The following is a 72089-nucleotide window of genomic DNA, read 5'->3' on the forward strand; positions in this document are numbered from 1 at the left end:
TCGATGCATCACCTCTCTCCACCCAAAGAGCCTGCTCCATAGACGCATCCAAGGTCCTCAACCTCTGCGCCTGAACCAACCTGAAAATCTCTGACCTCAATCCTCGCTCGAAAAGGTTTACTCTGTGCGCCTCATCTCTGGTCACAAATGGGACATAGTTCAGGAGTCGAGAAACCTCACGGATATACTCCTGAATTGGTCGCTCTCCCTGCTGAAGCCTTTTCAAATCCTCATCGAGCTTCTGCTTTACACTGTTGGGAAAATACATCCCATATAGCATGCCGCAGAACTCATCCCACCTTATCTGCACCGCCATCAACCTGTAGTCTCGTATCACCCTCCTCCACCATGCAAGTGCATCTCCAGTCAAGCAGTGAACTCCCAGGTGTACCTGCTCCCGCTCAGGAATGAACAGATCCTCAAATAGTTTCTCCATCGCACTGACCTAGTCCTCGACAACCCAGGCCTCTGAACATCTGCCATCAAAGGTCGGTGGATCGAAATGATGAAAGCGGGCAAGTCTCTCAGCCATCCGCTCCTGCTCAGCCTCAGTTATCTGTGAAGCCTCACCAGAAGATGCAACCGGCACTCGGGGAACTGCCGCTGGTGGAGGTACTGCTGCGGCTGGTGCGGCTACTGGAGTAGTCGGGGGTGGAACTGGCTGCTCTGGTACGGTACTCTGCGGCGGAGCTATCCTCTCACACAACTTCTGCAACAACCCCCCCTGCTGCCTCATCACCTCAGTCAAGGCAGCCAACTGCTCCCTCAGATCAAGGGGTGCGCTCGCCTCTGGTCGTACACTCGGCTCTGCCTGCTCAAGCATCTCAGGAGGTGCGGCACGATTCCGCAACGACGGTCGACCACGACGTCGATACATACCTGTAAAGAAAAAAAAATAAAGGTCAGAAACAAACACAGACACTCTCGACCCAATCAAACGAAAGTTTGGAAGGCGGCCCCTGTTTCTCCTCAAAATTATGTCGTCTGCAGCCAATATAATTTTTCTGGACCGAAACAGGCACTCCTTCAATCACTCACTCCACTCTAGGAGGAGTTAAAACTATTCAATCTTTGACTTTCGCAATAAATCACTCCTCTCGCTTCTTTCCCTCCTAAGGTTCACCAAACTTAGGTTTTTTAGGTCCCAACGACCTAATACTAAGCTCTGATACCAACTTAATCTGTCACGTCCCGGATTACTCTTTTTTCGGGCACGCCAACAAATCCGCCGTATACAAAGAAATTTTTCATGTATACGAAGCGATAGTTGTACTTGTAATCATACAATACTACAACCAGTAGTATATAGCTGCTAGAAGAAATGAAGAATATAAAAACAGAAGTTCACTATACATATATCAAATCCAGGTGTACAATATACTCGCCCAGCGAGATAAAACAAAAGTATGTATATGACCTCAAAAACTACAACTACCTGTAGCTGGCACTCCTCTAGCTCTGTAATTCGTCAGAAAGGGTTCTAACTCGTAACACCCTTTCCACGATCAGACTCAGCAGCAGCAGCAGCCGAAAATGAAGGCTCTGTAAAAAATTCCAACAACTGGGTGTGAGGACTACTGCAAAAAGAAATAGTCCTCAGTGGGTATCGCTACCGACCTCAACGGCTCACCGACTAAGTCTACAGATGTAAACAAGGATAGAAAGAAAGCTGGAATACATCCACAGCTACATGCACCTATACTATTTCGGTCTAACACCAACAATCTGTAGAACACTGGAAATCCTAACCCAATCTCACTAGGGATTGTAAATATACCCATCCCAGGGACTGTGAACATACCCATCCCAGGGACTGTGAACACACCCGTCCTGCCTGTCGAAGCTATACCGCTACCTGCACATTAGACAGTCCTTGGAGAGCAAATCCAATCAGGACTAAACGACACCAACGTAAAAGTATAAAGCCCGACTTCGGAGTGGCACTCGTGGGCGCTACCCAACCGAGTATGCAAGCGTGTCTCTGTCGAGCTCAAGCAGACTCTCGTAGGCTATAGTCAAGTAAACAGGATCTAACTAGTCTAACAACCAAAATGCACGTGCCATCGGCACAATCTGATGCAAAAACAGTAATCTGGGTCCACCGTCAATCCCAACGGCACCCGACAATTTGGAAAAGTCTGAACAATACTGTAAAAATAAGCTCGACATCCCAGTAAGAGCTTAAAATTATTCTACACTATTCTGGGTATCCACCGCCCACAAACTGCGGTGATACAACCAAACTACGGCTCCTAAAGTTAAATCTGGTAGTTTGTTCAAATGGTGGTGTAGAAACGTCAGTTTTCTCCTAAGTCAAATCCAAGCCCAACATGCATGATTTAGCTAATTTTTCTAAGCTCCAATTCCAATTCATAAGCATGAAATTCCAAAAATTGAGCTAAACAAAGTACTAAATGAAGCTACAAATAGATGTAGTTGACATATATAACATTAGGAGGAAACCCGTAGAATTCGGTAAGCATCACTTTAACCCATCTCGAAAACGCGTCCAACAAAGGCGAAAAGTCGAGAGAAGTGGAACCACACGCTCGAACAGCCTCCAATCAGCGCAACTACAACGAACGCACGCTCGAACGGCACCGCGGTGCGACGTCGGCGACGATCCAACTCCACCCGAGCTCCTCCCTCCACGCACGGCTCAAGAGCAAGAGAGAGAGAAAATTAGAAAGTGCAATACCTCTCTAATTAAGTTACTACGTGCACTTAAATATGGATTGGATAAGTATGGGTAGGTGGAATCCATACCCACCTCAATAATTACAAGAATAACCCTCACCAAATCAAAGCCAAGGGTACTACATGGCCCGTTTAAGTAAACTGTCCAAACAGGACTGTTGCGACATCAACGCAAGTAAAGCCTCACTCCGGAGCGGCACTCGTGGGCGCGAGCCAACCGAGTATACAAGCGTGTCTCTATCGAGTCAATAAGGCTCACACAGGCTATAGTTAATGCAAATGGGGCAAACTGGTCTAACAAAAAAAACTCACGTGCCCTCGACACAATCTGAAACAAGATGTAAACATCTGGGTCCACCGTTGTCACGCCTCGAGACCGCTACCAATTTGGTCCTGTTCGGGCGCGTCGAACAGACACCGGACGAACAGCACCTCCCCTGTCCGCCAAGGCTAAGCATCAAGATTGTATACAACAAGTGCCCAGGAAAAACAACTTGAAATACATACACAATCAACGACAACAGCGAGAGCACAACCAGTGCAAAACAAGTAAGAGTAAGCATCACAAGCATACACAAGTGAACAAAAGAGAGATACTCTATCTATTACATCACAACCGTCAACCACGAAGGCACCCGACAGTACAGAACAGTCCAAACACTACTGTAAAACGAGCTCGGCTCCTAAGTACGAGCGTAATGTCAACCGACACTAATTTAAGTATCCACTATGCACTAACAACGGTGATACAGCAGAACAACAACTCCTGAAGCTAATTCGGTTAACTTTTCGGAAGATGGCAGTGTAGGTTTAACAAGTTTTCTCCTAGGTCAAATCCCAGTTCAACAAATAATAATCATCATAAAATAACTAAACATGCTCCAACACTTAGATTTCATAAGTAATATGCAAATCTATAAGTTGAGCTACTAACAGGATGATCATATACACATGCTGGGTTAGGAGATATTTTGAATGCTTTGGACAACATTAACCTACCTCGAACGCTCGTCCGACGTCAGCTAGAAGTCGATAGGAGAAACCTCGCGCTAGCTCAACCTCCAACGGCCTCAACCAGACTCAGCCACGGCGCGTGCGCAATCCTCCGAAGACAAGCAAACGAAAACTAAGATCAACTCTCCAAAATCGCAAAGAAAACGAGGAGAGAAGCTACAGATAGGAAAAGGGAAGCCAACCTGTGTTCTCCAACCTGAGGCACAAAAAGAGAAGGCTGGAGTTGGTTGGTGGTACTTATCGACAATCAAAAGGCCAAACTACCCCTTACCAACCCAATTTGCCTTTTGGGGTACCGGTACTCGGCCCTCTTTCCGCAAACTCGCGTGCTGGGTACCGATACTGTCACACCCTGGGACCCAGCAGAAGCCCGTCCGGTGCGTGTCCAGATCCGCCATATGTCTACAACATATAAGGCGTCTAGAACAAACCGATAAATAAAGCAAAGGTAAACAAGCATCTAGTGATATCAGAGCAAGAATACAACTAAATTCTAATGACGAGTAAAAATATAAAAGAACTAAATAACTAACATAATCCAAAAAGTAGATACATCACAAGATCCCAAATACAAGATAATAGATATACAAAAATGGTCGTCTCTACAATAGGGTACAAAAACTCTCTTTCTCCAACTAAAACAAAAGGAGAGATAGACCACCTAAAAGTAAAGCTTCTCGCTATCTAGCTAGAGGGACACCCTTATCGCGGTCCCTAGCCTCTCCCGGAGTGGAAGGCGCTGTAAACGAAAATAATAAAACAAAGGGCGTGAGAACTATTAATAAATAGTTCCCAGTAGGTAAGCCGCCGACATCAGCGAAATACACTAGATTGTGGAGGCATAAGTAGTATGATCTAACATTTAAATGAAATAAGCAACAAGTATATTAAGCATGAAATAAAACTTACTAAACTACTATGCCTCTACTTAGCATGAATTTTCACAAGTATAAGTGCTATTCTAATATGAATGAGCATATACATTTAAATAGCATGATGTCCACAAGTACAACTAGTAGGATGTCTACATTTAGAATTAGTATAATGTCTACATTGCATTTTAGTTCAACATTGTTCCGATCAAATAGGACCTACACAAGTGTAGTACGACTTGCGCCGTGCCTAATGGTCCCGTGGTAGTCAACATTCCCACTCTATGAATGAGCCTCCCCCACGGCATCCCATTTCGGCGCCCAATCCCGCACGTGCAAGCTTATATCGCGTTGGCTATCTCCGGAGTGCCGACTTGTGGGGGGCGACCCTCATAAGCATGTGCGAATGAGCACAATGATAAGCAAGCGTAATCATCCGTCTTAAGTCCAATGTTATCATGTCTAAAATATGGTATAAAGGCTCATAACCCAATCGCCTATCACTATGTCATCAAGTAAGAGTTTAACCATTTACTAAGTTATATGCCACTTTATGACATTAATGTTCACTATGTCAAGCATGAGTTTCAAGCCATATAAAGAATGCTACTCACTAGCATGATTGCTATATACTTATCTCTCTACTACGTAGAGGTACTTATAAAAACACCACTAAAAAGCATCAAAATACACCGCGAAAATTTCAGTCCTCACAAATATAAATTTCAATACAAATTAAAAAAATATATAATACATGAAAAATAATTATATATATATCATGCCCCGTGACTGCCAATTTGGTCGGTCCGGACACACACACGACGCCAAAACGGACAAAACCTCCTCTGTCCGCCCAAGACTCAACCACAACAACAGTAGCATATATCAAGAAATACCCAGAAAAATTTCGATATACACGGCTTACACGATGGCAAGCAACAGGAACAAGTGAAAGTAAACTAGCTATTACATCCATACATTGTATCTTAATTACATTAAGCCAAATACAATTCATAATCCGTTACATCCATTCCATTTCATACATTCATTTCCAAATTCGTAACTTGTCTCTCAATACAACTATTGCATGTTCATTTCATCAACTACAAAAGATAAAATACAAAAAGGGTACAACTATACTCGAGGAAGTCCACTACCTAGGACACGATGCCCTTGCCGCGATCCTCGACCACCCCACTCGCGCTAAAATCTGCAAGGTTAGTGGGGTGAGAACTACTAAAAGTTTTCAGTGGGTTCGGTCGCCGACTCCGCCGACTTACCCATTAGGTCTAATCAGGCATATGTAGGAAAAAGAAATTGATAGCAAACCACACTAATGCAACTACAATGCATGTATAATAGCTGAAGCAATAAGTAAGATGCTCATGATGCATGTATTTCTATTTACCTTTACTGTCACGCCCCGGGACCCAGCGGAATCCTGCCCGGTGTGTGTCCAGACCCGTCATATGTCTGCACATATAAGGCGTCTACAACAATACGATAATTAAAGCAAGAAAAGAAAGCATCTAGTAGGTTATCAGAGCATAATAACAACTACATTCTAATAGCAAGTAGAAGAAAATGAAATTGAACAACTATCATAATCCAAAAGATGGGTACATCAAGAGATTCACAAGATACAACTAAATACAAAATGGTGGTCTCTATACATCGGGTACAAAAATCTCTCTCTCTCTCTCTCTCCATAATACAAAACGGAGAGATAGCCACCTAGTAGCAAAGATCCTCACTACCTAGCTAACGCGACCCCTTTGCCGCGATCCCTAACCTCTCCCGATGAGGATGACTCTGAAATAAAACAACAACACAGACGGTGTGACAATTATTGAACAATAGTTTCCAGTGGGTAACCCGCGACATCAGCGAAATACACCACTAGGCTATAGAGGCAAAAGTAGTAAAAGAAGCTGAATTATGGAACAAATAAAATTTAACAAGTAAAATGTTTTACACAGCTACTATGCCTCGATTTAGCATGATGTCTATCGAGTGATACTACTATTCTATCATGAATGAGTACATCTAATGAGTATACTAATATACTCTAAAATATGTCCAACAAGTATACTACTATGCACTAAGCAAGTCTATCAAGTATACTAATATGTCCAAGCATGTCTATTAAGTATACTACTATGCACTAAGCATGTCACCGAATGTCCAATAATATGCACAAAACATGTCCAAGGAATCCACTATTATATACTATCTAGTAGTGATTGTCATACTAATGGTTTAAATGTCATTATTCAATCTCAAATCGGGACCTACACAAGTGTAGTCCGGCTTGTGCCGCCTAATTACCCGTGGTAGTCCAACATTCCCACTCTAAGAATGAGCCTATCCCACGCCGGCCGAGTAGGCTACCCAATCCCGCACGAGCCAGCATATGTCGCGAAGGCCAACTCTGGAGTACCAGCTTGTGGGGAGCGACCCTCACAAGCATGTGCGAATGAGCACAAATGGTAAGTAAGTATGATCATCCTCTCAAGTATACGGTCATCATGTCCCACACATGGTATAAGCACTAGCAACCGAAAGGTCTAGTTCTATGTCACAACGTAAATGTTTAACCGTTTACTAAGTCTAATGCCATTTTATGACATTATGATTTGCTATGTCAATTATGAGTTCTAAGTCCAAGAGCATGTTATAGTTATCATTTTTACTAAATGAAACATGATTTCAAGCCATATGAAAAAATGCCCCTCACTTGCATGATTATTATGTACATATCTCTCTACTACATAGAGGTAAAATTTCATGATACATAATGTATGCACTTTAAGCATTCTAAAATCTACATATGCTATATCTAGCATGAATATGCATGATTTTTTATTTTACAATAAAAAATATAACATAGGGGGAGTTCACCCATTTCGGTGAGGTCAAACCCACCAAGAACTCCTTGGATCCCCTTCGCTTGCGCGAACGAAGATGTCCACTAGTCTCCTAGCTTCTTAAAGAAAATTCTAAGAGGGTTAGGGGTAATGAACAAACACCCCAAGAGTTAAACTTTAACCAACTCAACAATAAGTCAAAACTCACATTGTATGGTAAAAAACCCTCCCAATCTCCAAGTAGAAGCTAGAGTATTTCTAATCCTACCTAGAAGAAGGTTCTACACCTATCAATTTACCCAAAAGCTACAAGTTAAAAACTCCCAAATAAAATCCTAGATTCTACATTTCTAGGTTTCCAACACAAAAACCCACCAAATCATGATCTAAAGAGAAGATCAAACTACTAACCTCTCTTGAAGCCCCAAACCAAGCTAGGAGTGAGCTAGGGTTAGAAATCTTTCCTCAAACAAACTCCAATCCTTGCTCCAAAGCTTCCCCAAGGTGGAAGAACCATCAAAATGCAAAAAAGAGCAAAAGGGAGAGATCGATTACATGAAATCTCACAAAAAAAGAGAGGAAATCTAGAGAGAGATAGAGGAAAATACCCACCTTCTTCCTCATCTGGTTGCAGCACAAAAGCCCCAGCCCAAGGTGTATGGGGTATATAGTGTGTTGCAACAATTACAAAAAGAACACTAAAAAATCTGCAGTCTGCGGACTGCATTGCGTACCAGTACGTGGGCTGGAGTACCGGTACCCCGCAGCCGAGCTCGCAAAACCCGAGCCTCGGTCAAGCGAGAAAACACACTGCGTACCGGTACCCTCGCAATGCAGTACCGGTATCAGGTCCAGTACCGATACCCGGGCGATGCAGTACCGGTACCCTGCCTCGCAGAGCTCAAACCCGAGAGCACTCTTCTCGGGTGCGCGACACAGTTCCAGTACCTCATCCCTGGTACCGGTACCTTGCATCCCAAAACCTGCAGTTTTAAAGTTTTGGTGCTAAGTACTTATTCCCGCTCCTCGGAACGCGAGTCATAGGTCGGAACACAGTTAACGACCCTCCAGAATACTTGAAAAAACTGAGAACACTAATTAAACACTCGAACCTTGCAGTTTGCTAAAGTTTAGTGTGTTACATTTACCTTTATCCAATCCTTTTGGTTAAACCGAACTCACCAAATCAAATCCTTTTTTGTTGGGAAGAATTTCGCTACAACCCAACGGGACCGTCTGTTGGGGAGAATTCCGCTACCGCCCAGTGGATGACAACTCCGGAGCTCACCGCTTGAGGTAGAGCGACCACCCTCACGCATATCAGACTACTCGTGAGTACGATCCAATCCTCAACTTTGAGGATACCATGTCACTATTGCCACAATATTCATAAAGTTTTCTTTGTCTAGCCATCCATATTTCTAGGTGCTAATTCATCTAGTCACAATGTCATCTTGTTTACTACATTATCATTGTCCACCACTTGGTTCATACATTCATAAGGTTTCTATGTTCAAGGTTCATTACCATTTCACATGTATCTTTACATTGAGAGCATACAAGAAATCCCACATCTTAGCCACACATTAATATTAACCCTACAATGCATGAATACAATACTACACATATACATATATGCTCAAAAAGGTGACATAGACATAATAAGAAATTTGATGATTTCGAATAGCACCATTCACCTCGTAGGAATGCTGAGAGGGGAGAATCCAAGTCCCGCGATTTTTAGACACCTCAATCCCTCGACCCACGGCTAACGAAAGCAAAATGAGGTTTTTCCTAAATATAATGCTGTAGACTCGCCGGAACTTCGATCTGAGTCTCCAAACGCGTCGAATTAACTTCTATTAGGAATACAAGAGGTCAATTTCATAATAGACCTAAATTCCTACAAGATCCTATTTCCAACCCTAGAGTTTACACATACTACCCATACTCTAAATTCTTAGGATTCATGGAGTAATCCAAGCTCTTGAAATCCAAGAATCACAAATCCATGCAAATTAGGGTAATTAAACTAAACTATAACATACAAATGCAAAGAAACCTACCTTGGCTCCTTTGCTCCTCAAGTTCCTCCTTGCCTTGAGCTTCTTCACCACCAAGACCACCAATTCCACCTTCAATTCTCCTCCCAAGCCTCTTTTATGGAGAGATTCTAGAGAGAGAAGGAGAGGGGGATGAGAAGAAGAAGGAGAAAATGTATTCTCTTGCATGAGAATACCAGGTGTAGGGTTGGGGTTATTTATAGACCCCAATAATTGCAACTAAACCCCCCACAAATGCTCACTTACAACCATTACAATTTAGTCCTTCGCAGGGCTGAGTATTGGTACGCGGGCTCCCAGTACCGGTACCCAGCTACGTGGTACCGGTACACGCCAAAATAACCTCTCAAACCCGAGAGCTAGATTTTCGGGTTTTATACGAGGTACCGGTACGCAGCACCTAGTACCGGTACCCAACATGTCCAGTACCGGTACCGGTTACGCAATACCGGTACACAACTCGGCAGCAACCAAACCCGAGAGCTCACCTTTCGGGCAATTGACTGAATACCGGTACTCAGCCTCCGGTATCGGTGCGCAGCTTGCCAAAGTCCCGAATCTGAGAGCTAATCAATTTGCACTTCTATTGGGTATCGGTACTGCATTGCCTGGTACTGGTACTCAACATCAATTCTGCAGTCCCAGCAGCCGCAATATTTCGGAGTTCTTTTTCGCGCTCGGTTTGTGCCGAAAACACCAAAACACTCCCGAAACACCTTCAAAACAACTCAGGGACTTTACTTATCACCCTTATACTTCACTTTAATCAATTTAATCAAAATTAGCATTGCAATTCGGAGATTCGGTATATTACAATATATATAATATTTAATATAAAATAAAATAATTAAATATTAATATATGTAAATGATAAAACTGAATAAAATAAATAATATATCAAATTTAATTAATTTATATTATATAATAAAATTTAAGTATAAATATATTATCATAAAATAATATTTATATTACGGATAATTGCTTGCCTATATACCTCTCATACGTTTGAAAATATCCGATTTACCCCTATATTTTTTTTCTTTCTAAAATACCCCTCATATATTCCACCGTTATTGCAAAATACCTCTGCAATTATCTCCTGTTAAGTTAATTTGAGTTAAACGTGAGTTAAAAATGTACCACAGTTAAAAAAAATTAAAATACCAATTTTGCCCTTAACTTAAGGGCAAATAAGAAATGTTAGTGACGGTAGAGAAGTGTATTGGAAAAGATCAAAAGTCAAAATAGTTTTTGCGCCCCTTACTTTAAGGGCAAATAAGAAAGTCAGTGATAGTGGAAAGGTATATTTGAAAGGGCAAAATAGTAATTTTACAGAGATAATAGAGTTCATTAATAGATTTTAACTTCCTGAGTATATACCCCTGAAAAGTTCCCAACTTTTCGATTTACCCCTCTTGGAAGGCTAATATATATTAATATATTTATTTATATATTTATTTATCTAATAAAATAAAGAGAATAACAAAGTTGTTCTCGGTTTCTTTGAGAATAATTTTTAACGGTTTGTTCCAGAACAATTCAGAACAGTCCATTTTAATCGAAACAATTCGTTCTCTCCTATTCTTCTACCGCTTGGTTATAAATTTATTTAGAAATATTCCGTGTTGTTCCGGAATATTCCCGATATTAAACCCAGCCTAGTTTCAGTGTACATGATGATTGCAAAGGTCGGGACCAGTAGTGTAATTAACTGTTGCAAAGACTTTCCTGTACGACCTGGCCCATGGGTCATATTACATGTAGCCCATCATATTCAGGTTGTTGGGCCAAAAAGGAGGTTGAGCCTGAGGTGATTTTTATTTTTTTGAGAGCTTGAGGTGAGGGTTGTTGATTTGGCAGTCGTGTGGGCCTGCGCAAATGAGCGTTGTCGGGCTCTTCGTGACCTTGAAAATTGAAATCCCCCGGCGTTAGTTCGTCTGTCCCGGGCTCAGACGCCCGATGGCGGGAAGCGGCAGCGGCGATTCGGACAAGATGGCGGCGCTCGATGGCGCCGACGGGTTTCAGTGGGACGAGGAATCAAAGCTCTACCTCCACGCCAGGTAACATTTATGCTTGTTGCGAATCAACTCCTCAATGTCTAGGGCATCTATTTTTTATTTTTATTATCTTATTTTTTAATTTTTTCTCTTTTCTTTAGCGTTTCTTCATATCTTTATGCGTTTGTATGATTGTGTTGTTATTTCGGTTTCAATCTCTCTTTAATTGCTCTAAGACTCTGATGCAGGACGGCTTAGGGAGTTTAGGGTTTTCAAGAATTACTTAATATATACCACTTGAGCGATTCTTAGAAATCAAACTAAAAGAAATAAATGACAAATTCGGAATTCGGAAACTTAAATAAGAGATCGGTTAGGAAAGATTACACTTTGGAGTTTTTTGGAGTTTTTGTAGGATATGCGGACGTGTCAGTTTAATATCTCTTGATTGTAGGATCATAGCAGCTTCGCTAAAATTTCTAGAATAGTAGAAGGAAATTAGGTTTAGGGTTTAGAAAATGATAGGATGATGATAATAGAAAATTAGGGTTTAGAAATAGCCGCACAAAAAAAGAGAAATCAAAGGATTCAGCGATGGCTTGCTTCCACGGATCCTAATGTGGCGACGGCGGATTGTCGGAGAGATCTCTCGTAGGGCTTCTCTGTATGGACGGCTTGTGGAGAGATCCCGCAGGTGGGTCCCCCGCGAGTAAGTCGATCTCTACGGCTCTCTTTAGTAGTAACAGAGTCAACGGCTAAAATAAAATAGAGGAAAGAGAAGGGAAAGAAGATAAAAAAAAATAATTCATGGGACTCGCTCCTGAGCCGAACACTCTCTGGCCGACGCTTTCGCAAAGGCAAGAAAAATGCACGAGGAATTCAAATAACTCAATTTTCATTTATTGAAAGCATGCTTTACAATAAAGATTTGACCCTTATTTATAGAGAGTGTAGGTGAAAACGACTAGGAATACGACTAGAAGTCCTAAAAGAAAATTAAATAAATTCTCATAGCAGAATTGAAAATAGAGTTTTAGTCTAAAACTTTCAAATAAACTAAAAAATCCTAATCTAATTAAACTTTCAAGATTAACCCACTAAATCTTAATAAGACTCAGATTCAATTCAGAATTTGAATCAGACTCATATTCAAGTTAGGCTTCTAGTACTTGTCCATTATCCAACCAAATATTCTGAATATGATTCCAACAATGAGTATAAGTTCGAAAGGGACCTGGTTCTCCATCAGACTCTCTCTCTCTCTCCTCTCTATGTGTTGCACTTATACCTCTGAATATTAAAAAAAAAAATTCGCACATAATCCTCTTGAAAACTTGCATCATTAGCACCTACCCCCTTTCGTCAGCTTGTCATTCCAATTCCGTCATAAATTGATTTTTAATACCATAATTGCTGTTTTTCTTCCACAATTATACCAAAATTGTTATTCTTTCCCAGTTTCTCTCTCGTTTTCTTCTTCTTTTCTCGTATAATTTTCATTTAAAATTTACACCATTAATGAGAAAAGATGAAGAAAATGGAAATAGAATAGTTCAGAGTAGTTATATATACATATATATATGAGGAGGAGAATAATGGGATAGGGAGAAGATTGAGGTGAGGACGAGGAGATAAGGACGGGGTAGAGGAGGAGGGGTAGTTATATATACATATATATATGAGGAGGAGAATAATGGGATGGGGAGAAGATTGAGGTGAGGACGAGGAGATAAGGACGGGGTAGAGGAGGAGGGTAAATAAGGTAAACAATGAAGGCGCTGCGGCGGCAGTCATGGCAGCAACCATGACGGAGGCGGAGGTGGTCAATGAGTTCCCATGGAGGAGGAAGAGAAAAAGAATAAAATAAAGCAGTATTTTGGTCATTTGCTCTTTTTATTTTAAAAATGTAACTTGATGAAATATTTCTGATCTATTGAGTGGGTTTAAGTGTTTTTTCTTTTTTAATCTAGGGGAGCAAAGTGCAGCATGTGATATATTCAGGAGCATTATATGCATTTTAGCCTTTTTCTCAATTATTACTATAATTTCGTCTTTGTGAGTATACTTTGATATCATATCAAAATGGTATTCTTGAGTTATTAAGATATCTACAATTCTATTCTTACAAAACTTTGTGAAATATTAACACTTAGACTCTTTTTAAAGGCATTAGAGACATTAAAACTCTCTAATAAACTATTTTTTCGTAAAAAACTGATTAAAATAAAGAAATTTGTGTAAGCATGTCAGTTGCGTGCCATTGACATAGAGGGCAGTGCCAACATTGGCATGGGGCTTTCCGCTGTGCCCCCTGTCACTGACATGGCAAATTGTTGCTCTTAGGAATATGCTTTCTTGACAAAATTTCTGTGGGTGACTTATGTAAATATTAAACTACTAAACATTAGTAAAAATTTGCCCTTTTGTAAGTGGAAAATAAAAAATATAAACTATTTCCCTTACTGTATGTTATTGATTGGCTTTACAACATTTCACTAATAGAATTCTCTTCAACCAGTGCGGTAAATTGCAGTTTATTCACCTACTATTCGGTCATTGCGAGTTCCTCCTTTAAGAAAATTACAGAATTTCACATAGGGTTCTGATTAAATATAAATTGAAATTCAATAAATTAATAGCAACAAATTGAAGTTTGCTGATATTAGTGTAATTTTGCAATATGATTAGAGGTTCATGATATAATTTACCAATTATTTGTATATGGAACCCTTGGATGGAGGTGGCAAATAACTGTCTTAGAGGGTGTGTAACATGGCATTCTTACATAATTTTGTAGGCAAGTGTTGTAGAACTTTACTATTCTAATAAATCCTTTGTATTTGAAACTATGTAGTATCTTATTGTTAGTTATAATTGTATCTCATACCATTAGCTCATCTCTCACCAAGTTAGTCAATGCTACTTTAAATATTTGATGAACTCCTCCATGTCTTGTTTAATCCTTTGTGCTTTATGTTGTCTCATCTTATATACCCTAATGTCTTTGTGCTGCCTAGGCATTATATCTTCATTTGCTAAAAATGAACCAGCAAGGGTTCTGCATCTGAAGTTTTTTTCTTGGGTTAGTCTTTAATCATTAATGATTTATTCTATGACATAATTAAATATTAATTCCTTATAGGACCTTCGTATAAAGTTCTAATAATCTAACCTAGCTCTTGTTATTACTTGTCTTTCAATATGCCTGCTACTACCACTTTTATAAATTTAAATTTCCTAAAATAATTTTTCAGTTCCCTGAATATTTCTCAATTTTCTTTATTTAATGTTTGTCAGTACTGGGTTTTATTATGATCCCAATGCTGGATGGTACTACAGCAGTAGAGATGGTCTCTACTATGCATTTAAGGATGGAAATTATGTGCCATTGAGTAAGGTAGATTGAGCCTCATGATGGTCTGTAAATTGTCGTTGTCAAAGTTATGACCGTATGGATGCTTTTTTTCTCAATGCTCAATCTTTTTTCCATATTCGAACAGGATGAGGAACTTGAAGCTTATCCACATGCAAGATCCGAATGCAATGAACTTGTTCAAAAAAACTCATGTATGCGCTATATAAAAGCAATATTCTGTTTGCCTACTATGTCAGCACACTTTCTTCTTTGTTTCTGTTTAAGTATTTATAATGCTGAATTGTTGATGCAATTTTCGATTATCTTGTGTCTTCAAAATTTTGCATCAGGTGTATATTAGTGTCTTAGTCTTTTTCATATTTTTGATTGAAACCATGAGTTTGAGGAGAGGCTCATTATAAAACCTGTAACTAATACCCTTCTTTTCTTTGTCCAGGTTGTATGTTCAAACTAGTTACCCAATCATCTGCGGTGCATTTGATGATAGACGATAATGCCTTCTTTTCTTGTTTTGTTGCCTAATAGGTCTAAGAGAAAATTCTAGTAGTGATGGAAATGATCCACAGTGCATGCCATCTGAATGGTATGGTAGTAAATGCCTCATAATATTGCCAATACTACTAATCAGGTTATTTTTTTCTAGCTGATTTTAAGAACTTTGGTGTCTACAGGTTAGAAGACACTTTGATCAATATGTACTTATCAGGTTATTCCAACTTAGAGTTCAACTCCGATGACCCATCCAGAGATTTACAAACAAACAGTGAGTCTAGCTTTAGTTGATCAAAATCTTTCTGTAATTATCGTCCTTTTAAGAAGATTCTGATGGTTTAACCAATTTAATGAAGTCTTTAATCAGGAGAAGAGAAAAGCGAGTCCATTTCCAAGTGGTCGGTTGATAAGATAGAAGGTGAAAGTATTCCTGAAAATGTCCAAGATGCATTCTCTGGTGAAGGTGGTTAGAATCTACTTATTCTATTAATCTTTTCTGCTGCCTATAAATTTTTCTTTTTTCTTTTTTTTTTTTTTTTTTTCAGGAAATGCTACTCCAGAGGAAGAGATGTGGCTAGCACAGTATGGTCAAGTTGTGAGAACAAACGATGAAGATCTACCATCTTTCCCTATAGTTGATCTATGGGATTGGGAAATGGTTAGGGAACCTGTGAGTAAAAGGCATGAAGTGGCTAGGCTAGTGGGAAGGTTGGTGAGGCGTTCTTCTAAGCTGCACCCTTCATTGCCTGCTGGTGGTGGACTGTTAAGAACTAATCCCATTCGTGAAGTTCATCTTGATCTTGTGCGTGTTGCATCAGGTAATAATTTTTACAAGTGAGGTAAAACCTCACAAATGAAAATGAAATGGGTTTGGGATCTTTTCGCTCTTTTGGGACTTTTCAGTCTCTGACCCACTGCAACTGATCAGTTTGTTTGGATATTTCTTTCCTCACTGATGCTATTAGTGTGGGAAATGACTATGTTCCATGTATCCTTTAATAGCTCAGAAATATCTTCATTATGCTAACATTAATACGTCAAAATTTTGTAGAAAATCAATTGGTCCACTATCCTTCCTTTTTAGCCACCCCTATTGGCAGTCAAAAGTAAAATATTGTCCATGTTGTCAGTCCATCTACCTAATATTTTTTGTTCCTTTATGTTGTTTTTGAACTTGAATTCTTGCATTTGATTGCAAACTATGATGAAGAGAGAGGATCTATTTGTCATGATTAGGCAACCCCTTTCTAGGAATTATCTTCTTGGCCTCTTACTATTTGTGAAGGCTTAGAGTTTTTGAGGACTGCTAACATTGTTTCTCACAGCACAATTTTGACGTGATTGCCACTACTATATGTAGTTATATTTTTTTCTTTAGCATCGATATTAGTGTTATTGTTGTTCCGGTGCTACATTCTAATATTGAGAAGGGTACTTTGCACTGATTTATTCTTAGCATGCGTTTGGGTGAGGGGGTGGGGGAGAGGGTGGGGGCTGGATAAGGGGTTATCCCCCCGTTTATCCCCAAACACAATTTTGGGGGTGGAGATTGTTAAACCCACCTCTAACGGGTTATCAATCCCACTCCTCCCTCCCTGGAATTGGGGTGGGATTAGCTATTCCCACCCTAGCTAATCCCACCCCTATGTAATTTTTAAATTTAAATTTAAATTTTAAAAATTTATAATTTGTAATCTTAAAATTAATATTTATAATTTTAAATTTTAAATTTTAAANTAGATTTGATCTTAAATTTAAAATTTAAATTTAAAATTTAGAACGTTAAATTTTTAAATTTGAGATTTAAAAATTTAAATTTTAATTTCGAAATTTTCAATTTTAAAAGTTATATATTTAAATTTAAAATTTTAAATATAAAAATTAAAAATTTAAATTCAAATATAATATAAGGGGCAATATCATTATTTTCTCTTTATAACTATCTATTTATAACTATCCATTATTCTTCTTATTCCATCTTATCTATCCAAATGCTATTTTTCTTATTTCCGAGAATAAAATTTTCATCCAATCGCAAAATTGGTCTATTCCAGGCTTATACATGAACTTATATCTATCTCTGGAATAGGCAGTTCTTGCTTATACCCGAACCAAACGAAGTCTTACAGTATCTTTCGTGGTTATCAATAGGAAAGAGATGCTGTAATTGCATAAGATCTGACCGCTTCATTTCTAATATTTCTACATCTGTATTAATATTGTTGTTTTCTTGCTATAATGTGATGCAAATATTTTGGACACTTGATCCTGATAAATTCATACTTTTTCCAATTTTAGGGAAAGTATATAGGTTGAAAAACCCTAGCAGAAAATACTTGGCTTCTTTATCAGTATATGACTCTTCCAACCCTACGAAAGATTGGGGCTTTCCTGATATATATGCCAACCAGCAAAGTACTGTGCTGCATACCTTAAATCCAGAGTGTGGATCTGACTTCTCTAATGCAATTTCTGAGGATAACATATCTTCTGTCATTAATGATATTCCCTTGGAAGGCATGAAGGTGACTGTAGTTCTTCTTGAACCCGCTCACTCAATCTTCCTTCTATTAAGCTGCTGCTTTACGAAATTCCGGCAAATGCCATCTCTATTATAATGTAAAAGGGATTTTTCATGCAGTAAAATAAGCAAAGTTTCATAAAGACTCCTGCAAAATTGGTATTTATGCGTGTGTGCCAATAAAAACTATATTAATTTGCATCCATGCCCTTTCCAGTAGATATACCCATATATGTTCATAAATACAACAGTAAGTGCGTTTGTCTGTGTATGCAAATAAGGTTTTTGGGGTTAGATACCAATTTTGTAATCTATTTGTGCAATTTTACATATTTGATGCCACAATTTTGCCAAATCCAATGTAAATATATATATATATATATATTTTGGTATTCATGCCCCCGAAAACCTTGTTTATTTGCATCTATGCCCCTGCCAGTAGGTACACCAGTATATGCATGGATACATCAGTAATGGCCGGCAGCCATGCGTGCAAATAAGCTTTTGGGGTTACGCATGTAAATACCAACTACAATGTAAATACCAACTTTGTAGCATACTTGTGCAATTTATCATATGTGATGGCATATTGTGCAAAAATGCAGTGTAAACTTTTTGGCTTATGGTTTTTGCACTGTCCTGGATACTTGCAGCATCAGAAATTTGCTTACAGAGATAGAGCAGCCGAGAGGAGATGTTTACATGGTGGTATTGGAATAGGTCCGGGACACAAGGATGTTATGAACAATGATGATTCTTCTGAGGATGCAAAAGAAGCTGCAGCAGAAGCCATGGAGTTATCTTTCGGCTCTGGGAGTTACGGCAGAAGAGTCCTGGAAAGCATGGGTTGGAAAGAAGTATGTTCTTTTATGGTCTTACAGCCATCTTTTTTTAGCTTATGCAAACACATTTTCAAACTTGAATTTAGAAGAATATATCTCAGAGCAATGAGATATTGGAAAAACAAAGGTTTATAAGTTAATTGCCAACTTTAGTCCCTGAAGAAATTTCAATTTCATCTTTATAGTTTCAAGTTTAACAATTTATTCCTAAGTTTGACTTGATTTCAATTTAGTCTTCAAACTTACATTTCAACAATACGGTCCCTGCATCTTGACCCTGATTTCAATTTCATTCCTGGAGTTTCAAATGAAAAAATCAATGCACATCAATGGTGCTGATTTGGCAACCCTTTTCTAGATGATAGATTAATAGGACTTGTTATAAAAAATAAACATCAGGTAACCAAATTTTTACAAATAAAACTAAGAGGATGAAATTTAAATGAATACTGAATTTTACGGACCATTTGTAATTAGTCCATATTTTATCTGAATTCTGTAGATAACTATTATTTTTTGCCTGCGACCATGTATGTTTTGTTCTATTGAAATCCCAACCAGAAGTAAATAAGTTAAAGAAGATGATAGTGTTCTGATACAAACTGCTTGAACTTGCTTGTCCAACTTGAGAATCGAGTGAGACAAACAAATCACTTTGATGGTTTAATGGCTGAGATCCTCGTAATTTATCTAGTATTATACATCTTGGTTAATTTTTCTAATATACATGGTATATATGTAACACTTCATTTTTCTGCTGTATGTTCTACAGATCTACATCTTGGTCAAACTCGGGTAGTTTTAAGTTAAATGCCCCGTCACTAATATTTTGTGGATTCACCTGCTAGTATGTGGGTCACCAACGTGGATGGCATATCTTCTGCGTGTTAATTAGCACTAACAATATAATAGGTTTATGTACAGTATAAGAACATAAATGTCACATTGTTGGATTTTAGTAGGTGTTGCATGAATTGACTGATGTTGCTGATGCAGTCAGAAGATTCCAAAACCTTGTGATGGTTATATAGTTTGCCTAATCTCTGTTATATTGGTTTAATTGAATTACAGTTAGAAATTTCTGGATCACATGTGCGTCTCTTATTTCTCCTGCTAATTTCTCCTATTCCTTTTTCTTCTCTCAGTATATCATTTATTTTCCTTGATTGTTGCAAGTGAAACAATTTGAGAATCAAGTATTGCTCCTTTTGAGACTATCATGCCCTTTATTTAATTAGCTATGTAGTCCATATGGTAGATTGGTGCTCAACTTGATAATATGGACCACACCAAGTACATAAATATTATGAAATTGTATTTACATATGAATTTATAAATTATGCTTATACGCAAAGTTCTTCCCTGCTGTATTGGACTTGCTTTCTTGCTATAACATGTAGATAGTTCTATAAAACAGAATAACTTGGTCAGAGGAACAGAGTCTAGATTATTCATGTTCAAAATATCACCTTTTAATGCTTGCCTAGAAGTCTTATTACCTTATTTTGCATGACCTTCCATTTTAGTTCATTGCAGGCATCTATGTTTTCTTTTCTTTTTTCATCTGATCTCAACTTTATACTGTGCACTAGCTAGTTAACCCATTCCGTTGAAATGGCTCTAAAGATGATCTTGGATTCTTGATGAGATATTGTTCTTTGTGAACAGAAAATATGCTGTAGTAAGCTTTATTTATTAGATTCTCTCATATAGGGAGAGGCTCTCGGAGGAAGCACCAAGGGTATTCTAGAACCATTGCAAGCTGTTGGTAATAAAGGCTACGCTGGTTTAGGATGGAGTCATACCCGTGGGAAATCTTGAGACATCACCACTACTTTATGAAGAAGATCGAGATGACAAGTAAGATGATATTCTGAATCTTATGTGAATCAATTGAAATGAATAATTTTTTTGTTTTGTTTTGATTATAGTTGTTGCTTCTGTCTCACTAACAATAGTCACAAGGTTACCAATCGTCCCTAGCGCAAGTGGCAAAGGGCTTGGTGGTTTGGTACTCGAGGCCCCAAGTTCGAATCCTAGTTGATTCACATTTCTAGCTAAGTTTATTTCTAAAAGAAATAAACGAAGGGGGTAGCATGATACCTTCCTCTCAAAAAAAAGTAAAAAACAATAGTCACAAGGTTCATGGACTAATTGCGCTGAAGTTTTTTTTTAGTGTATAGATTGAGTACACCTGGGACAAACCGTTCGTGACATGTCCCGATCTTTCTAATTCTGATTGACGATTAACATCAGAATCTCGCTGCTCCTATTCATTGCTGGTCCTATATATATGTTTTGACTATATTGCATTACTGTATAGTTACATTAGTCGTAGCGACGGGGTTTTTAAATAACTAAAATTCAGGACAGTTTTCAGTGAAACAAAATTGCCACTCTTAAGGTCTGGCAGTGTCGAAAGTCGTGGAAGGGAGGACTATTTTGCGATTTCGTGTGATAAAAGCATGATTTGGAGAGAAAAATGGCAAGAGAGTAATTGAGACGTTTCGTATTTTTTTGCAAAAAGCGTGACATTTTATATGCCAAATTGTATGAAATTTCATAGAGAGGAGCTACTGTGCAAATTACGCGTGCTGGGGAGTGCTTGGTAAGAAATTTTGAGTTTTGGTGGACTAAATTGCAAAACTACCAAATGTATATATAAGGCAACTAGGGTTTTGGAACCTTTTTTCTGTTTCCTACTCTCCCCTAGCCGCCATGTAACACTCAGGGCGTGTTTGGTTTGAGATTGGAATCGGAATCAGAATCGGAATCGAAATAAGCTAAAATCGGAATCGGAATAACTCATTATCTAATTCTGTTTGGTTCGTCATTTGAATCGGAATCGGAATAAATTATTTCCATTGTCGGTGTTTGGTTCAGGTAGATATAAAAAATATAATCAAATTAGTATACTAACTTTATCTTTATAATATATTAATTTAAATTCAAATTAAAAATTAAATATTAAAAATTTACATCAAAATTTTGAAATAATGTCAAAATTTTAAATCTATTTTTTTTTAAAAAATTAAACTTTGAAGTTGAGTGGATAATTCAAAATATAAAACTAAATTTCGATTTATTCAAATTCAAACTTAAAATTACAATTTAAATTTTAATTTGAATCCATAAATTTAATTTAAGTTTGAAATAAAATTCAAATAAAACTTTATATAAATTAAAATTTAATTTAAATTCAAATTCATAAGTTAGATTCGAAATGCTTGATTAAATTTTAATTTTTAATTCGAGTTCAAATTAAAATTTAAAATTATAAATTTAATTTCTAAATTTAAACTCATATTTTAATTAAAAATAATTGAAAAATAAATTTAATCCAAATAAATATTCATTCCGTCTGGTTTCAACTTTCAATCTGGCCTCCTAAACCGGATCGGAAAAAGAGGTGATTGGGGGATTCCCATTCCACTTGGGAATCAGAATCGGAATGAGACTCCCGCGTATCAAACACCTACAAACGGATTAAGAAGTTTACCTCTTGGGCATAAAAAGTTACTACCCAAAATGTTATTGTCGGATTAAGAAGTTTAGCTTTTTTATATCTTATATTTAGGACTATTCCAAATTGTTGGGGTGCCACATTTCTGTCCCTTTAAGCCTTGACATTTTCGTCAGGCTCAAGCACATTCACAAACATCAAACAATATGAGACTCGTCTCGCTAGCCTTAGCCGATCTTGTGGCGAGCCGCACTCTACGAACAATGGTCATCAGTCGGGGAGCCGTGCTTTGCTTGCTGTATAACACTGGCTCTATTGAGACTCATCTCACAATTCCAGTTGGTGATTGGCTCTAATACTAACTGTGACGCCTCGCTTCCCAGAGGGTCACCGATTCTAGAATTAGGCTTAGTTTGGTATTGAGGCCTATCTAACACTATTAGATAAAATGGAGTTGAGGAAAAAGCATATAGGGATATGCTTCTGCGTTCTTTGGTGGGACTGCAGAAAATATATCGTAATCGACTAATTGCGATATGCGGAACGTAATATTACGTACGGAAACAAATATGGTATTTTTCTAACGTACTTTCTCACCGCACGTAACGCAATCTCCCCACAATTTCAAACGAAGCCTTACTCTAGCTCTGGCAAGCTTGACCCTCTTAACCTCTTGAGAGTAGCCACCACCCAAAATGTTATAGCCTGGTTAAGAGGTTTAGCCCTTTTATATCTTACATTTAGGACTACAAATCTTGGGGTGCCACAATGCTACAAATGAGAGATTCTAGCAAGTACTTAGTTCTTTAGACATGGAAAGTGATCCACCACTTTGGATAGGACAACTGACCTCAAGTCGATGCTCAACTCCCAAGGAAACCATGATCTACGCGCAATCGTCCAAGTTTGGGGTCCAGTTTGGTATGAAACCTCCAAAATTGCCCCAATCTTGAAACTGAAGGTCATAACCTCGTTGTAAAGTTAATTTTTGTTGTCCCACGTGTTAAGCTACCCTTAAATTAGAGTTTCAAGGGTTAGATTGTTTTAAAATCCTATAGGAATAAAACTCCCAATTTCAACCTAGGATTACCATTAATTCCAAGAAATTCTCAAGAGAATTATGAATCCCCCCCAAACATTTGTAAGTTTTGAGGAGCCCTAGGATTTATCTAGATTGTATCAAATACCTAGAGGGGGGTGAATAGGTGTAACGGCCAAAAACCACAAATCTCAATGCGATAAAAATAAATGCGGAAAATAAAATCACACCGAGATTTATGTGGGAAAACTCCAACTTGGAGTAAAAAACCCACGGGACCAACACGCGAAAAAATAATTCATTAAGAGAAAAGATTACAAGATGATTACCGACTCCACGGACACAACCTCTCTTAACCTCCTATGAATCTCGCGCAATCCTCTGGGTTGTCCACGCCCTCACATTCGAATCCACGAACGCCTCGCACACGTCCGAATCCACGAATGCCACTCGAATCCACGAGCCCACGATCCGAATCCTCGAACCGCCTTGATAACGCTGAATCCACGACGCCGTCCATGAAAAACATTATGCTATGGTGATCCTTCGCTTAGAGTATCGATGAAAACCAGAGAAGAAAACTCCAAGCGAAGAGTAGATCAAATTGACATATAGATATCAATTTTCAATATCTCGATTTGACCTAAAAGAGGCTTCTTTGAAGAAAATAGGTTTTGGAAGAAAAACTAGCCTCTAGGGTTTCTCAAACATGAATTCTCGTGATGCTTAATGAGTTAGAGAACCCTAATAGCTTATTTATAGACTTTAGAATCAATTGGAGTCGGATTAGAAAGTTTTTCGGATTTTTACACTGTGTATCGGTACAAAAATAAGTTGTTACCGGTTACACGAGGACGGAACAGAAAACTAATAAATCCTCGAAACCGGTTACAAGGTCAATGTTGTACCGGAATAGTTTTGTACCGGTACACTTTTAATGCTGTACCGGTACACATTGCATTTTTCAGATTTTGCACTGTTTCGGGTTTCACAAAGCTCCGAAGCACTTTCTAATTCAATAAACTTTGATATTCATGATTCTAATGTCTATAACTAAGTATGAATCACCATAACATGAATTAAAACCTTATCTTAGCATCGTGATTCGTATCATGAGTAATTTCTGATTTCTTCGAATTCTTGGATTCTTCGATCTTCGACAATATGCACCGATCCTTCAAGACTCCGACTCAATTCACGAAACTTGCCAACACATAAGACTTAACAACATTTAGTTTAGATTCTTCTAGAGTTTTCCAAAATCTTATTTTCTATGTTTGCTCTAAACCCGAGCAAGGAATCACAAGAGAACTCATCTCTAGCTCCTTGCCACGGTAGCTCCTCAAGTTCTCAAGCTTGCTTCGCCTTCTAGAGGAGGTCGTTCACTTGATCTTGCTCCAAGATCTCCAATCTTGATGGAAAAGTTGCTAGAAAAGAGGGAGAGAAAGTTGAAGTTTTGAGAGAGAGAGAGAGAGAGAGAGAACAAGAGAAAGGGTTTCTCTTAGCTTGGGAAGTAAACGATGGAAGAGAGTGTAAGTGGGTTCATTTAACAATTGCACTTAAAACCCTCAAAAAGAGAGAAATTATGGTCTTTATACCAAACTCCCCTACTGTCGGAAGTCTGATTTTCCTATCGGAAGTCTGATTTTCCTACCGGAAGTCCAAACCCGAAAGTTCTCCCCACATTGCGCAACAGAATTCTGGACATCCAATTGGAAGTTCGGATCACGAAGGTTTCCTGCAACCTCACGCGGCTAATGTTCGGACGTCTTGAGGAACATTCGGATCCCGAAGGTTTTTGGTCATTTTGGCAAGCTGCAAGTCCATACTTCCCTACCAAGGTTCGAACTTTGAAGTTTGGGGCCATGCAAGAAGTTTTATGATCCGGACTTCTTGGGGGAGATCGGGATCCTAAAGTTTCGGGAACTCCAACAAATTTTAGTCCTGGAAGTTCTTATTTGCGTCGTTTTCACCCCAATTCAGTTCCAACTTGCTCAAAACTTCTCCAAATCATTTAAAATAGTATTATATACTTTTTTTATCTACATTTTACCCAATTTGGCTAAAGTTCAGTACGTTATACTGAAAATCAGTATATTACTAGGGCATGGTGGGGTACCGGAGCTGGAGGAGAGGAGAGGAGAGGAGAGGAGAGAAGGGAGGGAGGGAGGGAGGGAGGGAGAGGAAGGAGGAGAAAGGAGAGGAAATGGACGTCAATGTCCTCCCTTTATTTCTTTTGTTCTTTTTCCGTTAGAGAAAATAAAATATAACACTATTTCACTATATGTTACTCTATTTGACAATATATTTTACTATTTTATAAGTTTTCCATTTATCAAATAGTATAATATATAGTCAAATAGTGCAAATTTTTATTCTTTTTAATGGAGAAAGAACAAAGAAAGCAGGAGGAGAAGAAGGAAGAGGACATCGATGTCCTCTTCCTTTCCCTCCTCCACTACCTGCACCTCGACGACGTCGTTGTAGCAACCTCGGCCTCCTCGACTTTTGTCCCACCGTCATCAAGGGAACCCCTCCGAGATCATCGCCTTTGCGTCCACGTCCCAGATCTACGACGACGCCGTGAAGGAGGGAGGGGAAAGGGTGACGATGGCGACAATGGCATCAAAGGAGATGAGAAGAGAGAAATGAAGGAAAGAAAGGAATTAAAGTATTTTGATCAGGTTTCTAAAAATCTGGACCGAATCTACAAAATTCAAAAAAATGCTCTGATTTTGCAAAAACATATAGCAATGAAATTTTTATGCAAATTGGCCAATTTTTTTGGTTTACTTTATTTTTTTTTTCCCTCCTTTTTCATTAGTTGGAAGAATTTGAGGAACTTATCTCTCAGTTGGTTTTGTTTATATTTTTCAAATATATCTTTTACTTTCTCTTTCTTATCAGGTTTTGATTTGAGGAACATGGATTCGGGGCAGATTCGGGCCGTAGGCGGGAGGCAAGTTTTGAAAGGGAGCGGATTATGTTTTTATTTTTATTTTTTATTTTTATTCTTCATGGGTTAGAGCCGGTAGCTGCAGTAGGATTTCGTTTGGTGGGGTGAGAGGTGGGGCAGGGCTCCTGCCCCTAGATCCGCCCCGCATCTCTAACGACAACCCTAAAAACGATGCTTCCCCTAAAGTGTAATGATTATGTAGAATGTGAGGCGCAGTGGCAAGCTTAGACCGAGTTTTAATAGTGGACAAATGAGATTAGATATTAAAAAAAGTATTGTTGATATCACTAAATTTGATGCATAAAACCTTCAACTCTAGATCTTTCGTATTATTAGAAAACATATCTGTATTGCTTGTAGAGGCATAGTAGTTCTTGGGTGGTTGTTAGTGATGTTAATACATATCTTGCTTTAGTAGATATTTGTTGTGTATCTCGTTCTTGTTTTATTACGTCTCATGTTGGATCTGGTTGAGTATAGATCAGCTTAGCTCACTCAGTAGTTGTACCTACTAAATCATAGAATTTAAAGAATTTTTTTGGTTGAGTACATTTTTTAAAGAATTTTTTAGGAATATGTAAATCATAAAACTATTATATGTTACTGGTGGCTAGCTATTTTGAACGTGTAGGAAAAATTCTATCCATTCAGTGTGCCTGTTGTGCTTCTGGCACACCCTGCGTCCACAACGAAAGCATTCCGGGCATGTGGACAAACCTGTCTAACGGATAGAGATTCTTTCGTTCGCACGAAACGTCCAACAAAAAATTGCAGTAGCAAAGAAATTCAAGAATCAACATCAACAATTCCAAAGTCCACTGTCACGCCTCGAATTATTACGTTTTTTGAGGTACGTCAACAGATTCGTCGTATACAAAATTTTTTTTTCTGTATACAAAGCGATAGCTGTACCTGTATCTGTAATCATACAAAATTACAACTACTAGTATAGAACTGCTAACAGAATTGTAAACATACATAAATAAACATCAGGTTCACGATACATACAGTCTCCAAGATACAGACATCACTCGCTTCAGCGAATGACTAACATCAGTATGTACATAAACCAAAAATCAAAACTATCTGTAATTGGTACTCCTCTAGAACAGCAACAAGACTGGAAGGGATCTAGCTCGCGACTTCATTTTCACTATCCAAATAAGCAACAGCAGCAGTCGCGGACGAAAGCTCTGCAAAAAGGGGTCAACAACTGGGTGTGAGAACTACTGCAAAAAGTAGTCCTCAGTGGGTACCGCTACCGACCTCAACGGCTTTTCCACTAAGTCTACAGAAAGTATGCTCAAGGATAGTAAAGAAAGCTGGAAAAACTCTACAGCTACATGCCACTATACTATCGCTAACCAACACTAGCTATCTATAAATATAAGTAAGATGCAATCTGACCCAATCTCACTAGGTACTGTGAATGCACTCGTCCCCACCTATCGAAGCTACACCAACCACAACCATGCTGGGTTGTTGGTGAAGAGCAAGTCCAATCAGGACACTACGGCATCAACGCAAAAGCACAAAATCTGACTCTGGAGTGGCACTCGTGGGCACTACCCAACTGAGTATGCAACAGTGACTCTGCCGAGCTCAATCAGACTTTCACAGGCTATAATCAAAACAAATGGGTTTAACTGATCTAACAACTAAAACTCACGTACTCTTGGCACAATCTGATGCAAATACAGAAATTTGGGTCCACCGTCTACCGCGACGGCACACGACAATCCGGAACAGTCTACATCCTACTGTAAAAATAAACTCGGCATTCCAGCACGAGTATAAACTCATCCTATACTAATCTGGATATCCATCGCATACTAACAGTGACGATACAAACAAACCACAACTTCTAAAGCTAAATCTGGTAATTTTCAGAAAGTGACAGTGTAGGATCTATATGTTTTCTCCTAAGTCAATTCCAAGTCCAACATGTAAAATTAAACTGCTAGCTTAACTCCAAATTTAGGTTTAAACACTAATCCATGAATTCGAGTACTAGCAAGAAAAATACACAAATGATACATGTCGACGCTATAAAAGCTTAGGAGGTATTCCGGCGATTTCAGTAAACTTCAACCCACCTCGAAATGCTAATCCAACTACGGCGAGAAGTCGAAAGAAGGGAAATACGCATTCGCTCGGCCACCAACAGCGCAACCGTGACGCACGCACGCTCGAACGGCCCTCTGGATCGACGTCGAAAATCACCCGAGCTCGAGTCATGGTCTCCACCAAGCATACGATCAAATCTAGAGAGAGAGGATTATGAGAAAAATTTCTCTCAGGTGGATAACTATAGAGGGGAGTAGGTACGGTGGATAACCACCAACAAAATGACCTCCCTACCACTTACCAACTCAAACTACAGCTGGAGTACCGGTACCCGATTTGGTTACCGGTACTCGGCCTCTCAGCCCGCAAGCTCATGCACAGGGTATCGGTACCAGCCCAATGCCGTATCGGTACTCAACACTGAAATTCTACACTTTACGGATTTCAGCGTTAGAACTCCACTCTAGCCTCGCGTCGAGTCCGTTTTGCGTCCATTTCGAGCCAAAACGACTCCGACTTGTCCCGACACTCTCCAGATGTGTCGACAAGCCTCAGATGCTGAAATCCATGGGCAACCAAACACCAAGGATACTACATCATTCCCCACTACAAAAAGCTTCGTCCTTGAAACTTAACTCATACCTCAATCATGAGCGGTAACTCATACATCCTCCCCCACTACAAAAAGTTTCGTCCTCGATACTACATCCTCCCCCACTCACCGTCTCCAGCTCCCACGTCGCTTCACGCTCCTCGTGATGACTCCACTGCACTTTTACATAGGGGATGATCCTGTTTCGTAATTCTTTTGTCTCGCGAGCAAGAATCCGCACCGGTTGCTCCTTATATCTCAAGTCCTCGCTAAGCTCCAGTGCGGTGAAGTCAATCACGTGTAAGGGGTCGAACACGTATCTCCTCAATGCCGAGACGTGAAAAATATCATGAATGCTGGCTAGTCGTGGGGGTAGAGCAATCCTGTAGGCTACCGGTCCAACTCGCTCCAATATCTCGAAAGAGCCTACAAAGCGTGGACTGAGCTTTCCACGTACTCTGAATCTGCATATCCCTCGGGACAGCGAGACTTTCAGAAACACATGATCTCCAACCTGAAACTCTAAATCTCGTCTCCTGATATCGGCGTAGTTCCTCTGTCGACTCTGGCTGTCAAAATATGCCATCGTACAATCTTCACCTTTTTCTCTGCCTCTATTAGAATCTCAGGTCGCAGAGTCTTCCTCTCACCCATATCACTCTAATGCTAAGGGGATTGACACCTGCGTCCATACAACGCCTCAAACGGAGCCATCTGAATACTTGTTTGATAGCTGCTGTTATATGCAAATTCAACCAGTCTCAAATACCGATGTCATCCTCCTTCAAAGTTTAGGACACATGCTCTCAGCATGTCCTCCAGAATCTGAATGGTCCGCTCTGACTGACTATCTGTCTGTGGGTGAAATGCTGTGTTAAAATGGAGTTGTGTACCTAAGACCGTCTGAAGACTCCTCCAGAAATGCGAGACAAACCTCGGATCTCGATCCGATACTACCGAGGTAGGCACACCATGCAATCTGACAATCTTATCCAAGTATAACTGAGCGAGTCTTTCCCTGGACTAGGTGGTCTATACTGGTAGGAAGTGAGCATACTTAGTCAGTCTGTCCACTATCACCCAAATAGTATCAAAATCACCCTGTGCTCTAAGTAATCCCATGACAAAGTCCATCGTGATCTGCTCCCATTTCCACTCGGGCATTGGCAGATTCTTAAGCTTGCCAGCAGGTACCTGATGCTCAGCTTTCACCTGTTGGTAAGTCAGACACTGAGCCACATTTCTGCCAATGTCTATCTTCATTCCATTCCACCAGAAGTGTGCCTTTAAATTCTTATATATCTTAGTTCCACCGGGGTGAACTGTATAAGGCGAGTAATGAGCCTCTCTTAAAATCTCCTTTCGGATCTCTGAATTCATAGGCACACACAGTCGGTCCCTGTACCGCAGTACTCCCGAACTGTCTACTGAAAAGGCCTCCGCCTGTTCCCTCTCTAACTACTCTCGAATCCTTAACAAGTGAGAGTCTCCACTTTGTTTCTCCCTGATCCTATCTAGCAGAGTGGGCTGCAAAACTATAGACATCAGTTTTACAGTAAACCCAGGGGACACTATCTCAAGCCTCAACCGCTGTAGCTTCTCAAGTAACGGCCTTTGCTGAGTAATCAACATGCTCAAGCTCTGCACTGACTTCCTGCTGAACGCATCTGCCACCACATTCGCCCTGCCGGGGTGATACTGAATACTAACATCATAATCCTTCAATAACTTCAACCACCGGCGCTGCCTCAGGTTCAACTCCTTCTGGGTGAACGGATACTTGAGACTTTTATGATCAGTGAAAACCTCACAATGCTCGCCATGCAAGTAATGCCGCAACAACTTCAAGGCAAAAATCACTGCAGTAAGCTCCAAGTCATGCGTAGAGTAATTTTCTCGTAATCCTTTAATTGCCGAAAAATATAAGCAATTACCCTACCATACTGCATCAGCACACAATCCAAACCACTATGCGATGTATCACTGTAGATCACAAATTCTTCTCCCATAACTGAAAGGGTAAGGATAGGAGTTGACATCAGCCTCTGTCTCAACTCGTTGAAACTCCTCTGACAATCCTCACTCCAGATAAACTTAATCCCTTTTCAAGTCAATTCAGTGAGGGGTGTGGAAAGCTTCGCAAAGCCTTCCACAAACCGACGGTAATATCCAGCTAGTCCAAGAAAACTCCTCACCTCAGTCACCGTCGTCGGTCTGGGCCAATCCCAAATAGCATCAATCTTTTCGGGTCCATTGCTACTCCAACCGCAGAAATCACATGGCCCAAGAAAGAAACCTCCTGCAGCCAAAACTCGCACTTCTTCAACTTAGCGTACAACTTCTTCTCCTTCAGAAGCTGTAACACTATCATCAAGTGCTCATCGTGCTCAACATCACTCCGGGAATATATCAAAATATCATCAATGAATACAACCATGAATCTATCCAAGTACGGCTTAAACACTATGTTCATCAAATCTATAAATGCGGCAGTGGCATTTGTCAATCCAAAAGGCATCACAGTGAACTCATAATACCCGTACCGAATTCAAAAAGCCGTCTTGGGAACATCCTCGGCCCTCACCCTCAACTGATGGTAACCTGACTGGAGATCAATCTTCAAAAAGACACAAGATCTTTGCAACTGATCAAGCAGATCATCAATACGCGGCAAAGGATATTTGTTCTTGATGGTCACTTTATTCAGCTTCCGATAATCCACACACAGTCGAAGTGAACTATCTTTCTTCTTTACGAATAACACCGGCGCTCCCCAAGGCGATACATTGGGTCTCACATACCCCTTATCCATCAAATCCTGAAGCTGCGCCTTTAGCTCTCTCAGCTCCGCCGGTGCCATCCGGTAGGGTGCCTTCGAGATTGGCGCAGTTTCAGGAATTACGTCAATCACAAACTCAATCTCTCTATCTGGCGGCATAGTCGTCAACTCTGGAGGAAAAACATCTGGAAACTCGCGGACTGTAGGAATATCTTCTAGTCCCGGTGCCGCCGTAGGCACCTCTACAACCGTCGCCAGAAAAGCGATACATTCTCTACTAAACAATTGTCGAGTACTCGCCGACGAAATCTAAGTGGCAAACAATGTACTCCGGCAGCCCCTGTACGTAAACTCCTTCTGGCCTGGCTCGCGAAACGTCATTGTCCTCGCTCCACAGTCGATCGTAACATAGTACCGCGCCAGCCCATCAATGCCAAGCACAATATCAAAGTCCTACAGCTGCCTTAAGACCAACAGGTCTGCGGGTATAATCTAAGAGCCCAACTGCGCTGTACACAACCAACAACACTCTGCTACCTGCAAAATATGGTCGAAAATTTGCACCTCTCGTGCATACAACAACAGCCCTACCTCTAGACCATGCAATGATGCAAATACTCAGCTAACAAAAGAATGTGATGCGCTGGTATCAAATAAGGTACGAGCTCTAATACTAGAAATCAAAATGATACCTGCCACCACCCGGTCGGCTGCTGTAGAGTCCTCCACCTGAGCTGTGTACACTTTGCCACTCGGGGCCTGCTGTCGCCGCTCACTCTGTCGCGGCACAGATGCTGTTTTCCTGGCGATAACTCTGTGATGCTCTACGAGACTGCTGAGGAGCCGGCGGTGCTGACGCCATCGATGGTGCCGGTGATGCTGCATGGGGACAAGCTGCCCTCATATGTCCAAGCTGTCCAGATCCATAGCACCGGCCATCACTCTGCTCACACTGTCGGGGCCAGTGTGGTCCTCCACCAATCACACAATGCGGAGTCCCCTGCGACTGTCTCTGCTGACGAGGTCCCCCAGAACGCTGACGTCCCGAAGATCCACGACCCTGAGAGCGTGATCGTGGAGGCCTCGGCGGACGCCTGCTGCTCGACTGCCCTCCATCATTTGAAATCGGGAGCTTCATATCCTGACTCTGCCCCGGCATCTGAGCTCGCTCACGAATCGACACATCACCTCGCTCTACCTACAACGTCTGTTCAATCGACGCATCCAAGGTCCTCAACCTCTGCGCTTGTACCGACCGAAAAATCTCTGGTCTCAACCCTCCCTCATACAGTTATACCTTGTGGGCCTCATCCCTAGCTACAAATGGTACACAGTTCAGAAGTCGCGTAAACTCACGGGTGTACTCCCGAACTGATTGCTTTCCCTGCTGTAGCTTCTTTAGGTCCTCCTTGAGCTTCTGCTTCACGCTGTTTGGGAAATACGCCCCGTACAACATTCCGCAGAACTCATCCCACTTCATCTGCAACCCTACCAACCGTCGAGTATCCCTCATCCTCCACCACCAAGAATGCGCATCACCAGCCAAACAGTGCACTCCCAGATGTATCTACTCCCGGCTCCGATATAAATAAGTTCTTGAATAGCTTCTCCATCGCGCTCACCCAGCCCTCTACATTCCAGGGCTTCGTGCAGCTGCCGTTAAAGTGCGGTGGATCAAGCCGATAAAAACGAGCAAGCCTCTCAGTCATCTGCTCCTACTTCGCCTCAGACATCTGCGACGCTTCTCCAGAAATTGCAACTGGCGCCGAAGGAACTATCACTGGTGGGGGTACAGCTGTGGCTGGTGCAGCCATGGGAATAGTCGATGGTGGTGCTGACTGCTCTGGTGCTCTAGGCGCTGTGCTCGGCGGCGGAGTAAATGTCTCACACATCCTCTGAATAGTGCCCCCTGCTGCCTCATCGCCTCAGTCAGGGCAGCCAACTGCTCTCTCAGATCAGGGGGTGCACTCGGCCTTGCATGCTCAGGTATCTCAGGTGGCTCAGCACGATCCCGCATTAGCGGTCCACCTCGGCATCGATACATGGCTACCTGAAACCAAAACAAGGGTCAGATACAAAACACAATCAACTCTTGACCTAATCAAGCGAAAGTCTAGAAGGATGCCCCTGTTTCTCCTCAAAATTATGCCGTCTGTAGCCGACATAATTTTCTTGGCCGAAACAGACTCCTTCAACCACTCCACTTTAGGATGAGTTAAAACAATTCAATCGTTGACTTTCGCGATAAATCACGCCTCTCGCGTTTTGCCTTCCTAAAGTTTGCAAAGCTTAAAGTTTCATAGGTCCCAACGACCTAATACTAGGCTCTGATACCAACTTAATCTGTCACGTCCTAAATTATCACGTTTCTCCGGGCACGCCAACAGGTTCGCTGTATACAAAAGAATTTTCTCTGTATACGAAGCGATAGTTATACCTGTATCTGTAATCATACAAAACTACAACTAGTAGTATAGAGTTGCTAACTGAACTGTAAACATATATAAATAAACATCAGGTTCACTATACATACAGCCTCCAAGATACAGACATCACTCGCTCTAGTAAGTGATTAACATCAGTATGTACATAAAACAAAAAATCAAAACTACCTGTAGCTGGTACTCCTCTAGAACAGCAACAAGACTGGAAGAGATCTAGCTCGCGACTCCCTTTTTATGATCCAAATCAGCAACAGCAGAAATACATTCAAAATGTACAAAAGCATTACATTCATGACACATTAACATATGACATCTAACATACAACAAAGGGGAGGGTGAGAGATGAAATTACCATTTTGCGAACAAGGTGAGCGTGACTTCTATGCCGATTGAGAGCTCTGGAGGGGAAGAAGGAGGTGATAACAGAGAGAGAGTGATCTGTGAGAGAGAAAAAGAGGGATTTGTGATGAGGGGGTCACAAAGAGAGAAGGGGGTTCTAAGATGGGGTGGGGGGGTGAGAGTGAGAGGAAGAGAGAGTTAGGGGGTTCTGTGATGGGGTGCAAAGAGAGTGAAAAAAAGAGAGAGAAAGGTGGGGGTCTAGGGTTAGAGAGAGAAAGAGGTGGGGAATAAAGAGAGAGGCTGTGCTGGCGGCGGCGGCAACGACGATGACGACAGGAGGTTCGGGTGGGCCAAAGAGAGAGACAGAGAGAGCGAGAGAGAGAGAGATTGAGCGAGAAAGAGGGGGGCAGGGAAGACAGGTCACGTAGGGATGGTATAGTACAAAGTGAAAACGGTGAATGGTTCACCATGTCTAAACACGGTAATCTATTCACTGTGTCTAAACACGGTGAACCATTCACCGTGACTGGACAGAGTGAACCATTCGCTGTGTTTAAACACGGTAAATGGATTACCGTCTTCAACTTATTCCTGCACCCCCAACTCCTGCTTATGGTGCTTACGTGGGGCTTGCGTGGCAGGAATAGAACCAAAATTGCAATTATAAACTTGGTGGGGCTATTTGTGAAAATAATTTTTTTGAGGAGGCCAAATGTAAAAAAAGCCCCCAAAAAATTTAAATTAAAAGAAAAAAAACTTTAGCCCAAGCCTATCGATCTCGGTGAGGCTTGAGTGTTCCCCTTTGATCGAAGCAGCGAAGGTTTGTTCTCTACACTCTCTAAATCCCTCTTCTTCGGTTTTTGCACTCAAGATTAAAAAAACAGAAAAAAAAAATCTCGTCTTGGGTCCTTCTTTTGGGTTTCTTTGAGCTGAAAAAGAAGGATTTTTGTTTTGTTTTGTTTTATTTATCTGTTTGGAAATTTTCTTGGAAGCCAAAGGTTTCAGAATAGAAATCAGAGTGTTAAGATCGACTCTTTATTTGATCAGCGTTGATCGACGTTAAGATTCACTCGCATTTTCAAATAGTTTTAAATGATATAACTTTCATTCAAAGATTACAATTTTTGTCTCAAACATTACAACTTTCGCCTAAATAGTGCAACATTCGTCTCAAAAAGTACAATTTTTGTTTCAAATAGCGTTACTTTTGTCTCAGACAGTGTAACTTTCTTCTAAAACAGTGTAATTTCATTTTCTTCTTTTTTCTCTAGTTCTTGTCCTTTCTTATAGCAACGATGATACATAATGATTTTTTCAGAAAAAAATTTCTTTATTTTATTTTTTTATTCTTTTTTTTCTATCTTTTGTATCTTTTTCTGCTATCACGCCCTCTCCTTCCCTCTTTGCCACAGCAACCGTCCTCGTTGGAAGCGCTCTCCTGCCCTGTTGTCATCAAATCCTTCGGTATCCTTCCCTCTTTGCCACAGCTACCGTCCTCGTTGGAAGCGCTCTCCTGCCCCGTTGTCCTCAAATCCTTCGGTATCCTCTCGCTGTCACCATCCACTGCCTCAGCCATGACCTCATTGCCTTCATCCGGTCCACCCTCACCCGTGCTCGCTCTTCCTTCTTCTCTGGTGCCGACGTCAATGCTGACCCATGGCAGAGGCGGAGGAAAAAGAGGCGGCGCCCTTGTTACCGCCGCCCACCGCCTCCCAGGGCAACAAAAGCAATGGAGGATGGATGGAGACGAAAAAAAAGAACGAGAGAAGAAGAAAAGGAGAAAAAAAAAAATATTTTGTTCCAAAAAATTCATACAAAATTTATAAAATTCAAAATAGTGATCTAGTTTTGCAAATATGCAAAACGGGGGAATTTTTTTTTATGCAAAAAGCCCTTTTATTTTTTCGAGTTTCAACCCATTCTTTGGAAATCCTGTTATTTCACCTATGTACTTCTTCATTTGCCCAATGAATTTTGTATATTTTTTTTCTCTAAAAAAACTAAGTATTACTTGGAAGTATTATCAGCATTACAGCATATCAGATTAATGCACGAACTTTTACTTAAAAAATCTTTACAACTGCAACAGAGCAGTTTTTAAAGCATCAATCTTCGGTTGGTAAAAAGTATTAAGCACATAATCATTTTTTTAAGAAATAAATTTCATTTTTTAAGAAATAACTGTACAACAAAGGAGTAAAGCTGTCCAAAATATCTAATATCTCATATCCAAGTCAGACCCAATAAAAAATAAATAATATACGAATATAAAAAAATTCATATAAAAATTTTAAGTATACCCAACCTGAACTGAACCCGACCTTTTAATGGGTAGGGTCTGAAAGGATTTTCATATCCGAACCCAAACCCAGTAAAATACCCGATAATAAATAAAAAAAGATTTGAAGTTGGGATATCAATTTTAACAAGACTTGTAGATGAGAAATCTCTTTGTATTTTTACTCTAGAAAACCTTAGCCGCCCTGTTTATTCTTTTTTTTATTTTACTTATTTATTTTACTCATTTTTTGACCCTAGCCGCTCTGTTAACCGCTTAAATATTTCTTTGAACAAATTTTATTGGACTGGGTGCAACTGATTAGAATATGAGATTTTTCTTTTTATAATGACATATTTATAATTTCCTCATGAACTTTTAAATAAAATCTATAAAAATATATATACATACGGATACCTGCACCTGATCTAAACCTAACCCGTACCCGTTCTTAAGCGGGTACTATACAGGTCGTCACTACTCATTCCCATTCAAATAAATCCAATGAGTATATTATTAACTTAAATATCCAAATATGGACATGATTCGAAGTTAAATAGGTAGGATATATACATATTTTTTCTATCTTTATTTTTGTTTAAGGTACGGGTACAATATATCAGACCGGACTCGGTCCACGGACATCTTTACAAAGGAGTGTGCATAATCTCTCTGAGAAACATCCTCTAAAAACTTCCAGTGTTTTAGCAGCAAAGATATGAAATGCGGGGTCGGTAAATTCCAAAAGCATCCTTTATTAAATGTGTTGAATATAATAGCTAGATAAATATACATCAAGGAATAAAACTATTAAATAGCAGCTATAGAAAAAGAGAGAAAAAAAAAGTTCAAAATATGGCAAAATGGCCTCCTAGTTTGCAATCAGCAGCAAACAATGCAACATGCCCAGAATCTGAGACAAAGAAACAACCATTTGTTTAAACTCCTTGAGTCGAGAAATATAGTAAGTTGCCGTTACATAGTGCTTACCTATTGAACACAGTACAAACCAAAAGACTGTTCAGTTGATAAACTGCTACTTCAGGATTTCACAGTCGACAAACTAGTGATTCAAAAATCATGCAAATCATCGTAACGATCAAGTTTGACATCAAAATTAATTTTAGTTGCAGTGAAACAATTTAATAAACTAATTTGCGTTTGATAAGGTAACAAACAATGTAGTACCCCAACGTCCAAATACAGAAAACATCCTGCACTGGATAGCGAGGGGAACCATTATTTCTTGCTTCACTTGCTTAAGGACCCATAAAACAGGACATATCCATAGGCTCCTAGAAGAATATAATGAAGCAGCAAAACAAAGTTTTTTTAAAAAAAAATCAGAGATTTTAAGTGTTAACTGGTTTCAGGCATTGCCCCCCATGCCGATAAGATATCCGCACGATACGAACTTGGTGCTGATGGCAATGTTCAAAACCCTTCTTTCTTGAAATTAGCAAATAGCTATATTAATAAAGCATAAAATATTTGATAAAAATATATAATAAGCAATTAGAATATATTGATGCCTAAAAAAATAAAATATTTACGCCTTTGTGTTTCAACCGGCACGGCATGGCATCATACGGCACCATACCGGCGAGTGCTCGGCCAGTCCCGTGCTACAACACTTAAATCCTGCGTCCAAATAAATTAACTATTTGGAAAAAGAAAAAAAGAAGGAATATAACAATATATCGATTGCTGAGGCGCAAACGCAATAACACAAAACTTAGTACTTGCAACAAACAAGGCTACTTTCCCTCAGCACAAAGCAATAAATAATTTGGCTAATACACGGCGCAACAGCCCCATAAGAGCCTAGTTTGATCTTAAAACAAGTTATTTCTTTATTTGGTTTTTTCTTTTTGATTTCAGATCCCCCTCAACTTAAAATTGCTGTGATTTGAGCTATTTTCTTAGTCGAATTTCCAATTCGATGAAATTGTGAGTTGTTAATAGTTAATGAATAGTTAATGAAACCCGCATTCCATCAGGTGCAAGAAGTTCTGTTTGTTAAGTTAATTACATTCACTATTAGATTTGATAAAATTCCCATTTAAACGCAAAGAATAACTAAACTGAAAAAGAAAAAAAAAAATCAGAAGTTATGTCAATCAGAACAATCATTGCGGCCTATCTCAAAATGGCCTATAGTTGAGAGAAGCCCCTCGACATTAACACAAACTAATTAAAACTATCACATGCTTGAAAGAATACAACGGAATGCATATCGAAGCTGCTTGGAAGGTTATATAGGACTTTTATTAGATATGGCGGCATACCCTAAGTAACGCAACCGATTGGAGAAACATATCATTATATATCAAATTAATAACTAGAAGAAATGGACACATCAACATAAGAGGGAATTTAACCTGCTGCTCAGGTGAATCAAACGACAACTCAGTCCCTTAGATGTTCTTTGATTATGCGATCATGTCCGCAGTAATCATTACAGGTCTGTAGGATCATCATAGTTTGTCTATTCTTCCACTGCGTGCATGGTAGGCAAAATTACAAAACATCCCCCGGCACTTTGGCCAGCACCTCAAATTACCTCTTATTTCAGTCTAATACTTCTTCACCACTAGCCCAAATAGGTCTAATAATTTGAAAAAGATTATCAAATCCTGATTCAAAATTTCACGAGTTCGCATGTCACAGTGTTCTACATTGTGAACATCTAATCTAATTGCCACTTAAATAGTAGATATTAAACTGGACAACGATAAATATGGATAATACTAGCCACAAGTGATCTGTTTCAGAGCTCGACAGTAAAATGTTGAATAAACTAAAGTGCCAGTTGTCTTCTTTTCTTTTGTTTTCTTTTTATCTTGTAATTTAGCTCACACAGATAGATACCCAAAAAAAAAAAAAAAAAGGAATCCGAATAGGCAAAAAAAAAAAATTTATATTAGGAGAAGCACGGAGATATCAATGTTGCTTCAAGGGAACGAATCGATCGGGCAAGAGATAAAGAGCGCCGGTCGACCAGATAAAGAAGCGTTGTTTCGATGCCAAAGAAATGCAAATTTTAAATGCAAAGTACCTTCATCGAAGAACCCAGAGAGAGAGAGAGAGAGAGAGAGAGAGAGAGAGAGAGGAGGGGAGAGAGGAGAGAAGACGATTACGGGAGGAAAACCCGTCGTTAGGACTGGGAATTGATTGTCTTGGCTATGGTTTACATTTATATGGAGGCTGGACGAGCAGGGATCTCCGGGAGGTGCGGACGGCTTGGATTATTATTGAGATTAAAAAATTAATCTGTGGAAACCCTAATTTCTGAACTGGGCCGAAGGCGACAAAATACAAAATGGACCGGCGTTCCCTTGCACAATGCAGTGGATTTAGATCTAAAATATTTTATTTAATTAAAATTTAGGGTTAACTACTCCTGTGATTTCGCAGTTTCTTACTTTAGTACCATATGATTTAAAATGTATCAATTTAGTACCTATGATATCTTTCTCTCTTTTCATGAGTTTCTCCGTTAACTTTTTGTTAAATTATATATAAAAAATTTTAGATATTACACATATGGCTTATTGAATATTCACTTTAGTATTTTTTAATTTTAACTTTGTCACTGATTTAACTAAAAAAATTAATGAAGGGGAGAACAAAAAGAGAAAAATAAAACCACAGGATACGAAAATGATACACTTTAAACCACAGGATACTAAAATGAGAAAGTGCGAAACTATAGGGGTGATATTTAAAGTTTTTTTCTAAAATTTAGTAATAGTTTTTTTTAGAATTAATGTATATACATCAACTCGACCAATTTTAAATGTAATTGAAAGCTGATTTGAGGTAATAATTCAAATTATTTTTTATTTATTTATTTTTTTAACTAATTTATATCTATCTATATTTGTACTTGTTGAGCCCATAAGGCGCGGCCAGCTGGTACGCCGACGCTCCAATTAAATCCAACCGGTAAAAGCAAGGATTATAATGTGCACCAAGAGTTTTGAAATAAATTTAAACAACCGCCGGATAATTAGGGTGAGTTATAATAACCGCAAGTGGTTATAAGTGGTTCCGATCGGCTGGAAATGACCCAGAAAAATAGGAGTAGTGGTCGATCATGGATGGGGAGTAACTGATTAATAGGGGCGATCTATAAATAGGCAAATAACGCCCTGAAAAGAGTTCCTTTCCCCGAGAACAGAAGACCACCTTTATTTCCGCTGCAATTTTCTTGCATTTTTAGGAGTAGTCTACCTGTAACCCTTTACTTTCCTGCACTTACTGTTTTTCCCTAGGAGTAGATTTAGGCTAGATCAATCGAGTCTGTATGTCCTCAGCAACACTCGACCCTTGTACTGTTTTTATAAGTTGACTTCAATATATAAAGGCATTCGGCTCATCAGCCGACCTAAATTTCAGTTACATTCGGCTCATCCAGCCGAATCGATTCTATAGTAAGGGGTTCTGAACTTGGCTGATCCGATCCCTCATCAGCCGAATCGCTTGATCCAGTTGAATGGTGCAAACTTCAAGGTCATTAATCGTAGCCGCTTTGCATCCCAACACATTTCCCGAGAAAGATCTTTGACCAGGTTAAAGAGAGGCAAATTCGGCTCCTAACAATTTTTGCCACGTCCGGTCGGACACCAATTTAGGTAAATTTATATTTTATTGAAATTATGGCTGATGATAACGCCATGAATTTATGCAATAGGGTCGTTCCTAGAAATTCTGAGAGCGATCAACCTAGCAATTCGGATAATGCTGGAGAACGCTAAGCGGTCTTGCCTGTCGAGGGTGAAGTCTAGTGGTCAATCTGACCAACAAGAGCCTATTTTGGCCCAAACGCTTGGACAAATGACATGGGTCATACAAGTATTGGACTAAAATAGTTATAGAAGCACTGCACGGTTAGACGCAGTATTGGCCGCAATCACAGCCTCCAACGAGAATATTGCCCGAATAGGGCAATTATTGACTTGTAATGAACAACCTGTAACAGGCTTACTTGTAATGAACAACCTGTAACAGGCTTACAATGGCCTGTAAGGACACCGGTGTTACAAAATTCTGTAACACCGGCAAATAATCAGCCTCAATACCAGGGGGCACCATTTCAGGTGGCTTACAGACCGGCTGTTGTTAATGCCGGTCAACAGCCATAGATAGCTTGGGGATTACCACCTCCTCCATCAGCGGCAGCATATCAACCCCAAAATATAGGGGCTAGAGCTGGGGGACAGGCTTATGCCGTTCGGTTTAAAAAATGCCGGAGCTACCTATCAGAGAGCGATGAATTTTATTTTTCATGACTTGATTGACAAGATGTTGGAGGTTTACATCGACGATATAGTTGTAAAATCCAAATCGCAAGTCGATCATTGGGCGGATTTAAAACTCGCTTTTGAAAGAATGAGAAAATATAATTTGAAAATGAACCCTTTAAAAATATACTTTTGGAGTTTCAGCAGGAAATTTCTTAGGATTCCTAGTACATAAAAAAAGAGATCGAAATTGATAAAAACAAAGCAAAAGCTATAGTAGAATTGCCGCCACCAAGAAATAAAAAAGAGTTGCAAAGTCTATTGGGAAAAATTAATTATTTGCGGCGATTCATATCAAACTTGGCCGGTAGAATAGGAGTTTTCACTCCATTAGGATGCTTGTTGGCTCAAGAAAATGAAGAAAAAGAAAAAATGCCATTTACTATCTAAGCAAGCGACTGTTAGATGCCGAAAAATGATATTCGACAATTGAAAAATTATGTTTGGCTTTATACTTTGCCGGTACAAAATTAAAATATTATATTTTACCAATCGAAGTATCGGTTGTAATGTATTAGATTTTAATATAAAATTAAGTGTAAATAAAAATAGTGGAAGATACTATTTTTATTAGACTTAAAGAAGTAAAATATAGGTCGGAGATGACTTGTGTTGAAATCGGAATTGAAACAGAAGATTTAAAATTTTCTGTAAGGAACGGGGCTGTTATTTTAGCAGAAAATGCACAGTGTCAGAAAATTATAAAAATTTGAAAATATATTAGGATTATTTTTAGGAGGTTAGATTTAAAGTTTCATGTCATTCCAACACCTGAAAAGTGAAAAATAAAATCTGACTGCTATCTGCTAGAGATTACAGTTCGGTAGAGCTTTCAGTGACCAAAAATGGTCAAAACTAGAAAGTTAAGATATTTTCTTTCTTATTAGTTTAAATCGAGCCTGACTGTCAAATTTGAGCGCAAACGGACATTCAGAAGGGCTCCGGCGAAAAGGAACAGATTCTGAGCTGCTAAACTGAAAATTGTGTGTTGTTGAGGGGCTATTTTATAAAAGGGATTTTGATCCCTTTTTTCTTCTCCCTTAGCCGACCACCACACACACACACGTATGGAATCGAGGGAGAGAGAAACCCTCCCTTTCTCTCTCTAGATATGTCCCTCATCTCTCTAGATCTCTCTCTCAAATTTGCGGTGTTGGCGAAGAGCGAGTTTGGGAACGCGTTGGGAGCGACGGTTCGAGTCTTCATGCGCCTGATTGAGCGGCGTGCTTTCGACTCGACGTTCCCAATTCGGTAAGTGTTTAGGATTTGGCTAATTCCTTTATACTTAGTGTTCTAGTAGCCTCTAATGTGATGTTAGCATATTTTCTCCATTTAATTTGGGTTATTTGGAGCATGTGTAGAGGCTAGGATTTAAAATGAGGGTTTAGAGATTAGAGGGTTTTGATCTAATTAAACCCTATTGTTCTCTAATTGAAGGTTAGAGAAGGGTCCCAAACAACTCTAGGTTGCGGATTGACGCGCCGATTGCGGATTCGAGCCGAACCGGGTATCGTGTGCCGCGGGAGCCCGATTACAAGTGTCGACAAGCAATCAGAAAGTGTTGCGAGGTGGGTTGTGCTCACCGAAGATACTAGCTTGCTTCCATGTCTAAGTGGAATGCGGTTTTATTACTTATTGATGCATATATGTGTATTGGTAGGCTTGTATGATAATATGAATGCTTGGATCATATTATGCTTGACAATGTTGCCTACCATTGGAATCTACTAGATGAGAATATATGCTAGATAAAATGCATGTTGACATATGGTGGATTATATTAGATGAATTATACATGATTGACATATGGTAAGAATATGATAAATGGAATATGCATATTGACATGTCATAGCATTTACTAGATGATAAATGGATGTTGGCCATATATGTTCATGTATAGTATTCATACATCGTAGAGTAGGTTGTTGCTTATTCCTTTCCTTGCATTTTCTCATGAGGTTTGTGCAAATATGAGATGGAACATAGGGCTATGTGTGTGAGGATTGGGTGTGAACACAGGACTCTATAGAGGTATGATAAAGAACTTGAACATCGTGGCATTGAAAGTGGGGGGTGTCATCCCGAAGCAGTTGGACTTCTTTCTATGTCCGAGTTGATCGTTGATCATGTTTTCACCTATTGATACTTATGCATTATAGTTGCATTTCTATTTCCTTGCATACTTTCTTAGTAGTGTAGCATCGTGACCTTGACACATGAATCTAGGGGGGGCATGAGGATTGGGTCTTGTGACATGAAATCCTATAGTGATAAGAAAAGGGTGAACTTGAACTCGATGATGAAAACGAGGGACATGTAAACTAGTGTATTAGAGGCATTATGACATGAACGAGTGGCATGTAAACAATGTTGATGACATAACGAGTGGCATGAAACTTAGTGTAGATGAAACACTAGATATGGACTATGATATATGGCATAGAACATGGTGTAGTCGAGACAGTCGACATGGACATTGGAATAGTTGAGTTTCCGAGTTTCTATTAGCCCTAGTTGATAGGGTATCCTCAGTTGGCGAGGATTGAATCATACTCACATGGTCTGTTTTGAGCTTGTGGTGGTCGCTCCACACAAGCAGTGCACTCCGGAGGTGGTCACCTGAGGAGCAGACGTAGTTGTCCCGCAGACGGTCTTGGGTGGGGTAAATGCGGGGTAGCTTCTCACCTATGGGATTCGAAATGTGAGTTGGGGCGTAACATTTGGTTAGCCAGTGAGATTGGGTGACATTCTTGTGAGCTATGGATGAATCCCAGCAGAGTAGATTAGCATCCCAGTTAGTATCCCAGTTGAGTGGATTTAAGGCGGAGGTGCATGTGAGACATCCTTCACCTTGAGCCTGACTTTACGCGGTACTCCGCGGATAATTGACTCAAGATCGAGTCGGGTGGATAGCTTGATAAAGGTAAATGAAACCTTATGAGCAGAATTGTAAATAACATGAATCTAAGATAGAGGAAACCTTAGACGTCAATTGGATCAGCTATGGATAGCGGAATGGAGTGTAGTATCAATTGATCTACTAGTTGGTTGCATAATTTCATAGTTGCATAATTTTCATATTGCATGTTGAGAGACATAACATGTATTTAACTACTTGCATAAATATCTGTTGGATATCTGTTGGACTAACATGTTACAGTGCCTCCTTCGGATCTCGTGGGTCGAGCTCTTCCCTTGGGTGGCCGTACCCACTGGGAACTATGGACATAGTTCTCACCCCATGTGGTTTTGGGATTTCAGGTTCACACGAGAGCGGCGCGGCAGCGCGAGGAAAGGGCGTAGTTCCGTAGATAGCGCCCTACCACTGAAACCAGAGATGGCGGTACCCTGAGTCAGCCTAGCTAGGGGTGTAGAAAAGAGGAGAAACAATACTATAATAATCTTGATTGTATTTGGAAGAAAAGAAAACGAAAATATAATATGTAAAAAGCATATGATGTGAATGCTTGTAATAGCTTAGTTGTTTTATGTTTTTGATACTTTCTTATGCAATCTGTGATTGAATACTGTTCCTAGTTGGAATCTCTTGTATTATATTGATTGCGACGCCTAGGACGCACAGAAAAAACTCTGTCCATTCGGCGGTCTGTTGGCGTACCCGAACCCGACCAAATAGGTGGGGCACGGAGCGTGACAGATAAAGTGGTATCAGAGCATAAAGTAGAGAATGGGAATGGTTTAGATGGACCTAGGAGACCCTAGGATAGTAAACCATAGAAGCTAAGGCTCGTGAGAGACGAGAACTTGTGACTTGTGGCTAAAGATTGATGGATTAGGTCAAGTTAGTAAACCGCTAAAACGGATACTAGAGGTAGATTCAAGGTATGGTTTATTCTCAGCCGAGGGTGTTCATGTTGGATGCATACAACATGAAATCGAGTGATGAGAATAGACGTCCTTGCGTGACTTTCGCCCGATTTGAGTCCGTGTTAATTGTCTCGTGTTCGACCCAGATGGTCGAGAGTTAATCGTGTTGTCGTGTTTCGGGTAGCGATGGCACCGCGTAGGCGATCTTCGTCTAGATTGGTGCGGGATGGGCCAAGTGGTGTCCCTGGGTAATTTGAGGCGAGAGGAGACTTGGAACTTCGTGAGTTTTGGCGGCCTTCATGGCCTTCAAGAAATTAAAGGAATCCTCGTCGCGTTAAATCACTTTTGGTCAAAGTGACCAAAGTGTGGCGAGAGAGATGGTTGGACGAAGTCCATACGACATTCCAACAATGTTGGAAGGGTTAAAGTTGAGTTCCAGATGGGACTAATGAGTTTTAGCATTGCTCGGTGTGAAATGGAGCTAAGCACTGCCAGAATTGCAACCTGGGTACTGCGTATCGGTACTAAAGAAGAGTGGTACAGGTACCAGGCAAGCAAACCGAGAGGCCTGCTCTCGGGTTTGGTTACTGTACTGGGGCTGCGTAGCGGTACGGTACCAGGTTGGTACCGGTACCCCGCAGCAACTTGAGGATAGCTACTCTCGGGTTTGGTTGTTAACCCGGGCGTACCGGTACCCGAGCCCACGTACCGGTACCCTGTGCTGCAAACAGTAGAGTTTGATCTTGTTGAAGCATAAAAAAAAAAAGAATAAAAAGAAAAGAAAAAGAAGAAGAAAAGAGAGAAAAAAATAAATAAGAATAGAGATGGTTTATGAGATCATTCATGCACCAGGCGCATGGATAAAATTTAAATTTTGAAAATATCTCATGCACCGGATTGCGAAAAAATAATACATACGGGTATATAAAATAGCATATTAGTCTATTCCCTTTTATATATTTACAAAATGCCCCACCTTAATCAAGGTGTAATATGATCAAAGGGAAAGGACTAATCCGCAATATTCCCGCAATCCCATCCTAACCGTCCAAAATACCCCACAATCTCATCTCAACCACCCAAAATCCCTCCCACATCCCACGATATTTTTGTAACAACCCATACCCACATCACGTTCTCCACGCACAATCTTCATCAACCACCCGCATTCCACTCACAATCCCACAACCCCGTAACCGCCTCACCGATACGCACATCCTCTACGCTTCCCTCAAATCGCTCGCGCACTCCCTCAAGTCGGTGACAAAACCACCCATAAATACCCGTGAAGAAAAATCGCAAGAGAAGCTTTTGAACTTTCAAAACCAATTTCAAAACAAAAAATCCATCCTATTTCCCTATTCACAAAAAAAGAGAAAAGGTACAATAGCTCCTCTCCCGTTAAAAAAAAAAAGGATAAAAGCTCTCTCTCTCCAAAAAAAAAAAAAAAAAAAAGAAAAAAAAAAGAAAAAAAGGAAAGAGAGAATAAAAAGCTAGCTCTCTCTCTCCTCCTCTCTCTCTCCGAAACGGGTATCCACCATGGCGAAAGCCCACGAGAGCCCCCAACGATGACGACGGCGGCGGCGAACGTCGGTGTCTCCCTCACATTATTCAAGCCGTCGATACCGACATGAGGCCCTGGAAACTCGACCTCCTCCTCGGGCTTGAGAACCGCGTCAACTACAATACCATCGAGGTCCTCGGCGGCAACTGCCGCTTTGACGCGCGGCGACCGCCGTCCGCATCGTCCCCCTCCGACCGGGCACGGCCCAATCCGAAGTCGAAGCCGCCAGAGTCGCACCCTTGCTCGGACACATGCCGATCCCGCGCCTGGACATGCTTCGACTCGATGCCCGCCACCTGTTCGACTCAGCGCCTCTTCGAACCCAAGGCTGTCCACACTGCAGCCGAGCCACACCGCACCGCCGTCGAGCTTGTTCCAGAGCTCGACCATGCCTTCACCACTCCGAAGCTATACTTCGAAAGTCCACTGCCGTCCTCGACTCGAAGCCGCGTCACCCGCGGCCGATCTGCCTCGAAGCCGCGCCACCCGCGGCGGATAATTTCGAAGCTGCGTCACTCGCGGCAGGTCCGCTCGAAGCCATGCAGAGGCTCCGTCGAAGTCGCCGTCATCCGAAGCCGCAACACCCGCAGCCAGCCGCGCCACCCGCGGCCGATCCGCCCGAAGCCGCGCCACCTGCGGCCAATTCGTCGATGCCCAATTCGAGTCGCTGTCCATGACTCTGCTCATGATCTCTGCCAATCCGTCGAAGCCTGCGCGCCGTCGTTGACTTTGATGGTTCGAACCCGCGGAGTTCCCTCTGATGCCACGTCGCTCTACCTCAAAGGCCGCCGCCCCTTCGATACCGTGCCGCTGTCGCGGCCCTTCACGCTGCAGAGCGTCGCCGTTATGACCCTCCTCCGTCGCGGCCTTAGATCCGCGGCTCCACTGTCAAGTCACAGCCCCAGCGGAGCTCCGTCATCAACAAAGCCCGCTAGCTGCTCGACGGCGATCCTGAGAGAGAGAGCGGTGCTCTCCTCTCAAACGGATTCCGCCCGCCAAGTGCTCGATATACCCGGAGTCCGCCCACCAACCGCTCGACGGCGAACCTGAGAGAGAGAGCGGTGCTCTCCTCTCAAACGGGTTCTGCCCGCCAAGTGCTCGATGTATCCGGAATCTGCCCACCAACCGCTCGACGGCGAAACTGAGAGAGAGAACAGTGCTCTCCTCTCAAATGAAGTTAAATCCGCCAACCGCTCCGACGACGAATGCTGGAGAAAGAGCGGTGCTCTTCTCTGTACAAAAATGGAGGATCGAAAAAAAGAGAGAGCGGTGCTCTCCTCTTTATAAAAAATGTGTGTTATTAAAAGAGAAAGAGCGATGCTCTTCTCTTTATAAAATGCAGTACTATCGAGAGAGAAGAGGAGAAAAAGCGATGCTTTTCTCTTTGCAAATTAAAAAAAAGAAAGAGATTGAGAGAGCTTCTATTACTTAGGGAGGCAAGGAAGGGATTTTTATCCCTCCTTAGTTGTCCTACAGATGTAAATGAAACAAAAAGAAAATTTACTGTTGAAGGGGATAAAGAGGGAAACGCTCTCTTAATTCTCTTACAATAAGAAGACAAAAGAAATCAATTGAATTATTGATTCTTTTGATTTTGGTCAAATTGAACCAAATTGAGATCCAATCGCATTAAACTCTTTACGTGATCTACAATTTGACAAGCTTGGATGAATCTGATTTTGAACCAAATACCGGGATATTTCGATTCAAACTCGACGCGACCATATAAATCAGAAACCAAATTCGAATCCAAATCCAACTCGAGCCAGAAGCCAAATTTGAATTCAAATTCGAATCCAAATCAAATTCGAGTCCAAATCCGACTCAAATTTAGATCCAAATCCAATCTAAACCCAAAATCAAATTCCAAATTCAAATTCGAATTCGAATCCAAATTCGAATCCATCCAAATTCTATTCGAATCAAATTCAAATCCAAAATCCACGGCCCAAAATCCATCCAAGGCCCAAGCCATATCCCATTTGAATCCAAATCAAATCCAGAGCCCAAGGCCAATTCAAAGTCCACGGCCCAAAGCCCAAGTTCAAACCTCAAACCTAAAATATGCCCAAATACCATTCAAATCCAAAACTCAAAACAATATCCAATCCAAATCCCAAATTCCATACTCAAATCAACCCAAATCCCATCTTCAAATCAACCCAAATCCCATATTTTCATATTAACCCAAAATCCAAATTCTCATAAGCCCAAAGTGAGCCCAAAATCCACATATGAATTGAGCCCATTTTGAGCCCAAAATCCACATATGAATTGAGCCCATTTGGAGCCCAATTACCATACAAAATCCAAATTCTCATACCCAGTCCAAATGAAATCCAAATCAAACCCAAATTGAACCTATTTATCCATATCAAATCCAAATTGAGCCAGCTTTGAGCCTGATCACCATATCAAATCCAGACTGAGCCCACTTTGAGCCCAATTCTCATATAAAACCCAAATTTTCATACCAAATCCAAATTAAGTCCAAAAGGAGTCCAAAATTCAAATGAGCCCCTTTTTGAACCCAAATTCAAATCCCTTTGATCCTATGTCAAATCCAAATCAAATCTCTTCTCTAGCACATACAACTAGAGTTAGAATCCTGACCTATTTAAAATTCGATCAAATTCTAAAATACCTGATTAGAATTGATCAAATCATATGCAATTGAACTCTGATATATCCACTCAGAGTTCACTAATTTAAACTCTAATACATACACTTGGAGTTTAAATTTCATCTCTTGATTAAGCTCTAATACATACACTTAGAGTTTAATCTTCAGTTAATCCTAACCCATATAATTAGGATTCGGCCTATAAACCACCTTAGGGTGAACCCATATGAAACCAATTAGACTCTAATACCTATACTTAGAGTTTAATGTCAACTACATTTTGACTAATCCTAATATATATAATTAGGATTTGGCTCATGTGAAACCAAATTGGGCTCTAATACATACACTTAAAGTCTAATTTAAGACAAATGATGACTAATCCTAATATATATATAATTAGGGTTTTGTCCTATGGCAAACTCAATTGAACTCCAAACATACAGAGCTTGATTGGACTTTATCATATATTTAAGTCCAATTTGAACCCGATCGAATCCCAATTCACATTAGGGTTATATACACCCTGGTTCAGAATCAAACTCAATCCACTGAACTTCGTTCATCTTTTATTCAATCTTCAGCATTTCAAAGGTCTCTCAATCGAAGGTGCCCTAACACTTTGTAGGGGTAATTAACAATAAATGCTTGCGTTTATTGGAAGCCATGGATCCGCAATACCTGATAACCATACATACACATATTTTAATCTACATCATGAATACTACCCCACGGGAGAACCAAAAGATAAAAATTCCCCGTGCGAGGTATGTCATTCGTGGTGGCAGACAAATCTGCTGCAAATAGGAAGAGTTGGAGGGTTTAAATGCAATTGTGGCAGCTTATATAAATCCCACACCCCCTCCTTTCTTGTTTACAGCAGAGAGTACCCCTTAAACTCCGTGTTTCTCCCTCTCTCTCTTTAGGAGCCCTTCCCGAGTGTGGATTGGTGGAGATTGGAGGAGATTTGAAGATTAGGCCTTGTGGATAGAACAAGGCAGTGCAATTGCGCGGGAGGAGCGTGAGTCTTGTTGCAAGGAAAAGGGAATAGGACGGCCAACGAGTGGATCCGGTGGTCCGTCAAGTTCTCAATAGATTGCAATGTGTTCGCACTCGCGATCCCGAGCCCCGGGGGCCTACCACATTCGGTCCTCGGCAGGGTGTGTTGTTTGTGGGTGTCTTCATTACCCACAATAGTGTGAGCGTGAGAGGGCAAGTGCTACTGGTGTGGGCTTCCGGGCTATGTGCAGGACGAGAGTCCGCAAGGTGGTAGCCGGGCCCTGACACTGGCGATGGCCTTTTTCCTCTCCGGGACAGCCTGCAGGTGTGCCACTTGCAGCATGGTCGGGAGAGCAGGCATTGAGGATGATGCAACCGGAGGGTTCGCAGCGGGTGCCAAGTGGCCATGGATACGTGAATCGAGTTGCGGAACCTGCTACTACCGACGATGGCTTGGCAGGTATAAGTTAATTGAAGCAAGCATATGCTTCTACAGGATGTGAAGTTGGTGCATTGCATGCTTATATCATATGGTCAGTTGTTACTATTTATACATTAGTATAGTAGGGACCGAGTAGACGGGTAAGTGTAGATACCCGGGCATACTTACGCGGTGAGAGCGTAGTGCCTGCTGGAGCAGGTAGAGAGCCAGATGGCACTAGCGAATTGCTAGTGATGACCTATGGATGGGAAGTGGGGCTCGTGGTAGAGATGAAATGGTGAAGCGACTCTCAAAGCAACATGAGGAGTAAATTGTAAGAGTTGAGCCATGATGCTTATGGACACCCGAGTAGTCCGAGTATTTAGAGTGTCGTTCCGGTGGGTCGAACAGTGAGAGTAACATCACTGTTGACGGAACAGTTGGATAGTGGCCAAGTACAAGCACGTGGGCCTAGTAGTACCTCGAATTGCGAAGTGGGTGAGTCGTGCTCGTGTGGCCGGTATGCATAGGCAAGGTTGCCTAATACTGGATTTATTGTAGAAAGCGTATGACGCTCGAGTGTCGTTACTCGTGGACTGCGGATTTGATTCCGTCGGGAGAGTGAGTTGGCAGTAGCACTTCAGTATTACTAAGTGTGAAGTGGGCCATAGACCACTCGTAGGGCTGGTGACTTGCACTAGGTGCTTAGGAGCCGATAGTGGTACGTATGACTCGGTAGAGCTTGTCAGGTAGGACGACGACGACGGGTGTTGCTTGAGGACGATCTGTGCTTGGACCATTTGTGGACTGCGGAGCCTGGGGCCGTTTGGACAGGCGCAGTCAGCTGTGTAGAGCAGCGGCCCTGTACCTACGGGTAGGGCAAAGTTTTGGTCAGGACGGCAGTCCGAGCTTAGGACCCGGGTACGTGGAATGCCACGTGTTGAATCGTGTGATTGATAGTATACCGAGAGTTCGGTTATGACGCAACCCGAAGATTATATAGTGGTTTGGGGGTCTTGGTTGCTCCTGGTTGGAGTGTGTGCGAATTCCCAAGTGAGAATTTCTCCTAGTGATGATTGGGTTTACGCTTGCGAGCGAGAGACGTTGCGCGTANGATTGTGTGCAAATTCCCAAGTGAGAATTTCTCCTAGTGATGATTGGGTTTACGCTTGCGAGCGAGAGACGTTGCGCGTATTGCGACAGGTTCAGGCGATAGGCCTACGTTGGACAGGTGACCTTTGGTCTACCTGTGGAAACCAAAGGTCACTTGCCAAAGGTCACCTGTCCTACATAGGCCCACCGCCTAAACCTGTCGCAATACGCGCAATGTTTCTCGCTCGCAAGCGTAAACCCAATCATCACTGGCCCAAATTCTCACTTGGGAATTCGCATACACTCCAACTAGGAGCAACCAAGACCCCCAAACCACTATATAATCTTCGGGTTGGGTCATAACTGAACTCTCGGTATACTATCGATCACACGATTCAACACGTGGCATTCCACGTACCCGGGTCTAAACTCGGACTACCGCCCTGACCAAAATCTCTGCCCTGCCTGTAGGTACCGGGCCGCTGCTCTACACAGTTGACAGTGCCTGTCCAAATGGCCCCAGGCTTCGCAGTACACAAATGGTTCAGGCACGGGTCATCCTCAAGCAACACCCGTCGTCGTCGTCCTACCCGACAAGCTCTACTGAGTCATACGTACCACTATTGGCTCCTAAGCACCTAGTGCGAGTCACCAGCCCTACGAGTGGTCCATGGCCCACTTCACACTTAGTAATACTGAAGTGCTACTGCCAACTCACTCTCCCGGCCGAATCAAATCCGCACTCCACTAGTAACCACACTCAAGCGTCGTACGCTTTCTATATTAAATCCAGTATTAGGCAAGCTTGCCTATGCACATCGGCCACACAAGCACGACTCACCCACCTCGCAATTCGAGGTACTACTAGGCCCACGTGCTTGTACTTGGCCACTATCCAACTGTTCCGTAAATAGCGATGTTACTCTCACTGTTCGACCTACCGGAATGACATTCTAAATACTCGGACTACTCGGGTGTCCATAAGCATCATGGCTCAACTCTCTCAATTTACTACTCATGTTGCTTTGAGAGTCGCTTCACCATTTCATCTCTACCATGAGTCCCACTTCCCATCCATAGGCCATCATCGGTAATTCGCTAGTGCCATCTGGCTCTCTATCTGCTCCAGCAGGCACTATACTCTTACCGCATAAAGACGAGGACGTTCAAAAGGCGATTATGCAAGAAGTGCATCAATCTCTCTATAGCATACACCCGGGCGGCACCAAGATGTATCAAGACTTGAAAGTGCATTATTGGTTGCCGGGTATGAAGAAAGATATTAGGGAGTTCATGGCGCAATGTCTCACGTGCCAACAAGTAAAGGCGGAGCGCCTGTTTCCGGCGAAAAAGTTGCAAAGTTTATCTATACCCGTTTGGAAATGGAAAGATATCGTAATGGATTTTGTGACCGGTTTGCCTAGATCTCAAGGTGGACACGATGCAATTTGGGTAATAGTGGATCGATTGACGAAATCGGTACACTTCTTGCCGATCCACACTACATGGTCCAGAGACAAATTGGCTCAAGAGTACCTCGACGAAGTTGTGAGACTACATGGGGTTCCGGTGTCTATTGTATCGGATCGAGACCCTAGATTCATGTCTCATTTTTGGAAGAGCTTATAAGACGCCTTGGGCACCCGGCTCGACTTTAGTATGGCATTTCATCCTCAAAGTGATGGCCAATCGGAGAGAACAATACAGATTCTCGAGGATATGCTTCGGGCGTGTGTATTTGATTATAAGGGCGGATGGCACGATTATTTACCGATGGCAGAGTTTGCATACAACAATAGTTATCAAGAAAGTATCGCGATGGCGCCATTTGAGGCCCTTTATGGAAAGAAGTGTCGCTCCCCTATTCATTGGAGCGATGTGGGCGAGAGAGTTACTCTTGACCCCGATGTGGTACGGGAGGCGGAGGAAAAAGTTTGCCTTGCCCGCCAACGACTTGCTATGGCGCAATCTCGGCAAAAGAGCTATGCCGATAAGTGAAGAAAGGATTTAGAGTTCGCGGTTGGAGACCGCGTGTTTTTAAAGGTATCGCCTATGCGTGGAGTAAAATGGTTTGGAGTCTGCAGGAAGTTAAGTCCCCGATATGTTGGACCGTTCAAGATATTGGAGTGGGTCGGTGCGGTGGCATACAAGCTCGCATTACCACCGAGGCTTGCGGGAGTTCACAATGTATTTCATATATCAAATCTCCACGAGTATATCCGCAATTCGACTCATGTGCTTAAGTATGAACCCATGGAGTTACGCGAGGATATGACTTATGAGGAGTATCCGATGTGTATCCTCGATAGAGAAGAAAGAAAATTGCGAAATCGCACGATTCCATACGTTAAAGTCCCGTGGAGCAATCATGCGGTGCGTGAAGCCACTTGGGAGCTCGAGAAGACTATGCGAAAGGTGTATCCTCACTTATTTGAGTCGACGAGCTAAGATATGTATTTAGTTTCGCGAACGAAACTAATTTTAAGGGGTGGAGAATGTAATATACTGAAACTTCGGTAGACTATATCAAACTTTAGTCAAATTGACCAAAGTGTGCCAGGAAAATAGTTGGACAAAGTCCATTTAACATTCAAACAATGTTGGAAGGGTTAAAGTTGAGTTCCAAGTGAGTTAGAAAGGTTTTAGCATTACTCGGTGCAAATTGGAGTCGAAACAATGCAAAACTACATTCTGAAGCATTGATAACCGGTAAACATCAGGGGCCGTACCGGTACTAGGCACCAAACCGAGAACTGGCAGCTCTCGGGTTTGGTCTCTGCGCGACGGCTTAACTGGTGACTGTCCTGGGTAGTACCGGTAAACAGCAGGTTGGTCTGCTGCAAATAATAAGAGATGGAGGGTCTTTTTGCTATTATAACAGCTTATAAAAAGACCTCAACTCCTCTCCCATTCACAGCAGTAAACCCTCATCCTCCTCTCTCATTTCTCTCTCTCTCTAGAGATCTCTCCAAGGGGACATTTGGAGGAGATTTGAATATGGATTTGGAGGAGATTTTGGATATTTGAAGGATCTAGGGCTCTCCTACAAGGTGGAGCTTAGTGGGCATCTAGGCTAAGGTGAGGTTACTTGTAAGATTGATCTTAGGGTTTGGTTTATACCCTAGAACACTTGGTTTTGATCTTTTTACATGATGGGAAACTTTGTAGAGACCATGGAACTCATGAAAATTCATATTTCTCCATGAGCTCTCATGGTAGAATTCTAAGGTTTGTTTTAAATACCCTAAGAATAGTTCAAATGACCTAGAAATTGTTCTAGATGAGTTTCTAGATGATGTTAAGCATGTTTTTGCTTAGCTCTAAAATCTACATAGTGTATTGGGCGATATGACATTGTTAGGGTGCCAAAATTTGGGGCTTTTGCCCTAGGTTGGTTTAAAGGTAAATCAACCTTGTAGAAACCAAATTCAGGGTATTTCCAACTCGTTGGTGGACTCGGATCGATGATCCGATGAGTCTACGTAAAGAATTTGGCTTCGTTTTGCCGCAGACGAGAGAATAGGCGCCCAAAAATCACGAAACTTGAACCGTAGCACCTTTACAACCCTACGAGGTAGGTGGTGCTTTCCGAAAGCGATGAATTTTCTTTTATGTCTAAAGTGTCATTTTGAGCATATGTATGTATACATTTTTTATGCATTGTAGGGTGAGTGGAATATATATGATTCCATGCTTTGAATATAAGATGCATTTGAGATGTTGTGAGCTATTGAGAACATGTAAAAACCCTATGTATGCATGAATAGTGACAAAGACCTAGATGAGGTAAAGAACCAAATGACATTATGACATATGGATTGTATGGCATTAGTAAACAAATGAATGCTAGAGTTTAACACTTAGTGTGGCATTAATGAGAACAATGAATGCATGAAAATAAGTTAAAGAACACTTAGTGTGTGTGTGGCATCATGAAAGTTAAAGAATGCAAGTAAAGCGAGATAGTTGACTTAATGACATAACAACCTTATAGATAAGGGTCATATGGGCATTGCATCCTTAAAGTTAAGGATTCGATCATACTCACCTATAAGTCTTGGCTTGAGGGCGGTCGCACCCGCTCGAGCGATGATCTCTGGAATAGTTATCACTAGGTTGTAGCGAGTATCTCCCCAGAGGACGGTCCTGTCGGGTTGTAGCGAGCATCTCTCCGATAGTAGGGATTTGAGTTGGTGAGTCTATTGAGGGCGAAACCTACGGGTTAGCCAAGAGGATTGAGAATTAGAAAGTGATCTTACATTCATCATGAGCATTCTATTTGAGCATAGCATGGATTATATTTTGTTTAGACATATTAGCTACATTTGTTTAGTTGGTTACTATCTATCTACTATTCTTCTATTATACCTGATTTAGACCTAGTGAAAAAGTCGGCGAGGTCGGCAGCTGAACCCACTGGAAACTTTGTTGTAGTTCTCACCCCACTATTTCCACAGAGCCGAGACCGAGCGAGTCGGCCGACGAGCGCGGTAAAGGTATCGCGCCATAGATAGTGACCACCCGAGTTGGTTTCATATTTTGCTTAGTTGCATACCCTATATATATCATCTTTTGTATGTGATGATTTTAGTATTATGAACGATGTAAAAGCTTAAGTTTTTGGATGAAAATATGCTATGTAATTTTGGAAGATCATGTGATGTAAAAAAAAATGATGGAAAGAATATAAAAGAATTTAATTGTTGAATGCATGTATATGATTAAAAAGATAATCATTGTACTTGTATGTTGTTTAGTTTAGTACTTTCACTTTTGGCTATTGCTTGCCCTTATGCAAGCTATGTATATCTTTGTTCCGCTGTGAAAATTCATATATACATGATCTGTTCTTTTTGAGCCTTGGGCAGACAGGGGAGGTACTGTCCGTTCGGCGTCTGTTCGACGTGCCCGAACCGACCAAATAGGCCGGTCTCGGGGCATGACAGGGGTGGCCTCGAATTGCCGGAACAGTGCAAACAACCCCGAACAAGTGCACAAATAGTATTAACTTGGCTTACTGAGCAGGGGAAGCTAGGCCACACGGCCGGCAACGACTCGGCGGTGGGTGCGTCGGCGGCAGATGGGTGCAACCGGTTGGGGAAGGCCGGGGCTCGCGCTGGCCGGCGGCAGGATTTGCGAACGGACTGCACCAGCACGTTGAACACGACCGAGACATCGACATCACTATTTTGTTTCGCCAGATTTGGTCATCGAATCACGACAAAACCCATCCTCTCTCAATCCACCAACGTAACACCTATATATATACAGATATATATAATTCAAATAGCGATCGAATTTAAATTCAAATTCTTGAATTCTCCATTATTCAATATCTCAGATATTACAGCTACCGATAGTATTCCAGTTCAACTCTCTCTCTCTCTCTTTCTCTCTCTCTCTCTATGTATATATATCATTTCATAATGGGCTTTTTTTGCAAATAGCCCCCTGACAAAATTTTATTTTAAAAATAGCCCTCTCAAAATTTAATTTGCAAAAATGGCCCTAGGCCTGCCACGCGGGCGCCACGTCAGCGCCACGCGGGCAGGGCTGGGCCAGTGTGTTAAGTTGAACACGGTGAACCATTCACCGTGTTCAAACACGGTGCAAACATGGTGAATGGTTCACCGTGTCCAATGTGTTATACGCCTTAGTGTTGAAGCAAGTAAGCCAGAGGGAGGGAACCCGGGGGTAATGCATGAGATACGGTAAACCATTCACCGTGTTCGAACACGGTGAATGATTCACCGTGTCTAAACACGATGAACTGTTCACCGTGTCCAATGTGTTATAGGCCTTCAGCAAGTAAGCCAGACGCGCCTTGAACTTACAATATGCTCAACCAAGCCAGATGGGGGGGGTAATACATGAAACACGGGGAACCATTCACCGTGTTCAGACACGGTGAATGGTTCACAGTGTTCCATAGAACTATCAGCACTTACAAATTTTTTTAACGCAAAAAATCATATAATACAACATCACAACGCAACAACAAATTCAATGCAACAATACAAGTAATTCAACATTAACAATACAACAACAAATCCGACAGAATATCAATAAAGTATCAATACCAGATCATCACAACAGAATATCAAAAATTAAAGCAAGTTTTTCAATAATATAAAAATATAATATCATATTCTCCACCTAGTCCCTCGACCACGTCGCCTACCACGTCCGCGACCACGATCAACACCATGCTCATCAAAAGGCTTTAAGACCTCCAACTGGTCAAGATGCTCGATAGCAGCACCCTCAATAACCGGCTGAGTGTCCTGCGTCTCGATTACCCGTCCGATCTCGTGCTCAATCATAGCAGGTGTCGGTAGTATGTCTGGCCATGGAGGAGCTGAAGAGGAGGGCTGATCTGTATGAAGAGACTACATCTGTCGTCGGCGCCTATAATAAACAATATCAACTAGCCGAGGTAGATCCTCTGGTACTGGTGCTGGTGCCGTGTCTATAACATAAGGTAGCTCCTCTATCGGTGATGATGGCCTCGGTGGACTATAGACTGGTACATAACCCCACGTCGATGGTCCACCATAGTCTGCTGGTCGTGGAGGTACAGTGTGTGGAAGCATAGGTAAAGTCTCAAAAACTTCTTCCATCTGATCGGCAACGTGTGATAAGGCATCTAATACTCCACCTCCTGGAATATCTGGCAGGACACGTCTGATCATATAATGTGATCTCTGCACGATATCGACCTGAAATAAAAGCACCATCATAATGATTATACGAAACTTTCTTGTATATATAAAAATAATTATAAAAAGATATTATATATTAAAATCATACCAATAATCTCTCGACGTGACCACGTAGCTGATACGCAAGGGGTGGCCTCTGTACTGGCATAGATATCTACCTCATGGTGATCCTCCAATACCACTACATGTAAACAGTGGTAGCTCGTATAGGATCTGGATCTACATTAGGGTCCACCTCTGCTATATCCACCAATATATCATTCCAACGTTGAATATATAAAGCGTGGTATGCCGCCCAATCCTCATCTGCTCTACCTCATGAAATGATGTGAGGTACGGCAAGCACTGCTTCGGGTATATGCTGTAATAGACCAAACTGTCGATGCACACGATCTGGATGATGCAGCTCAATAATGTGGAAGCAGACTAAGGTGGTCTTCGATCGCCAAACCTGGGACCCCGCTAGACAAAAAGCTAGGAGCGTCTCTAATACTGTGTCTGTATAAGGCCTCCATGTAATCTATTGTGAAAAATATATATGATTACTTATCCAAATTGGAGAGTATAAGTATTGTAACTGTAGGATGATAAATTATTCAGAAAAATATAAAAGTATTGTTGAAGAATCACCTAAAATTATCAAAATTGAACTATGTTGATCTCGTGTTTAACTTGCGTATATTAGACAAAATTACTGCGAAAAGATGGCGAAGTATTGAAAGAAAAGCACATAAAATGGTGGGCCTTCACTTTGATTACGAGGGATAGTACTTCTTACTTCCCAATCGGTCCATTCACGAACACTAGATGATGGACCTTCACTTTGATTAGGAAGGATAGTAATTCTCAGTTCCTAATCTGTCCATTCATGAACACTAGATGATGGACCTTCACTTTGATAAGGAGGGATAGTAGACCTGTAAAGATATTTAAGATTTACTATTCGCAATTCGCATTGGTCAAATTTTTATGTAACTAAATCATACAATCACCTACTACTCATTTTGAGTAACCAACGGAGAAGGATCCATCATAGTAGATGGCAATGATGCACTAACTGGCACACATGGGACTCCAAACTCTCTGTAACACTTACAAAACAAAGTTATTAATTTCGCGCACCTAAACTAATTGAGGAATCACGAAAAATAATTATAAAGATCATTACTTTATATCTTGGTGTACGAACTCGTTCGCAATTGATGTAATTCCTTTGATTATTGCGCTTACGCATTTCCGTATAATTAACGGTATTTGGACGGTCGTGGTCATGTGTCATTGACACATGTTTCTCCACGAATAATTTTATAACTCCATGGAACGGAAAAATACTCATCACGTCAGATAGTGCATTGTCACTTGATACGTTAACTAACTCTCATTTGTTGCCTCCCATTGGACATCGAACCGTGATGCGGAGACGGTCTTCCTCTCGATCATAATTAGTAACATTGTAAATTTCCATCTCAAATTCCCAAAATGTGATATCGCGTCGGACCGCAACCAATTCTTTATAGCCACCAATATATCATGGTACATTATTGTTCACGTTTAAATTTTCATCCCAATGGATATAAAATGGAACACATTCACCAACCATAGAGTTCTAATGAAATATAATAATATATACAAAATTATTACACTCATGACATATTAACATATCACATTTCTAACATACAACAAAGAAGATGATGAGAGATGCAATTACCATTTTGCGATTACCATAGACGCTCACTTTTATACCGATCAAGAGCTCCGGAGGAAAGGGAGTGATGACAGAGAGAGTGAGTGAGTGATCTGTGAGAGAGACAGAGAGAGAGAGTGATTAGTGATAGAGAGATAGAAGGAGAGTTCCTATGAGAGGGTGGGTGGCTCATGCATGTGAGAGAGAGGGCGGTTTCTGTATAGTGTGGGGGGGGGGGGGATAGGGCACAGTGAAATAGACGTGGTGTGTGTGTGCTCACAATGTGTGGGGGGGTGTTGTGTGCGTCACAATGAGCGGGGGCACATTGAGGTGGTGGGACAGTGGGGGGGGACCAGTGAGAAAGGGGGACAGTGTATGGGTGGGTGTGGAACACAGTGAGAGAGGGTGGACAGTGTGTGGGTGGGGAGATGGGGACCAGGAGAGAAGAGGGGTGGCAATATGCGGAGGTTGGGAACACAGTGCCGAAGGTCTGGGGGCTGGGAGACAGTGGCTGAGAGGCGGGGGGCGGGTTGGGGGCACGGGAGATTGTGGTTGGAGGGGGGGGACAAAAAAAATGAGAGGGAGGGGCACAGTGAGAGATGGAGGGGATCATATGAGGGGAAGGGACATGTGGGGGCGGTGGAAGGCGCGTGGCTCTCCACATGAGAGAAAGAGAGAGTGCGGCGGCGGCGGCCACAGAGAGAGAGAGAGAGAGAAGGCGGCGTCGGGACGGGCCGGAGAAGGAGAGAGAGAGAGAGAGAGAGAGAGAGAGAGAGAGAGAGAGAAAGAAAGCGAAGAGAAAAAGAGATCGAGCGAGAGAGGAAGGAGGGAGCTCTGGCGGGGAGGATATACCAAAGGAACACGGTGAATGGTTCACCGTGTTTGGACACAGTGAACCATTTACCGTGTTCAAACACGGTGAACGGTTCACCGTGTCTCATGCATTACCCCCCGGGTTCCTTCCCTCTGGCTTACTTGCTTCAAGACTAAGGCGTATAACACATTGGAGACGGTGAACCATTCACCGTGTTTGAACACGGTGAATGGTTCACCGTGTTCAACTTAACACACTGGCCCCAGCCCTGCCCGCGTGGCAGGCCCAGGGCCATTTTTGCAAATTAAATTTTAAGAGGGCTATTTTTAAAATAAAATTTTGTCAGGGGGCTATTTGCAAAAAAAGCCCTTTCATAATATATATATAATGGTAATCCATAGCTTAATGCGAATTTTTTTAAGAGCAAATGTTCCGAAACAGTGAAAGGAGAGAATATCAATGTGGGTATGATTTTCATGGCAGTTAGCATAGCCTAGCACAGTGACCTCGAGCCGATTATGCTCATCATGACAATAAGATCGTGCAGACCTGACCGATGTATAAAAGAGTGTGTATGCCGAAGTGTGTTGTTGTGATACTAGTGCAGTGATTCGTGCGTTACGGCATAGATACTGTTAAAATAAAAATTAATAAAGAATAAAATATCAGTTTAATACAAATAGTAAATATAGTCTATACTATAGACAAATACTTTTAAAAAATAAAACTATAATGAAAAAAATTTAAACGTTTCAACAAATATATTAAACCTTATTCAAGAGAAGTCACATATCATACAAATGAACGATTAAAATTATTTTTATAACACAATAATCAAATGAGAAAAAAAAAGAAAACGAGAAAAAAAAATAGGCCCCATTTTTTTCCAAATTAAGAGGGTGTGTACATGTAGGATGTAGCCATGAGGATTAATATATAGGTGTTGAGCCGATCTGACGCAGACAGTTGGCACACCGGGCCTAGGCAGGAGTCACAGTCTTGATGTGAGCCGGGAGTATGAAGAAAAATATGGACCGCCATGCCAGTAGGGAGTTATAACAACTGCGTGCAGTTGTGGGCGGTTTTGATCGGCCAAAGTGGGTCCGGAATACTAGGAAATAGTGGCTAATCGTGCAATAACTGTATCAGGGGGTGATAGGATAAATAGGTCGATGATACCGTGAAAACAGGTCTTTGCCCCTGCGAACAAAATACCACCCTTATTTTCCTGCATATTTCTTTCCTGCATTTACCGTTTTTCCTAGGAGTAGTTCCTGTAACTTAGCATCCTAGAGTCTGTCTGCCCTTTGGGCATCACTCCGCTGTAGACTAAACCCCTTTTTTTCTGTACTTTCCCTGTTCTACTTCAATATAAGGCAGTGTTCGGCTCTTCAGGCGGACCAGTTCCTGTGCTATATTAGCCATTCGACTCATTTCTTGGTTGAAATTCTGGCTTCTCTTGTACATTCGGTTCATTCAGCCGAACAGAAGAGAGAATAGAGTTTATGGACCCGGTTATTTGGATCCATCATCGACCGAATCGCTTGATAGATTAAAGGGCGCAGACTTCGAGGGTCATCATTCGCAGCTGCTCATCACCCCGACGCGTATCCCGAGGAGGATCGTTTGACTGGGTCAAGGGTCGGAAAATTTGGCTTCCAACAATTTTTGGCACGCCCAGTGGGACACTAATATAAAGTAAATTTATATTTTATATAAAGTATGGCTGATGATAACGCCATGAATCTCCGTAATAGGGCTATTCCTAGAAATTCTAGGAGTGAACAGCCCAGTGATTCAGAAAATGCTGTAGGGCGCTAAGCAGTCTTACCTGCTGAAGGTGAGACCAGTGGTCAATCTGGCCAACAAGAGCCTAACTTGGCTCAAGCGCTTGGACAAATGACTCGGGACTTGCAAGTTTTGGACCAAAATAGTCATGCAAGTACTGCACGGTTGGATGCCGTATTGGCCGCAATCACGGCCTCTAATGAGAACATAGCCCGAATAGGGCAATTGTTGATTCGGAATGATCACCCAACATTAGGTTTACAAATACCTATGATGGCACCAGTGTTACAAAATCCTGTAACACCGGTGAATGGTCAGCCCCAATACCAGGGGGCACCATATCAAGCGGCTTATAGACCGGCTGTAGTTAATGCCGGTCAACAGCCGGAGATAGCTTGGGGGCTACCACCGCCTCCACCGGTAGCAGCGTACCAGCCCCAAAATGTAGGGACTAGGGGGTAGACTCCAAATGCACAAGGGGTTAATCCCTTGGTGCAAAATCTCGGTGCGCCACAACCACAGAACCGAGCACTAGCGCAAGCCCCTTTACAGGGGATTAATAACGAGATTTATGCGCAAATAGAAGAAGCCATCCGGAATACTTTCGGAGTAGGCGCAAGGCCGGCAATGCGGCCCGTATTCAGGTCACCATATCCTGCAAATATAGATGTAGAACATCCATATCCGGCAAATTGGAAGATGCCGAAGTTTGACAAGTTCCGGTGACGAGACCGAAAGTACGGTCGAGCATGTCGCGCGGTTTACAGCTCAGTGCCATGAGGCCGCGGCAGATCCGTTTTTACAGTTGAGATTATTTAATACCTTATTGACTAAGACGGCTTTCACTTGGTACACGAGTTTACCTGCAAACTCCGTCCGAGACTGGGACGAGTTAGAAGGTAAATTTCATGAACAGTTTTATAGAATAGAGCCAGAACTATCAGTTGCAGATTTGGCTCAATTCAAACAAAGAACAGGAGAATCGGTTGATGAATATTTGAACCGATTCAAAACTGCTCGAAGCCGTTGTTTCGTAAGAATGCCGGAATCGGAATTTGCCAAAATGGCATTCAACGGCATGTATTTTAAAATTAAAGATCATTTTGAGGATAAATTTTTTCCAAATCTTTTTGATTTGGGAGTTTGAGTTGCTCAATACGAGCAATTTCGAAAAGATAACAATGAAGATCGGCCTAGATGGAGCCAAAACAAAGATTGGAACAAAGGAAAGGAGAAAAATATCTCTTTCCTTGAAGAGTCTTCGGCTCATAAAGAGCCGAATTCGTCTGAAGAGAATGAGGATTCGGCTGATGAAGCCGAAATTTGTGCTGCCGAGATGGTGAGAAATAATCAACCATACAAATGTGTTTTGTTAAAACCTGCCAAGTCAAGAGAGGCGAAAGCACATGTGTCTGCATTTAGTTATTCGTTTGATATAGCAAAGACCGATCTGATTTTTGATCGGTTGCTAAAGGATGGACGAATTAAACTATAGGAAGGCCAAACTATATCTCCTGTAGAAGAACTAAAACGCAGAAGATATTGTAAGTGGCAGCATTCATGGTGCCATAAAACTAGTGAATGTACTGCTTTCAAAAGGCAGATACAAAAAAAAAATTAATGAAGGTTGGCTTATTTTTGCCGACCAAGAAAACAAAAATATGAAAATTGATAAGAATCCTTTTTCATCACAGGTCAACGCCGTGAACATGAAAGGAAAAGAAAATGCGACTGCAAAAAGGCAGATCCAAGAAGAAATAGACGAGGGTCGGCTCATATTAGCCGACCAAGAAAATGAAAATAAGGTAATTAATGGAAGTTCGTTTCCTTTTCAGGTCAATATGGTGAATATTAAAGGGAAAGAGATTGCGTACCAGGTGACCGCAGATAACGTGGCACATGCCAAAAAACATCTTCGGCTTTGCATAAGGTGCAAAGCCGAAATGACGAAGAAAGATTGGGAAGCCATCGTCAATGCCAAGAAAAGAGGTAACGAGTGGAATGAGTTGATGGCGTTCCCCGAGGAATAGGATGACATTCCTGATAGTGAGGATCAAGAAGAGGAAGGCTCGGATGAAGCCTCCAATGACACTGAACCGGGAGTCGAATCAGTTCAACACAAACAAGACATGTTGATGCAGAAGATTCTGCATGATTATTACAACAACAGGCGCGGCGAGCGTCAAAGCCGATGGGACTACCACGGTAGACCTTTTGGCACCAAGCCAAGAATTCCTGGATATCGGCCACATTGGCAGCTTCAAATAAGGCCGAGACCAGAATTGGAATTTGAGGGAATGACTGAGGGAGACATAGAATTTCTCGGTCGGAGACTAGTCAACGAACTCGGCATTCAGTCTTGGCCGAGACTTTGGGAGAGAAGAGAAATTTTGAAAAACCATTTGAAGACAGTAAAGGTACCGGCGAATGTGCCAGTGGATGAATGGCACGAAGTCGAAGTCAAACCATCGGCCAGGTGGCAAGGGCCGATGTTAACAAAAACTCAAAAGCGTCGGCAGCAGAGGATGCAAGCCGAGGCAAGACAACACTACGAAGAAGCGAAAGGAATGAGGCTCAACGTATGGAGGCGTCCTAATGAGCAAGCACACCCATTTCGCCCAATGAAAAATGACCAAGAGGCAGGTGGCTCATCACCTGTCTCTTGGATAAAGTCAAAAGTAGAACGGCCAACTGAGGCCGAGTCCGAAGAAAAGATGACCAGAAGGGAGCTAGAAGATAAAATAGCCTCTCTTGAAACGATTATTAAGAGAGAACGATGGCCTCCAAAGGAAAGAGAGGTCCGCATGGAGAGTGACTCTTCAGCCGAAATAGCCAAGGAGTCGGAAGAGAAGAAACAGAGAATTAAGGGAAAGTCGGCTGACGAGTCACCAGCCGAGGTGAATATGGTATACGCCCTACCTCAATCTTTCAAGGCAGAGCTTGTCGAGTATGAAGAGTTTAGAGACGAGGAAGAATACGGGCTTAAAGTAGCCTAGTTGCAATTGGAAGATGTTCAATCGGCCGATGCAGTGGTTTTCGAGAAACCATCGACTATGCAGACGAGATTCATAAGGCCTCTCTTTATAAAGGCCTTAATTGAGGGTCGGCCGGTAGGCCGAGTTATGGTAGATGGTGGTGCCATGGTCAATGTGATGCCTACTTCCTTTTTCAAGAAGCTCGGCAAAGATGAGGATGAGTTGAAGCCCACCGACTCAATCATGACCGACTTCACCGGAAACGGTCAACAAGATCGAGGAGTACTTACCACCGAACTCACGGTAGGCTCCAAAACTTTGAAAACTGCGTTTTTTGTGGTAGATGCAGATAGCCAATACAATTTATTACTTGGACGAGATTGGATACATTCGAATGAGTGTGTACCCTCGACACTCCATGGGAAACTGTTCGAGTGGATAGGTGAGAAGGTAGAAGAAATCCGAGCCGAAGGACGGCCCTAAATGATAGATGTCAACATGGAGGACATCGGCCACACCAATTGGGCCGATGCAGATCCAGATCAGATTTCTTTTGTCAGAGTAACAGAGGACGGGATTCAATTAATCCTTTTCAAAGATGTCAATGGTATGGTGGTTGATGAAGAGCCACCAAGGTGGTTAAAATGGAGTCCGAAAAATCGAGAATAGAGACTTGTCAAGAGCCTCGACAGGATAAGCCGATGAACAAGATCGGCTATGAGGATGATTCGGCTGCCATAGCCGATGTGTTAACGCTTGATGACTTGGCTAATAAAGCCAAAGAAGTTATAATAGATTCGGTTTACAGGGCCGAAGAAGAAAGTCAAATGAAGTCGGTCACAGAGACCGACAAATCACACGAAATGAATAGGCAAGCAACCGAATTGAATCTAGAAGAATCACCTATTAAAGTTGGTGAGAAAAAGTTGGAGACCCAAGACCCGCTGATCGAAGTAAATTTGGGATCCGACGAAGATAAGAGACCGACGTATATAAGCGCAAAGCTTTCGGCTCGACAGCAGAAGGAGCTGAAAGAACTATTGAAGGAGTACAAGGACTGCTTCGCCTGGAGTTATGAAGAAATGCCAGGTTTAAACTGAAAAATTGTAGAGCATAGGCTGCCGATCAAAAAAGGGTTTAAGCCTTTTAAACAACCGGCTCATAGATTTGGGCCGAGTATTGTACTCCAAATTAAGAATGAAATAGAAAATCTTTTGAAGGCCGGATTTATTAGAGCGGCCCGTTATGTTGGTTGGGTATCTAACATAGTTCCAGTACGAAAAAATAATGGTAAACTTAGCGTTTGCATTGATTTCAGGAACTTAAATTTAGCCACACTAAAAGATGAGTACCCCATGCCAATAGCTAATATGTTAGTAGATTCGGCTTCCGGTAATGAGATCCTATCCTTTATGGACGGACATGCTGGGTATAATCAAATTTATATCGCTGAGGGTGATATAGCTAAAACGGCTTTCGACCACTCAATCCTAGAGATACTATTCAATCCTGGGAGGACCGCAATCATTCCAACCGTATATTGGTTCGATTGAAACTTTTGAATGGGTTGTTATGCCATTCGGTTTAAAGAATGCCGGAGCTACTTATCAGAGGGCAATGAATTTTATTTTTCATGATTTAATCGGCAAGATGTTGGAAGTATACATCGACGATAAAGTCATAAAATCTAAATCACAAGCCGAACATTGGATTGATTTAAAGCTCGCCTTTGAAAGAATGAGAAAATATAAGTTGAAAATGAACCCGTTGAAATAGCTTTTGGAGTCTCAGCAGGAAATTTCCTAGGATTCTTAGTGCATAAAAAGAGGATTGAAATTGATAAGAACAAGGCGAAAGCAATATTGGAATTATCACCATCAAAAAGCAAGAAAGAATTACAAAGCCTGTTAGGGAAGATCAATTATCTTCGGCGGTTTATATCCAACTTGGCCGGAAAAATAGGGGCGTTTACCCTACTACTTCGGCTAAAAGATAAAGAAGAATTCGTTTGGACAGAGAAACAGCAAGGGGCATTTGAAAATATAAAAAGATATTTATCAAACCCTCCGGTATTGGTGCCTCCAAAGTCAAATCGGCCGATGAAATTGTACATTTCGGCTGCGGAGGAAAATCTTGGGTGTTTATTAGCCCAAGAAAACGAAGAGAAGGAAGAACAAGCCATTATTTGAGCCGACGTCTTTCAGATACCGAGAAACGGTATTTGGCTATTGAAAAATTATGTTTGGCTTTATACTATTCATGCACAAAGCTAAGATACTATATTTTACCAACTGAGGTATCGGTAATATGCAAAACCGACCTGGTAAAGTATATGTTGGCCAAACCTGTATTAAGGGGTCGACTTGTAAAATGGATGTTGGCTTTGTCTGAATTCTCCCTTAATTATATTCCAACTAAAACTGTTAAAGGACAAGCAATAGCTGACTTCTTGGCTGATCATCCATGTGTGAAAATTGAAGAGCCGAAGCAAAATTTAGTCGGTTGTCAACCTTGGACACTTTATTTTGACGGCTCAAGAACAGCCGAATCAGCAGGAGCTGGAATAGTTATTCAATCTCCTGAAGGGTATTCATGCCAATTTGCTTTCGAGCTAGATTTTGGCTGCTGTAACAATCAAGCCGAATATGAAGCCTTAATAATTGGCCTAAAAATTTTACAAGAATTGAAAGCAAAGTCAATCAAAGTCATCGGTGACTCACAACTAGTAATCAAACAAGTGAATGGAGAATACCGATGTGAAAACCCGAATTTACAAAATTATTTAAGAAAGACATTAGAGTTACTATGTGAATTCAGAGAAACTGAATTCGAGCATTTGAGCAGACAGAAAAATGAAAAGACAAATAAACTAGCTCAGTCGGCTTCAGGATATAGAGAGCCGAAGTTAGAGTTAATAGTAATATAGAGGAGGTTGCTACCTTCGGTTCATGTACGAGAACGAATTATAGTTCCCATAGAAGTGAAGAAAGATTGGAGAAAATTATTAATCAAATATCTGGAGGATCCTAATACAAGGGTTGACTATAATATTCGAAGAAGAGCTTTCGTCTATTATTTGTTAGATAGTCAACTTTACAAGAGAACAGCCGAAGAAGTTCTATTAAAGTGTTTAGGACGTGAAGAAGCTCTGTTGATAATGGGAGAAACACATGAAGGAATATGTGGAACCCATTTAACCGGAAAAAAGTTAAGATGGGCAATTCGGCACTTAGGATATTATTGGCCAACAATGCATCAAGATTGTATATAGAATATGCCAAAGGTTGTCAGGATTGTCAATTTCATAGCTCAATCTAGAGAGTTCCGGCCTCTGAGATGTATGCAATCATTAAACCATGGTCTTTTCGAGGTTGGGCCATGAATTTAATTGGAGAAATTCAGCCAAACTCCTCGGCTGGTCTTAAAAATTTTTAATAGTGGCTGTCGATTATTTCACCAAGTGGGTGGAAGCAAAACCGACTCGGTTGGTTACTCAAAAAAAAATTATTGATTTTGTTGAAGATCATATAATTCATCGCTTTGGGATTCCCGAGATAATTATGACCGATCAAGGGATAATGTTCACAGGAGGACAGGTCGTTCGGTTCATCGAGTCTCGAAAGATAAAGTTGCTCCATTCGTCTCCTTATTATGCCCAAGCGAATGGACAAATAGAAGCAGCGAATAAAATAGTCATCAACCTTATAAAACGACATATCGAAAAGCATCCGAGAAAATGGAATGAAAAACTTTTCGAAGTATTATGGGCATGCCGAACTTCAGTGAAAACGGCAACAGGAATGACACCATTCCAATTAGTTTATGGCCATGAGGCCGTAATTCCAGCCGAGATAACAATTCCTTCTTTGAGGACAAAAAAGAAAAAAGATTTGTCGGCTGATGAATACAGTAATTTAATGAAAGACAAAGCAGAGGAAGTATATGATACTCGGTTGATAGCTTTAGATAATATGAAAGCATACTAAAGCCGAGTGCGTAGTGCATACAATAAGAGAGTTCGATCAAAGACATTTGTCGTCGGTGATTTAGTACTTCGGCTGGTTTTTCCAATCGGTNCGGCTGATGAATACAGTAATTTAATGAAAGACAAAGCAGAGGAAGTATATGATACTCGGTTGATAGCTTTAGATAATATGAAAGCATACTAAAGCCGAGTGCGTAGTGCATACAATAAGAGAGTTCGATCAAAGACATTTGTCGTCGGTGATTTAGTACTTCGGCTGGTTTTTCCAATCGGTCAAAAAGACCGAACGTATAGAAAATGGTCTCCGAATTGGGAAGGGCCATTTTAAGTCAGCCGAATCACAAAAGGAAATGCATATTACTTGCAGAACAGAGATGGTTTAGAAAATGAAAAACCTATTAATGGAAAGTATTTGAGGAAATATTACCCATCTATGTGGGAGAAAAACCAAGATCAAAGTTAGAATATTACAAGCCAAATCAAGTTAATAAATCTTTGAGTTGGTTCTATTCGGCTATAAGGTTGGCTTGAGCAGCTACGGCAACTTTTCTTCGGCATTTCATCAAGGGATGCACCCTGTAGAGTTGAGAAAGCTCTTCCTGAATTTTCATCCCTTATGCTCTTTTAGTCTTTAATTGGTTCTGCAATTGAAGTCGGCGCTCAGAGGTTTGGGCTAAAGTTGATTCGGCTGTTGCTAACTCTTCTTTGAGGGTTGAAATCCGCTGTTGTAGAGCCGATTCTTGATTGGCCAAAACCTGATCTTCATGATTCACTTCAGTAATAGGGGCAGCTACCTTAGGAATAATGTTCTTATAGTGATCAACTCGATGAAAATGTTGACTCGTAGTTAAAAGCTCGGCTTCTAAGCATTATTGCCGAGATAAGAAAGAAGAAAGTTGAGATGACAGAGTCTCTACAAAACATTTAATACTAGAAGTAATATCTGATTGATCGGCTAAATCGAGTAAAAGAGCATATAGCCGATCAAATTGTTCTGGATTTTGAGCTAAGTTAGGGATACTATTGCTATATATCTTAAGACACTCGTCAAATTTGCTTTGAGTGTTTGAAGATACGACAATGGTTGAAGAATCATCTCCCTCATTAGAATTGGGGCTCGAGACCAGTAAAAAATGGAGACTAACAGATAGAGGATCATCAGAAACAGGAGGGGAAGCGCCCTAGGTCGAATGAGGAGGTATAGTGCTTGTATCTCCAGAACTTTGCCCGTGAGACGGGCTTCCCTGCGAAGTTGTCTTTCCATCTGCGTCTTCGAAGAATGAGCAAAAGGGGCTCGCTCAGGAGAGGACTGTGGTTTAAAAGAAAACGATAAATAAATAATAAATGTTTTCTTTTACGGACAACTAACTTGGCTCACCCTGATATCAATCGGTTCGGTCGGAACAGGGCCTTGCTCAGGAGCCGAGAAGGGTACAGTAGTTTCCTCTAATGAGATATCAGCCGAAGGTATGTCTTCGGTTACTGTTTCTGGAATTGAAGCCGAAGGAACATCCTCGGCTCTGTCTCCAGTAGTGTCAGCCGAAGGGGTACCTTCGGTTTGTCGAAATTGCCTTTTTGCAATTGATTTGT

General features: G+C 41.3%; 1 protein-coding gene across 9 annotated transcripts; it reads left to right on the top strand.

Moving 5' to 3' along the window:
- LOC109718027 lies at positions 11368-36162 on the top strand. Of its 9 annotated transcripts, none has more exons than XR_002218344.1 (12): positions 11368-11573; positions 14808-14907; positions 15011-15077; positions 15323-15325; positions 15412-15469; positions 15558-15649; positions 15746-15841; positions 15924-16196; positions 17677-17903; positions 18553-18756; positions 20441-20601; positions 26151-26618. XR_002218344.1 is itself a non-coding variant. In XM_020244014.1 (12 exons), the coding sequence occupies exons 1-11, from the start codon at positions 11473-11475 to the stop codon at positions 20560-20562; spliced, it is 1329 nt and encodes a 442-aa protein (XP_020099603.1). In that variant the 5' UTR covers positions 11370-11472; the 3' UTR covers positions 20563-20601; positions 35833-36162. The 9 variants fall into 9 exon arrangements, 7 of the variants coding, with proteins under 7 accessions (XP_020099603.1, XP_020099605.1, XP_020099602.1 ...); XR_002218345.1 differs by lacking the exon at positions 26151-26618 and adding an exon at positions 25348-25406; XM_020244014.1 differs by lacking the exon at positions 26151-26618 and adding an exon at positions 35833-36162 and having other exon boundaries at positions 11370-11573; positions 20455-20601.

Source organism: Ananas comosus, linkage group 12, assembly GCF_001540865.1.
Source record: "Ananas comosus cultivar F153 linkage group 12, ASM154086v1, whole genome shotgun sequence".
Taxonomy (NCBI): Eukaryota; Viridiplantae; Streptophyta; class Magnoliopsida; order Poales; family Bromeliaceae; genus Ananas; species Ananas comosus.

Excerpts from the sequence above, each read along its gene's own strand:
- LOC109718027 (XM_020244014.1), top strand. The coding sequence starts at position 11,473 with ATGGCGGGAAGCGGCAGCGGCGATTCGGACAAGATGGCGGCGCTCGAT. Across the intron at positions 15,650-15,745 it reads CAGAGATTTACAAACAAACA|GAGAAGAGAAAAGCGAGTCC; the intron begins GTGAGTCTAGCT and ends GTCTTTAATCAG. Across the intron at positions 17,904-18,552 it reads TTCCCTTGGAAGGCATGAAG|CATCAGAAATTTGCTTACAG; the intron begins GTGACTGTAGTT and ends GGATACTTGCAG.